This window comes from Zingiber officinale, chromosome 8B, assembly GCF_018446385.1.
Source record: "Zingiber officinale cultivar Zhangliang chromosome 8B, Zo_v1.1, whole genome shotgun sequence".
Classification (NCBI taxonomy): domain Eukaryota; kingdom Viridiplantae; phylum Streptophyta; class Magnoliopsida; order Zingiberales; family Zingiberaceae; genus Zingiber; species Zingiber officinale.
In genome coordinates, this window is record NC_056001.1 from 11,071,232 (window position 1) to 11,143,320 (window position 72,089).

General features: G+C 41.2%; 4 protein-coding genes across 9 annotated transcripts in view; all 4 read left to right on the forward strand.

The window, feature by feature from the left end:
* The first annotated feature begins 2,769 nt into the window (after positions 1–2,769).
* On the forward strand, positions 2,770–4,485 carry LOC122017491 (aspartyl protease AED3-like). Its single transcript, XM_042575122.1, has one exon. It carries the CDS (start codon positions 2,924–2,926, stop codon positions 4,250–4,252), a length of 1,329 nt encoding a protein of 442 aa, XP_042431056.1. The 5' UTR covers positions 2,770–2,923; the 3' UTR covers positions 4,253–4,485.
* Positions 4,486–4,776: 291 nt separating this feature from the next.
* On the forward strand, positions 4,777–26,560 carry LOC122014691 (probable plastidic glucose transporter 1). 3 transcript variants are annotated; one of them, XR_006120741.1, is made up of 13 exons: positions 4,777–5,078; positions 5,158–5,278; positions 5,761–5,961; positions 6,198–6,297; positions 9,095–9,207; positions 10,247–10,340; positions 10,415–10,571; positions 12,773–12,919; positions 12,990–13,063; positions 14,604–14,692; positions 16,169–16,283; positions 25,591–25,855; positions 26,300–26,560. XR_006120741.1 is itself a non-coding variant. In XM_042571054.1 (12 exons), the coding sequence occupies exons 1-12, from the start codon at positions 4,856–4,858 to the stop codon at positions 25,786–25,788; spliced, it is 1,632 nt and encodes a 543-aa protein (XP_042426988.1). In that variant the 5' UTR covers positions 4,777–4,855; the 3' UTR covers positions 25,789–26,038. The 3 variants fall into 3 exon arrangements, 1 of the variants encoding a protein (XP_042426988.1); XR_006120742.1 differs by lacking the exon at positions 26,300–26,560 and having other exon boundaries at positions 14,604–14,703; positions 25,591–25,729; XM_042571054.1 differs by lacking the exon at positions 26,300–26,560 and having other exon boundaries at positions 25,591–26,038.
* A 2,570-nt stretch (positions 26,561–29,130) lies between these two features.
* On the forward strand, positions 29,131–30,635 carry LOC122016057 (probable tyrosine-protein phosphatase DSP2). The gene is made up of 5 exons (XM_042573212.1): positions 29,131–29,583; positions 29,645–29,738; positions 29,829–29,886; positions 29,986–30,029; positions 30,138–30,635. The coding sequence occupies exons 1-5, from the start codon at positions 29,294–29,296 to the stop codon at positions 30,291–30,293; spliced, it is 642 nt and encodes a 213-aa protein (XP_042429146.1). The 5' UTR covers positions 29,131–29,293; the 3' UTR covers positions 30,294–30,635.
* Positions 30,636–67,833: 37,198 nt separating this feature from the next.
* The window catches only part of LOC122014779 (protein LATERAL ROOT PRIMORDIUM 1-like), a 5,814-nt gene continuing 1,558 nt past the window's right edge, over positions 67,834–72,089 (forward strand). For 2 of the 4 annotated variants that reach the window (XR_006120763.1, XR_006120762.1), the window contains exons 1-2: positions 67,835–70,244; positions 70,317–71,272. Coding sequence is in view for 2 of the 4 variants with exons in the window: in XM_042571202.1 (XP_042427136.1) it covers positions 69,590–70,244; positions 70,317–70,660 (999 nt within the window). In the remaining 2 variants the exon portion in view is untranslated. Of the gene's footprint in view, positions 70,245–70,316; positions 71,273–72,089 lie in introns of all 4 variants that reach the window. The other 2 variants (XM_042571202.1, XM_042571201.1) reach the window with 2 other exon arrangements.

A 72,089-nucleotide genomic window follows, 5' to 3' on the forward strand; every position in this document is an offset into this window, starting at 1 on the left:
GTTTAGAAAGTTTTAGATTTTTTGTTAATTGATACATGTTTATAACTTTGTATAGGAGACTCAAGACTAGGATTTCTCACCATCTCTCTTCTACACATTCATGTCTTTTCATCTTATTTCAAGTTTTTAGAAATCCGAGTCCCCTAGGTTTATCAACCTAGAGAGCTCTGATTAGACTCACTCCAACTCCTATGTGTTTACTAGGTGAACCTGAGTCTAAATAAATCATCGTTTAATGTTTTAATGCCCTCCCAATAATGCTCAAAATGATTTGAAACTTTCATAACGCAGTGATATTGGTCTTCAAAAATTAGCACCACAACGATGTTGGTATTTAAGTCGTGGTACTGATTTTTGAAGACCAGTACCAAAGTATTTTTATTTCATTTTTTGTTATTTTTATTAATAAAATTTTCTTTATTAAATTTATTTTATTATTCTTTTATAATTATACATTAAAAAATAGAACAAATATTTTTGATGTTGTATTAATTTTCTTTTATATTCTTTAAATTTTTATTAAAGTTTTTAAAATAAAAATAAAGATTGAAGTTTAAATTAATTTTAAAGGAAAATTAGGAGAGCGAAAATATAAGAGATTAAATATTGCAGGCAAATAAAAGAGAAAAAGTCCGTAATTATCATAGGGATAAAATTGAAATCAAATGTGTCTTATGAAGAATGAAACTGGTACGTTTTTTTTTTTTTTTTTTTTTGGCAAAACTAAACTTGCAGTGGGTCCTTTGGAAATTTGTCATTTTTCTAATATTATGAAAATAGTCTAGAAAATATATATTCTAAACAATTGGAGCAAAGGGGTGACAATACTCGTCTCAAGTAGTCTAATATCGTCGGCCCCATAACCATATATAGATAGGTAAATTATAAGGGATATTTTACCTTAGTACAACGGCCTTTTACATATAGAAGATTTGACACCCATGAAAAATTTTACATCGATGAGAATTAATCTCAAGATCTATTAAAGTAACTACCCATGTAATTACCAACTATGTCTACCTGCAAGGCCATATATTCTAAATAATTCTACAAAGGGTGAAATCTATTACCTTGATGGCCCTTCATGACCGTCCCACAATATTAAGAGAGAGTAAATAAGAAAATCAAAGATAACCATCACATGAACCATAGATTCTAAATGATATGGTAAAAGGTGAAGCGCTCACCCCGTTCAACCCGCCCAGGACCAACACAGGTAGGATTGTAAACAACCCAACTCGAGCTGAACTTGGGGGTGCTCAAGTTTGTTTGATAAGGTAACTGAGCCAAATCGAGCCGAGCTTAAAATGAACCAAACTTTTGAAATGATTGTTCAAACTTGGGTTGATTTTTTTTTTTATGAGTTTGATCTTGTTTAAAGTTTGACTTGAGTTTATCAACCAAACTTTTGAAATGATTGTTCAAACTTGGGTTGATTTTTTTTTATGAGCTTGATCTTGTTTAAAGTTTGACTTGAGTTTGATTCGTTTAGATGCTATCAAGTTCTTAATTCAAGTTTGGGTCATTTAAATATTATCAAGCTCTCAATTTAAATTTGTTTAAATTTTTTTCTTATTTATTTAGCATATTGATAAGAGTTTTATTAATGAACACATTATTCAAGCTTGTTTAATTTAAGAGGCAAGTGGATGCGGGATGAGTTACACGGAGTGTAGGAATTTATGCTCTATCAACCTCGAGATTCGATCACAAGACCTTATGTAGTAGACAACCATCCACTTATCATCTTAGCTATGCCCCTTGGAGTCATAGATTCTAAACAATGCCATTAGTAATATTCATTCTTAAGAATAGTATGCTATTTTTTTTATTAAAGTTTTAAAATTAAAATTGAAATTAGACAAATTTAGAGTGTCAATTAAAATTTAAATTAATTTTAAAGAAAATAAAGAGAGGAAAATTAGGAGCATGAAAATATTAGAGATTAAATGTTAAGCAAATGAGGGAGAAAAAGTTAGTAGTCATAAGATGGATAAAATTGTAATTAAGTGTCTTTTGAAAAGAATAAAATTTGGATGTACCTTTTGATAGACAATTTGTCATTTTTTTAACATTATGGAAATAGTCTAGAAATACAGATTCTAGACAATTAGAGTAAAGTGATGATAATACTCATTTTAGGTGATTCAATATCGTTGATTTTTTGTGTGGTAAAAGACGATTCATTCGTCCCCAGTATTCCCGTTAATCTATTCTTAGACTAACATGTTGATCTCTTGACTAGATATAAGAAGTAAATTGCTAGATATATTTTATCTAAATATAACGACACTTTGTATGTGGAAGGTACACTCATAAAATATTTTATATTCGTTGAAAATTAATCTAAAAATTTATTAGAGTAATTATCTATATAAAACCAACTATGCAATTGCCAACCCTCAAAGCCATAGATTCAAAATAATTTTATAAGGGTGAGGTGAAATTAGAAAATCAGAATGAGCCATTACATTACATGACCATATATTCTAAACAATGCCGTTAGTAACAGTGGTTGCATCAACACAGGCGAGTCGGTAAGAGTTAGAGCAATGGAATATCTATTTGATATCATCTATCATACTACTTAATATCACCTATAAAAATATAATAAAATATTCATATCGTAAATAATATATCACTGTAAACTTTTCCAACGGGACCCAGTAGAATGCAGCGATCAACTCAAAAAGGCGATTCAAACAAAAGTTAAAGAGTGGCCATGAATTCTGTTAGTATAGAAAAATAGTTAAAATTGTAATTTCATCAATAAGAATCAGCCACGGTTGTTGGCATTCAAACCTCTTCACATGGTGGCATGGCATTCCAGGCTTCCAGCTACTCTACCTTTGCTATTTAACTCCCCTCCGACAGTCTCTCCCCACTCAAATCTCTCTAGCATCGGAGCTAGCAACGTGCGGCCATGGTCACCCTGCTGCTTAACCTCCTCCTCCTCGTGGCCAACGCCGCCTCCATCACGGCCGCCACTCCCTGCTCCACCCCGCCGGACGAGGGCTCCACCGTCCACATCCTCCACGCCTTCGGCCCTTGCTCCCCTCTCGGCACCGCGCCCTTCACCTCGTGGGAGGACACCATAATGGACCTCCTGTCCCGCGACGCATCCCGCCTCCCCTACCTCTCCTCCCTCGCCGCCTCCGCCGGCCGCTCCTTCGTCCCCCTCGCGTCCGGCCGCCAGCTCCTCCAGATCCCGAACTACGTCGTCCGCGCGAAGGTTGGCTCCCCGCCCCAGTCCCTCCTCGTCGCCCTCGACAACAGCAACGACGCCGCCTGGTTCCCCTGCTCCGGTTGCCTCGGCTGTCCCTCTGCCGCCGCCTCCTTCGCCGTCGCTAGCTCCACCAGCTACCGCCCTCTACCGTGCGGCTCCCTGCAGTGCGGCCAGGTCCCCAGCCCCTTCTGCCCCGCCGGCGCAGTCTCCTGCTCCTTCAACCTCACCTACGGCACCTCTTCCATCCAGGCTGGCCTCGTCCAGGACTCCCTCTCCCTCGCAGCCGACGTCGTGCCCTCTTACACCTTCGGGTGCCTGCAGAAGGTCATCGGCGGCAACTCTGTTCCGCAGCAGGGACTCCTCGGCCTCGGCCGCGGCCCGCTCTCCTTTTTGTCCCAAACCAAGAGTCTCTACGACTCCACCTTCTCCTATTGCCTTCCCAGCTTTAAGTCCCTCAACTTCACCGGAACGCTCCGGCTCGGTCCCGTCGGCCAGCCGAAGCGCATCAAGACCACACCTCTGCTCTCCAACCCTCGCCGCTCCTCGCTCTACTACGTCAACATGGTCGGCGTCCGCGTGGGGCGCAAGGTGGTCGACATTCCCCCCTCCGCGCTGGCCTTCGACCCGGTCACCGGCGCCGGCACCATCGTCGACTCCGGGACCATGTTCACGCGCTTGGTTTTGCCAGCGTACACCGCTGTGCGGGACGAGTTCCGGCGGCGGATTAAGGCAGCGGGGCCGGTGACAACGCTCGGCGGGTTCGACACGTGCTACGACGGGCCCGTGAAGGCGCCGTCCATCTCGCTGATGTTCGCAGGGATGAACGTGACGCTGCCGCCGGAGAACGTCATGATCCACAGCACGGCGGGGACGATCTCTTGCCTCGCGATGGCGGCGTCGCCGGACAACATGAACTCGATGATCAACGTGGTAGCGAACATGCAGCAGCAGAACCACAGGGTGCTCTTCGACGTGCCCAACGGCCGGATCGGCTTCGCCCGTGAGCCCTGCAGCACCGCAGTATGAGCTACGCAGCTACGGGATGCCTGTGCCATGTGTCACCATCGAAAACGCTAGATAATTGCAGTCAGTATCGTCCATTTTATTAGCTAATTACGTGGATCGTTGTCGTTCTTGATTCCTTTTTCTCTTTATCGATCTTCCAGTTTGTTGACTTGTAGCATGACCGTGCTTTGTATGATTGTGGCGACGTCCAATAATTTGTATTGTTCAATATTTATTTTTATCTTTTTCGGCCAGATGGTTGTCTTTTTGTCTGTGTCTGCTGGTGTTCATATTTCGTTAAATCAAAACTTTTTTCTAATACAACTTGTTTTTAGTTGACATAAATTTTCCACCACCGAAATCGAAAAGTTATTGTCCGGGGCTCTAATAGAACTTTTTGATCCATATTAACAATTCTAATAAATCTGTAATATTCCTTCAGGGGTTAAAAGGTAAATATTCAAAAAAATCATTTGAAAATATACGTTCGTGGTTCTTCCCAGCGAATAGTAATTTGAAGGGCTAAATTAGAATTTTCATGGTTAAACTATATCCATACGTATAGGATTTTGTGCCGTCGATTTCCGCGGCCTCCTCGCCGCAAACCAGCTGCCCCTGGCGAAAATGCAGTCGTCGGCTGTGCCATTCCCACCGCGTCCTAGAATCACCGCCACATCCCTCAAACCTAGATCCTGCCTCCTCGTCCATCCCCTCTCTCGTTCCAGTGGCAGACGCTCTCTTCTTCTCCGGCTTCGCTCCCCTCTGAAGCGTCTCCTCGTGGCTACCGCCAGCAAATCGCCGCCTCCCCCTGTATCGTCTGAATCGGATCGTCAATCGAAGCCTTCAGGTTACCTTCCTTATTGTTTCTAGGGTTTATCTTTGATCAGGATCATTTCTGAAGCTTTCGGGGGCCTACGAGTGTATAGATGCGGAGGCCAGTAGTAACTTACTCCAAGAGAACCAAGGCTCCGATCTTGGTTGGTTACCGGCTTTCCCTCACGTGCTCACGGCCTCCATGGCTAATTTCCTCTTCGGTTACCACATTGGGTAAGCTCGTGATTGCTTGCTGTTTGTACTTGTTGTGTCGCCGAAAGTAGATTTGATTCGAACGGAAACAAAAGTTTTTTTTTAATATGTAAAGAACAATTTGAATATCCATAAGATTGATTCTTTGCAGTACGCTTGATCTGGTATTGCAAGGGGACTGCGTTTTGCCAAAAATTTCATGACACCAATAAAAGGATTCCCCCATTATATATAGAATAAGGATGCAGGTATTAAAATTGTTCTCATTGTGGACAGAAACTCTAGCATAAAATGATATTTTAAAACCTTGCAATCCTCAATCGTACTTTCTTTTTATTTGCCACTTCTACGACAATTTAAGAGTTATTTCGTTGGTTTTTCTTTTCTTACAATAGCTTTGTATAACTACTGAGAGTTTTTATTGGCTGGTTCATCCTCCTTGTTAATGCATTGCAAGTCTTCTTCCTTCACTTGCCAAACTTGAAGTGTGCATATATATACAGGGTGATGAATGGACCTATTGAAGCTATAGCTCATGAGCTTGGTTTTGAAGGAAATTCTTTTCTTGAAGGACTCGTTGTTAGCATATTCATAGCTGGTGCATTTATTGGAAGCTTAGGTGTTGCTTCCCTAGTTGATAAGTTTGGTTCTCGGCGCACTTTTCAGTTTGACACAATACCACTGATTCTTGGGGCACTTTTAAGGTTCATTATATATCCCTTTTCTAGGCATCTTGGATGTCTTATTGAATGTCATACTTTTTCTGTCATTTATGCATAAATTAAAACTAGAGAATTTCATTTGTTAGTAAAGCAGTACTGTTAATAGTTTGTATTTATTTTGTTATATTGTTGGCTTACTTTTTGCATGCATATCAATTTTTCTTTCTTCATTGATCTGCTCATATGACAATTTAGCATGAGTCATGATTATTTTACAGTGCACAAGCACATACTATGAATGAGATGCTATGGGGAAGATTTCTTGTGGGCCTTGGGATTGGAGCAAATACTGTCCTTGTGCCACTTTATATATCAGAGGTATATATCTTAAAACAAATAGTTTAATAAAGATCATCTTGATAAAATTAATCATGAAGGTCTGCAAACAAGAAGAATAAAAACATTCTGGTTCCTTGAGTTGCTAAGTTTAAAAATTTTTTATGGGACCAAGTTCAAATTGTGCAAATTACAATGGATAGTAGTTTCTGTTTTTCGCTTAGGCACATGTGCGAGTTAGCTTGAACTTTGAACCACTTATTTTTATCACATCTTCTTGAACCAAATATTTTCTCTTCTTTCACATTAGAAAATAGATAAACTTTTTCAAAAGACTTTAATAACAATTCATTCCCTTGAAATTTTTACTGAATGCCAAAATTTCAAGATGAACTTCTCAATTCAAATTCTGAATGAATTTTTTAGATATTGCTCGGTTGCCATCTATAATCCTAAGCAAAATCTTGTTAGCTCTAAAAAAAATTGCCCATTTTATCATTTGACTAACTGACAAAAATCAATTCTCTTTGCAACTTCCAATTTCTTGAACTTTTCATGTGGATAATGCCATCTATGGCTTCTAGATATGTCTTCTCTTTGACAAATCTATGGAGGAAAATTCCATATTCATTTTAAAGATTATGTAGCCATAAAATAATTTTAGTGTCTAAGACCCTTTTTAATGTAGCGCTCAGAAATGTCAACGTAGTAGGCTTATTGATTGAAGCATTAGAGCACCTACATCAGTTTTCCTATTACTATATCTAACATTTAGGATAAATAACTCACTTTATTAAATTTAGACAATCACTTTTACACATTACATCAACTACCTTAAAATTTCTATGATCTTCAATTTTTTATTATTTTCTTCTCTTTCTTTTATTTTTTTATTATTATATTTATGGAATAAGTGGAAGGAGAGAGATTGAAAAGAATGAGTGGAAGGAGAGCGATTGAAAAGAAGTAGTATTTTACTTTTAGAGTAGAGATTTTATTTTCTAAATTTAGAGAATCATTATTCATCAAATCTAAATTTAAGAAATAGGTAGGGTAGCTGATGCAAAGATTTTTTAGCTATCCTATCTAAAATTTAGGGTAAAATCTTTGGATAGGGTACCTGATGTGGTTGCGAGGTCAGTTTCATGCTATTAAGTACAATGGATTAGATCTTCCTAAGAACAAGTGTTGAATATTATGCCCAGTTAAACCAACAGTTACTAAAGACTTAGGTGGCGTTTGGTTTAGAAGTTTGGGAATGAGGGAATGGATTCATTCCCAAACCTTGTGTTTGGTTGATGGGAATGGAATCAAGATTTTGGAATGAAACCCAAAAATTTGGGTATGGATGAAACCCACCCCTCTCTTGGGTTTTGATGGAATGGGAATAAGAATTTAGTTTTGGACGAAAATACCCTTAGTATATTTGTTCAATTTTTCTTTCATTTCACTCTCTCTACTTATTCTCTCTCATCATACTTTCTCTCTCCTCATTCTATCATCACATTTTCTCTCTCAACATACTTTCTCTCTCCTTATTCTCTCTCATCACACATTCTCTACCATTTTCTCTCTGTATTCTCTCTCATCACACACGCTCTCTCTCATGATCTTCTCTCTCTTCATTCTCTCTTCATTTTTTTGTCATACTTTCTCTCTCATCATACTTTCTCTCTCCTCAATATCTCTTACCATACTCTTTCTCCATTTTTTATCTCATCACACTTTCTCTCTCTTCATTCTCTTCCATCATACTCTCTCTCCTCATTCTCTCTCATCACACATTCTCTACCATTTTCTCTCTGTATTCTTTCTCATCACACACTCTCATTCTCTCCTATTTTTTCATCATACTTTCTCTCTTATCATATTTACCCTCTCATCATATTTTCTCTCTCTTCAATCTCTCTTATCATACCCTCTCTCCATATTTTCTCTCATCACAATTTCTCTCTCTTCATTCTCTTCCATCACACTCTCTCTCCTCATTTTCTCTCATCACACTTTCCCTCTCTTCATTTTTTCTCATCACACTTTCTCTCTCATCACATTTTCTTATCATACTTTCTTTCCTCAATCTCTCATTTTCTCTCATCACATTTCTCTCTCTTCATTTTTTGCCATCACTTTTTCTCTCTCAACACACTTTCTTTCTCATCATACTTTTTCTCTTCTCAATCTCTCCTATCACGCTCTCTCTCCTCATTTTCTCTCATGACACTTTCTCTCTCTTTATTTTTTTCCATCACACTTTCTCTCTCATCATATGTTTCTCTCACATTCAACCTTATCTTCCATTAAATGTTTTCTCTTATTTTCCTTTAAGGGTAAAAAAGGAAATTTAAGTTCATTCCGATTGAAAATATTCAACTAACCAAACATTATTTTTAGGAATGATACCCAAGCTCATACCCATTCCCATTCCACAATACTATGATATCCATTCCGATTCCGATTCCTAGGAGAGAACCAAACGCCACCTTAGTTCTATAAAGCTTGTTTAGACCTCCCTCCCTTATGTGTCCTCAAGAACTCTTATCAAAAATGACTCATCTCTTGTATTATTCAGTCTCTGTCTGGTATGGATACTTGTGTAAGATCAGACTGATATATCATTATGCTGAACTATGTCACCCATTACAAACAACTACAAGAGATATCACACTGAAAAACCAGGAATGTGCAAGCTGTTCAATAGATATGAATTCTTCTAAAGTTCCGTAGATTATCAAACTATATGTTTCTGGTAAAATTTCTGTACTTCCTCATACAATTTGATATTTTCTCTCTTAAAATTATTTATTGTCTCAAAGCAGTTCCTCAATGCTATGTTTTTCAGGTTTCTCCAACAAAATATAGGGGGTCACTAGGAAGTCTTTGTCAAATTGGAACTTGTCTTGGAATAATTGCATCACTTGCATTAGGGATTCCTTCTGAAAGTGATTCACATTGGTGAGGCATTTTGTTTGGTTTGTATTAGTTTTTCTTCTCATTTTTTGTAGTCATTGGTTAGCATTCCATAGTTTTGTGGTTAGATTTTTACTATTTTATGCCAAATTTGTCATTTCTTAATCTTATACTTTTCTATTTCCTGGACTTAATTCTTGTATCTCCTGATCTGTGCTAAAATGAGTAGATATTAGTTTTCGAGCAATGATATGCACAAGGAAAAAAGTCATGGCCCACCATTTCACTTTTTGTGGGCCCCATCATTTTATGTGTCTATCCTTGAGGTTTTCATTGAGTTTTTTTCCTTGTGCATATCATTTTTCTTAGTTTTCTTAGCTTCCTGATGGTCATAGATGTTAATAATATACTAAGAACTACAAATTCATTTCAGATAGCAAATATTGTTAGTCTCTTTTTAAGATCCAAATGAATGATACTTCTGGCAAGATCCTTAACTCAATCTGAGTCTGCAAATCACTCGAGATGTCAACCTACACTCTCAGAATAGCATTAAGAATCCCCTGTTCAGATTTTGTTTGAATAAATATGAGATTGTTAGTATTCATAACTCATAAAGTAGGAACACCACATACACATTTTGGTGCTAGGCATGTGGGACCATGCCAAGCCAGGCAAAGCTGGACTCTGGGTGGTGTAATCCAGTTCACCTCTACATGGGATAAATCTTTATAATACGCACTTTCCTACCATCTCTATCTTCTTGCTGTACACTTTTGTTTAACATAACATAAAAATCCTCAACAACTATGTTGTTCAAAACTGGGTTAAATTCTTTTCAAAGTTCAGCAATGTCCATGTTGTGTGCTCCTTTTGCTCCTCCCTGAAGAGCCTAGGTTTCATGGATTAGAGTTGAGAAAATGGACTCTATTTGTGAAAAATGTATCCATTAATAAATGTGCTTCTTTTTTTCTCTTTTACTCGTGTGAGTGAAATTATCTAGCTTGCCCATTCATCTCCACTTGTGAACTCAAATACGATAACACATGCTTCAATACTGTTGCTTTTGAACTCTTATATATAGGTGGCGAGTATTATTTTATATAGCCTGTACCCCTGGTTTAATTCTCATTTTAGGCATGCAATTTGCTGTTGAGAGTCCCCGCTGGCTCTACAAGGTAATAGTGATTTTGTCAAATAATTCCTCCAGTATACTCTCTTAAGTTTCTACTGTAGATTTAAGTTTGTTTAGGTTGGAAGAGTAGATGAGGCTAAGCAAGTTATTGGAACAGTTTGGGGAGAATCAGAAGTTGAAAAGTCTATAGAGGAGATTCGGAATGTGATTATAGATGATACCAACATTCATAAGACTAGCTGGTTGGAGCTTTTTATGGAACCCCACAATAAAGGTGGATTAAACATTTAAGTTCAAGTATTTGCTGAATTCTGTTATTTTATTTTCCTTTTTATGCATCAATACTGATGGACCAACTTATGTTTTTATTTGTTTCTTTTGGTCCACAATGAAGCAAATGGATACATGTTTCTATTTTCTACCCAATTCATACCACCACCTGATTTTAGTAATGTAAATTTATTGAGCTTATCACTATTTAATTGTATTGGATAATTTACTTATGCTTGGTTTACTCTATGGACCATGTTTCAATTGTGTCTTTAACACCACTACAACAATTGGAATTCCATAGTAAATTGAGGATAATGTTGGATTTCCATCAGACTAACCAAAGTTTCACATTATTCTATTCCTAATATTTGATAGATTTACTTTATATTATTCAATTCCTAATATTTAACTCCGCCCATGACGAACCAGTCATGGCCGGTCCTAAACCTTGATAAAAGAGGAGGGTTGCGTTAGGTTGTCGGCAAGCGTTAAAACTATGACAAATGTTCAATGAATGAATCCATTAAATTATTTTGCTAATGCTAGGTTGTTCCCCGTAGCCGATCCCACCTAGTGGGATAAAGTTTGGTTGTTGTATTCAATTCCTAATATTTGATAGGCTTACTTTGTATATTCCATGAAGTTTCTGCAATTGGCATCGGGCTTCTATTCTTTATCCATGTTTTTATTGTCTGTGTTCTATACCTGTGTTGATACATCAGTCAGAAAATAGAGAGACATCGGATGATGGCACAGGTGATTTTACATTGGGGTATGTGGGGAATGTATCCTATTGTGAATCCTAGAAAAATATGTTTTTTTTTTAAGAAAACAGTGATGCCCTCCCATAAATTCAGGAAAGGTTTGTTTATAGATAACCAAAAAATATTAGGTATTCCTCTCTTGCGTTAGTGTTCCCTACCCTTCCTCACATCTTAGTAGTGGCAGAGTTAGATTTTCTCTCTCAGTTTGGGCACTAAAAAAAATCACAGAACTTTTCAAGACAATTGAAAAATGTGGAACCGCCACATCAGCGGCCTCCCTAGAGCCGGTCCCACGGATATGGAGGGAGGTAAATGCAGGTACACAGGTGGAAAGTGCATGGCGGAAACGTTAACCCCAGGCAGTGACACCCCGGGGATCGACCCCTGGACCTTTCAGCCACAGAACCATGCACTCCCCATCTGTGCTACGTCCTGGGGACTTTTCAAGACAATTGAAAGCTAACACAACATATAGTTATAGAATCAAGTTACAAGTCAAAATAAAAAAGGTAATTTAAAATTATCAAAATAAAATATTACAATAATCCTCTACGAGTGCTTTTATCTTGAAAATGTGTTATAATTGTTTATTATTAATGACGTTCGATGATTTCTTATACAATATAATTGACCAAACAACCTCTCACCCATTCATCTCTCGTTCTATTGCACAAATGACTTTTTCTTGTCTTCATTGCCGAGGAACTCTCCACGTTTTTAGTTGCAGTTTGCTAATTTTAAATGCAAATAGACCAAAGGATACCAATCAAGTGTGTTCAACTGCATTATTTTTAAATGATACATTGTGGGTAATTAAATGGTTGTCAAAGTCTTTATTTTGTTTTCTAGATCTCTTTAAAAGGCTAAACAGGTGCGAGTTTAAATAAATGAAGGTAGCTAAGATATGAATAGCATTTACAATAGCCATTCTGCTGGTCAAAACTTTTTGTGTTTGTAGATTGTTTCTCTTTGTTGATATCAATTTTGTTGAGCAGTAAGACCCTTTATGAGACAGAATGCCATGTCTAGTGTATCAAACTACCTCAGATCTCAATCTTGAATGGCATCCTCAAATCAGTTTGTAACTTTAAGTTTTGAGTAGTGAATTAAATTGATATCTGGTTTTAAGTGTATTGCACTAGTTCAACTAAATTAACAATCCCACTATCATGTGATGGCACTCTGAATCTCAAAATTGTAAGGTCATTGTTTTTAGTTCCATTCTTTTTAAATTTTCACAATTAGAGAGGATCTTGTGTGAATTTAAATTATCTGATAAAGAGACAATTGTAAATATAAATCTTCCGCTACAGGAACTCTCAAGCATTGGTCTCAGGGTTAAATAGCTGGGTAACTGATTTTTCTATTTATATTGTTTTCATTCATCCCTCAATACTTGTAATGGAATTGAATTGGAAGTGGTTGGCATGTGATCCAGTTGCTTTTATTGGAGGATCTCTTTTCATACTTCAACAATTTGCTGGAATAAATGGAGTGCTTTACTTCTCATCCTTGACCTTCCGAGATGTGGGCATTACTAGCAGTGCATTGGCTAGCTTATTTGTGGGACTCACCAACTTTGCAGGTTCTTTAGGCTCTTTCAAAATTGTACATGATTCTTTTATGAAAAATCTAACTGTTAAATATACTTTTAGGGGCATTATTTGCTTTGACCCTTATGGATAAGCAAGGGAGGAGGAGGCTTCTAATAGGAAGCTACCTGGGGATGGTGCGAATCTTTCTTATATATTTGGAAAAGGAGATCATTTGGAAATAATTAATCCTATTGGCTATCTAGTAGAATTTATTCTATTTCAATATTTTCTACAGCAATTTCGGTTCCTAACCTGGTAATTGGGAGAGATCTAGAGTCATCAATTTGCACTTACATGGATTATATTATTCTTTCATTTTTCTACTCATGTTAGCATTTATTTTCAAAAGAAGATATATCAAAGAAGGTAAAGAGGAAGAGATGAGAAGGGAAACTCCACCTCTTATTTCAAATTGCTAAAGAGTTTCAGTCAATGTGCTTAAATTTGAAAACCAAGAGGACTTTTACTTAATTTGTATGATGTTTCGAGTTGGATTGGGTTACTGCTTGAGAAGGAGACCTGTCAAAAGAAGTGAAGAAGATATGAGAGATCGAAACCTTAGATGCTTACTCTCACATTGTTAAGTGATGCTTATTAAGCATCCTCAACAAGAAGAGATCCTCCACTTATCTACTTTGACATCTTAAGATTGGATTGAGCTTCTTCTTAGGCTTTAACACTAACTATATATGTTATGAGTATCAAGGATACAGTATAGTATAATAACTTAATGTTTTGATACAAATTGTATAGATCATTTTTTAGGATAGTGCGATAATAGGGAAGAAAAATTACACTGATTATTTTAAGTCAATTACTTCAATGTAACTCGAGTATTGTCTTAATTTGACTTGTAGACCCATCTTCTTTTGTATACTTTCGGCAAAATCCGGTCAAGCTGTTCTCATTGTTTAGTTTATGATGAAAGAAAATCTTTACAGTTCATACCAACCAAAGTATGTCTAATCTAATTTGTTGAGAGTGATTTTAGTAACCACGAGTGGGTTTGGGAACTGAGAACCACTCGAAAGGTTGAAGTCCAGGGAACTTTTTGGGGGTTCCTTCTCTTTATGAGAATGCCATGTAAGTTTTTTGCCAGGCTTGACTATGTAACTGACAATAATGAAGATAAAGAAGAGAAATATCTCTTCCATCCATGAGTTTCATCTAGGTAAAGGAGTTTATCTAACATGTGAAAGGTAGGCCTCTGATTGTTGTGTGTTACTGACCTCAACAATTGACCGCCTTTCCTCATTCCTTCTGGAACTGAGAGAGGCTGCAATTGTTCTAACAATTATTGGTTAGGTTGCTTGAATTTGACCTCCAGCAAGGTTTCATCTTTAGGGCTACAACTAATAATCTGAGGAACATTATGATGTGATATGAGTATGTATCAGCATTACACAGAATTTCATGGAACATTTCTTTTTCATCCTAACTTGAATTGTGCTTCATTTCTAGTATTCTAGAGTGGTTGCTTCTTATACAACAAATCAGAGGATAAAATGACTACTTGATTGATCATGAGTTTAAAAAGGTTATCTTTTCCCTTTCATTATTACGTACAAATACAATATTATACTCACTGATTTCACAATGTTCATTGGTTCTAAGCATGCTTTTTCGAAGTATATATAATTCATGTACTTCAATGTGTACCCTTCATATATGCAGGCACTTTCAATGTTTCTCATTGTTTATGCCATTAATGATCCATTGGATGAAGGATCCAATCACATACTCTCAATTCTTGGCACGTTGATGTATGTGCTTGGTCTGTTCTATATGTTTCATATCTATCTATCTAACGTTATTATAGTAGTGCAACATTTCTGATAACTCATGCCAACATTCTTTGTAATGCAATGATATTGCAGCGAATACATGATTTAGTAGTTTTGAAATAACAAAAATTTGTCTTTATTTGTCACTTTTTTTTTCCTTCTTGAAGAGAAGACAAACTAGTCAACTGAGTTGATATCTATATTGTCTGTCATTCGTAGCTTTTTTTCGTCCAGCCTTATGGATTTGGACATGATATCTTGAGGTCCTTATCTCAATTTGATCCTGTACACATTTTACTCCTGATGTCATTGCTAGGAAGTGCAACAATTATTGTTCCTTTATCACATTCACCATGCCCTAAGGCCCACTTGGGTTATCTTGGTCTAAATAGGAGTGGGTAGGGGGAGAGAAATGGGATGGTTCACAAAATTACACATGAATCTTGTATCAATCATTTTTTCTTTTTTGCTTTACTTCTCTCTTCTCCCTACTAATTTTCCATTCTAAGTAAACCAAGCCTAAGAATTGAAGGGTCAACCCCTTCGAGAAATATGCATTTTTCTGCAGACATTTATATGGACGTTTACAAAGTGACATAAACTTCTTTATGCCACATGTAGAATTTATGTTTATCTTTTAGTTAGCATATGAGCACTATGACATTGATTGAACTTATCAGCTCTAGCTAGGTTATTGTTGTCCATTCATCTTAACCATCCTATTATTTTCCCCTTAGTTTTGCTAAAAGTCTTATTTGAAATTCTGAAGTAGGTTTAATTATGCATGAATAGCAGTATGCAATACTTATTGGCAATAGCTTCAGAGACTGTAAGCTCCAATCAGGATGTTGCTTCAGACTCGGGCTTGTAAATAATGGCCAGGATATCTGACCATTATTAACATTTTTTTATTAATTATGGTCTTGGCAACATTCCCAACTAGGAAAACAACTTAAAAAAAGGAGGAATAGAGTGACAAGCTGCCATTTGACTGTGTGACCATTCTCTGCACTCAGCATATTTAAGTCCAGAATCCTTTTTTAGTCTGCTATGCCTTTTTTATGTTCCTTAGATTATACTTGATTTGCATGTAATTAGAATATTTCAAGTTGATGAAATTGCCACAAAATTTTTATTGCATAACATGGCAGATACTTCTCTACATTTTCCTGGTAAATTTTGTATTGATTTTTGAGATATATATAGCTTTTCTTGATTGAATTTAAATTTCATGGTATGCTTAAAGAAATATCTATAGGTGTTGAAGATAGATTTATCAATGTCTATATATAATTCATAGAATACGTATTCATTTTTTCATAAAACATGTCCCAGATATAAATGATAGAGGAGGATCACTTTTTCTATTTTGATTGAGGATCTAAAGATGATTAATAAAAATGTACTAGCTTGTCTCTTTCAATTTTGGAGTAATATTTTCTTGCTGGTATGAAGGTACATGTTCACATTTGCTCTAGGAGCTGGGCCAGTTACTGGTATAATTATTCCAGAGCTTAGTTCTGCACAAACACGTTCAAAAGTAATGGGCTTTAGCTTCTCAGTACACTGGGTATGTTTTAACCGCATTTATTATTATTATTTTGTCTTCACTATGGAGGAAACATTTGGTGCATCATATATGATACCTGTGGCCACAGTTTTTTTAAAAATTTATTTAATGCATCATATGGGTTTAGGGCCTGGCTGCTTTAATACCGAGATAAAAGGCATGAAAAAAAAAAATTTAAGGTTTATGACTTAGCCTCTGACTTATTTAGAGGAGAGTCAACAGCAATCCTTGCATTTTAGGATAAACACAAGGCAAGACTGACTAGCATTTGAATGTTCTGTCTCAAAAGGAAAAGAGGAATACCATCACTATATGGCAATCTTATTTAAAATTAATTTGGATAAAAGTTCATTGAGAACACAGACTGCACACTGTTCTAAGTCACGATACAATGGTAAATTGCAATGGTTAGTTTGCATCACCAGGGTGTGGCATGAACCTGCAAGACCTTGGTTAAATATCACAATAATTAGTTAGTTGTGTAGGACGTTGCATCAGTTGCAACGTTAGGAAGATGAAGGGGTGCCTATTCACCTTCATCTTCCTCCAATGAATGCCATCAAAGCATTGGTTTGTAACCGATGCTTGCTTCCTATTTATAATGGTGTCCAAGAGCAATCGGCAAGGGTAAGGGCGACGGTGATCAGTGCGACGGTGAGCAAAAGAGAACGTCCTGTGGTCGGGATTTGGTTCGTGAAGAATCTGAGGTTCCAATCGGTGATCTTCTCGGCGACAGCAGCAGCGTCTTCGCCGGCAGCTTCTTCGATTTCTTCTCGGGAGATCACTGTGAGTTTACAATTTTATTTCCTGTTTATTTCATGCATATAATAAGCAAGAATGGTATCAGAGCGATGCCTAATGTATGAAACTTGTCTCTTCATCGGAAAAATTTCTGTACTGCCGTCGCTAGGCAAGATCGCAATTGGGTCGCGATTTAATACCGTTGTCGAGCCCTTAGAGGTTGCTGGTTATCGGCTTCTGTGGCCGGAGAGTGCCGACGACCACGTCGAGAGGCTGACAATTGACAATCACGGCAACCGCGTTCATCGTGACAGAAGAAGAGAGTGTCGCGGTCGCAACAGAGAAGAGAAGCAGTTTAATCGATTAAACTAATCGATTAAAACAACTCTTAATCGATTCAAAGTCTATGTAATCGATTAAATTGACGAAGCACAGTAAATTTGTGTAGTCGATTGGTGTAATTGATTCAAGCATTGTAATCTATGAAATAAGTTTTTTAATCAATCTTAGTAATCGATTAAAAGAGGATGAACAATATTTGTTACCGTTCATCCGTTTTGTTGAGAAAAACTTTGATTTTATTAAATAAAAAAATAATTGAAATCTTAATCGATTAAAACAATCGATTAAAACCTAGTGGATATTTATTATGCTCATCATGCGTGAATCGATTGCATCACTATTTAATCAATTGAAATTGATTAATTGAAAATTGAACTATATCAACTTGATCTAATCAAACACAGATCTGGTTTAAATCATTGGTTGATTTAACCAGACTAGTTTGATTCAATAATACCTAAATCGGGTTCAAATCATTCGTTGGTTTAACCAAATCAGTTTATTATTGAATTAATTAAAAGTGTTTTTGATTACATAAGTTGGATTGATCAAATATGACCAGATTAGTTCTGTAGTGTCAGATTTGATAAAAAAGATTAGATTTGTTCTAATGGGTCAGACTTAATCCAATAAATATTGGTTTGATCAAATGGACCTGAGTTTGTTCAATAAGTCCGAGATTGACTTAAATGGGTCGGTACAAACATAGATAAAACACCCCTTTTCAATTAGACTAGTTTTGACTGGAAAATGGACCGAACATAAGAGCTGGTCAAAAGATCCAATGTGTTAGTCACATAAGACTCCTCAAATAAAGAAAATTTATTTTTCTTATTTGCTTATGGATTTTGTATATATTTGTTCTATATGTGGGAATTGAATATGACCGATTTTGTTACTGGTTTATCGGTTTTGTACCGACATCATTTTTTTTCAATTCCAGATACCACGAACAATATACACGATGACTGGTCGCTATGAACGACAGCATGAGCTTTGGGAGGAGATCAAGAAGCTGGAATATGACCCGGATCACGGAGTCGGTTGACTTATTGATTGGCTCGATTGATTGTTCTGGAGACTCGAGCGAGAAGGATATCCAGTCCAGGACAAGGAAAGATGATGGGCTCTGGTGTATTCACTGTTAGAACATCTTAGGCAGATAACATTCCAACTATGGGATGATTCTGAAGGGTACATCTCATATTCAGAGATGTGCTGACAGTTACTTCAATTGGAATGGGGTACTGAAGAATCTGAAGAGGATCTAAGTCCCGTAGAATCTGAGGACGATCCGGAAATGGACCTCGAAGAATTTGATGAGGATTCAGAAATGGATCCTGAAGATTTTGAGGAGAATCCAAGTCCCGCAGAATCTGAGGATGATCCGGAAATGGACCTCAAAGAATTTGATGAGGATCTAGAAATGGATCCTGAAGATTTTGAGGAGGATCCAGAGATGGATCCTAAGGAGGATCTAGAGATGGATCTCGAAGAATCAGAGGAGGATCCTGAAGAGTGGGTAGAAGATCCAGAAATGGATCTGATGGATACATCTGAGGTTGATCCACCCATTATTGAGTCCGGGATGAACGGGATATAAATGCCCACTGCACTAACATTTATCCTAGTGGGAGTTGTGTTAGCTTATCTATATTACTAGTGTTCTGTTTACTGTCGTTATGTACGAACAGTATTAATCTATTTAATTTTTGAGTCATTTAATAATTTTTGTCGTTATGTACGAACAGAGTTATGTTATGAAAACAGTTATGTTATGTGTTAACTAATTTGCGCATGATTAGTTCATGTGAATATGATTAGTTTATATATCCATACGATTAGTTCATATAAAAAATGATTAGTTCATATATTCATATGATTAGTTTATATAAAAAATGATTAGTTCATTTAATGGGATGTGTGTAATATAATTGATCAATGTTGATTAGATTGGAATATACAAATGATGAGTGGAAATATAGTTATCACTTGATTTTGTAAACCAATTCTAATTTACAGTGAGTCAATAATTAATTGCATGCATATGAATTACACTGAAATAATAAATAATGCGTTTATTTATTATAGATTATGGTAACTAAAAACATCCTAGCTGAACTGAATAAGGGAGAGAAATTATATGGGGATAACTGTAAAATCTGGCACCTCAAGATACAATACATTCTTGAGGAACAAGAAGTTCTAGAGGTTGTAAATCAATTCATGGACGAACCAGCTGATGGTTCTATAGCACATCACAGATGCGACATTGATGCCTATAAGGCTTGGAAAAGGAAGAACTCCATTGCTAAGGGAATATTGATTAGTTCAATGGTTGATGACATGATATTTGAGTACAAGTCATTACCATCGGCTCATGCTGTCTGGGCAGCCCTTAGAGAGAAGTATAATGGAGTAAGTTTGAGTAAGCTCCGTCAACTAACAATCAAGTTTGATAGCGGTAAAAGACACTCGAATGTTACCATGGCCCAACATCTCAAGGAGATGGGTAACATGGATTGAGAGCTTAAGACTGTTGGTCATGTGTTGACTGATGAACAACAGGTTCAGGCAGTTATCCGTTCCCTTCCTGATTCTTGAGGAACGATGAAACAGAATCTGACCCACAGTGAGAGTATCAAGACTTTCACTGATGTCTCATGCCATGTAGAACTTGAGGCGGAGAGGATTGAATCCGCAAGGATTTCTGGTCAAGCTTTTGTAGTTGAAGGTTTTAGTTCCAAGAATAAGAAAAGATGGTTTAAGAAAGGAAAGAGAAAAGGAAAGGAGGCTAGTGCTATTGCTGTTAAAAACCAAATCAAGAAGAAAGGAAAGAAATATAGACAAAAACCTAGAAGCAAGTTGACTTGCTTCAACTGTGGCAAGAAGGGTCATTTAGCTCGGGATTGTACTGAGCCAAAAAAGATTTAGGAGCAACGAACTATGTAGCTCGTGATCGAGCTACATATGTGGAGTACCGTCGAATACCAACGGACAACAAATGGATATATGTAGGAAACAATGCAAGAATTAAAGTAAAAGGAATTGACACTTGCAAGCTCAACTTACGTGGTGGACACATTTTGTTTCTACATAATGTCCTGTATACTCCTAATATTTGACAGAATCTGGTTTCAGTTATTTGTGTTCTTGATTTAGTTTATTGTGTAAATTTTTATAGCCGTTGTGTGGGATTTCGAATTAACTCTGTATTAATTGGGCATGATTATGTAACAAATGATTTTTTGGTTCTTGATGTAGAATCAAATAATAATGATAATTATTTTTCAAATATTGCTCTTCCTAGTAATGCTGATGTTAGTGATGAAATTTGGCATGCTAGACTAGGGCATATAGGACAAGAACGAATGAATAGATTAGCTAAGGAGGGCCTTTTAGACACTCATGCTAAGATTAACTTGTTTATATATGAGTATTGTCTTGCTGGAAAGACGACTAGGAAATCATTTGGTAAGACTATTAGAGCTAAATCATCATTGCAATTAATTCATTCAGATAGTTGTGGTCTAATAAATTTGAAGGCTAAAAATGAGAGTTCTTATTTCATTACATATATTGATGACTTCACATGTTTTGGTCATGTGTATTTGATTTCTCACAAATCTGAAGCATTAGATTGCTTTATTCGTTATTTGAACGAAGTTGAGAATCAATTGGAACGTAAGGTTAAAACCTTGCGCACTGATCGTGGAGGTGAATATTTGTCTGATCAATTCAAGATAATGTGTAATGAGAAAGAGATTATTAGACAACTAACTATCCCTGGAACTCCACAGCAAAATGGGGTTGTTGAAAGAAGAAATATGACTCTTCTTGAAATGGTTAGATCTATGATGGCGCATGCTAATTTGCCAATCTCCTATTGGGGTGATGCATTATTAGTTGCGACCTATATACTTAACAAAGTGCTTTCAAAGTCAGTTCCATCTACCTCACATGAATGTTGGACAGGCAGAAAGCCGGATTTGAATAATCTGAGACCTTAGGGGCCAACTGCCTACGTTTATGATAAGACTCACGAACATGGAAAATTAGGACCCAGAGATAAGAAGTGTATCTTTATAAGGTATTCTGAGATTTCTAAGGGATATATTTTTATTGGTGAGCGACAAGATGAAACCATCTCTGAAATATAGTCAAGAGATGCTACTTTTCTTAAAATTGAGTTCCTAACACGAGGTGAAATTGATAAGACAATTCCTTTATATGAGATAGAGGAGGAGGATTATGTTCTTTTATCAACAAATCAAGAGAAGCCTGAATCTAGTCAACCTAATGGGAGTAATTTGCCACTGAATGAGTCAGTTGCTCAACAGTTTAACGTACGAAGAAGTAGTCGTCAGATTATTACTCGCAGAAGGTTTGATATTAAGAATGAGGCATTGATGATTCTCCCAGTTAACGATGAGGAACCTCGAACAGTTGAGGAAGCTTTGAGATGCTCAGTTAGAAAAGAATGAAAAATTGCAATGGATGAAGAAATGGAGTCAATGAGAAAGAATCAAGTTTGGGAATTAGTTGATCTTCTTCCGGGCCGAAGGGCTATTGGGAATAAGTGGATTCTCAAAATAAAGAGGAAAACAGATGGATCGATTAATCGATACAAGGCTCGATTAGTTACAAAAGGATATACCCAAATGGAGGGTATTGATTTTGAAGAGACATTCTCCCCAGTTGTAAAGTTTGTGTCAATACGTGTCATCGTAGCTATAGTAGCACAATTTGACATGGAATTACATCAGACGGATGGAAAAACTGCTTTCCTTAATGGTAATTTTGACAAAGAAATCTATATGGTACAACCAGAAGGTTATGTTGCTGAAGGCCAAGAGAATAGAGTATGTAGACTTAGGAAGTCTATATATATGGGCTAAAGCAAGCGTCAAGACAATGAAACATAAGATTTAATGAGGTCATTTTATCTAATGGTTTCGAAATGATCAATGAAGATCATTGTGTTTATCTAAGAAAAGAAAAAGAAAAGTTTGTCATTTTATCATTATATGTTGATGATATGTTAATAGCTGGAAGTGACATAAAGTGTGTGATAGAAGTCAAATCTTGACTTTCATCACAATTTGACATAATAGATATGGGAGAAGTAGAGTACATCTTAGGAGTAAAGATCATTAGAGATCGATCAAAAAGACTTTTGGATTTGTCTCAAGAAGCTTATATCACTAAAATGCTACAACATTTCAATATGTCAGATTGAACAGACACCTATAGCGAGAGGTACTATTTGAGCAAAAGTATGTATCCCAAGACTCCTGAGGAAATAGCCGAAATGAAGAAAAAATCATATGCTAGTGCTATTGGTAGTTTAATGTACACTATGTTGTGTACTCATCCTGATATAAGTTATAGTGTTGGCGTAGTTAGTCGTTTCCAGTCAAACCCAGGATCGAGACACTGGAAAGCGGTGAAGAGGATATTCAGATATCTCAAAGGAACAACAGATTATTGTCTCTGTTTCCAAGGATTAGATATTAGCCTAAGTGGCTGCACAGATGCAGATTGGGCAGGGGACCTTGATAACAGAAAATCCATATCTGGCTATATCTTCTTACTGAATGGTGGCACCATCTCATGGAACAGCAAGAAGCAGGCTTGTGTAGCCTTGTCGATAGTGGAGGCTGAGTATGTGACTTGTGCAGCTTCTGTGCAAGAGGTTGTCTGGCTAAGAAGGTTCCTGAAGCATCTGAAGATTGCTGAGGATAATGGAAGTCCTATTACAGTGTATTGTGACAGTCAAGCTGCAATAACTTTTTCTAAATATCCCAAATATCATAGCAAAGGCAAGCATATAGAAATTAAGTATAATTTTGAAAGATTGCTGAGGATAGTGGGAGTCCTGTTACAATGTACTGTGACAGTCAAGCTGCAATAATTTTTCTAAAGATCCCAAATATCACAGTAAAGGCAAGCATATAGAAATTAAGCATAGTTTTGTAAGGAATATTGTTGACAAGAAAAAGATAATTCTTGAGTACATCCCTACAAGAAATATGCTTGTTGATCCTTTTACTAAACCATTGACTAAAGAGTCATTTCATGGACATGTGAAGCCTTTAGGACTTCGAAGAATGTAACTTATTGTAAAGACATTTTGATAAATGAAAAGTGCCATGATCTATTCAGTGTATATGTCTTTGTTACATTCGAATAAAAGTCTAGATAAGCATGTTGGCAGATTTAGATTGGTCCATTCACATGGATAATCATCTCTATTTGTTAAGTACAAATAGAGGTAAGATCGTTGTTTATGGGACAACTTATGTAGCTGTGAATAGAGACATACTCGTAAGTTAAGGCCACCTTGATAATTGTGTCAAGATGAGATCATTTATGTAATGATCAGAGTAAATGCACCCACCATTTACTAAATCTGCTTAAGGTCAGATTGGAATTCATATGTTGAATTCAAGATTAGACATTAAGTATATCTAGATCGAAATCTATATGATGTTAAATTTTGAAAAAAACATGCACTCTTTTTAGTAAAGAGAATAACATCGTGCATGTAATTCATACCACATATGCTATGGCGACAAGAAGGGTAGTAGGAGAATGTATCCCTACTTCTCTACTATGTGAGACCTTTGAGATTATAAATTAATCTCATTCTTATCTTAAGTGACTATTTAGCTATCTACTTGAAGTTTTGATCAATGTCTGCTACTTTAACATGTTTCCTATTAGTTATGGATGATTCGGTCTATGGAGCATAATTAGGAAAGCGACTGATTAGAATGAATAGATTCTAGCTAAAAAGGAAGATTAAGATTAATTTACATCCGTGACATTTATCCACTGGTACCAGTTACATTTTTAGTTCAGTAAATAAAATGTAATTATGAATAATATGTTTGATTGAAGATGCTGAACATGCTCTTGACATAATAGTCAATATGAGGGATTAGAGATGTTCATATTGATGTAAATAATTTAATCTAGGGTAAAGGCAAATTTTGATGTCTCTGATTCGTTTAGTGGAGCAGCTAAATAAGGTGTGACAATTTTCTTAGCAATTGAATACTCAGTGTGCTTGCTGTCACACGAACCATTTTCCTTAATGTATGGAATGGATGTTCTTATATGGTCTTTGTGACTAGTTAATTTATGCTTTGATCTTTGCGACTTGATCATCATAAAGTCTTTGTGACTTATTTGGTCTGTGTGACTAATTAATTTTGCTCTGGTCTTCGTGATTTGATCGTCAAATAGTCTATATGACTTAATCGGTCTTTGTGAACAATTAATGTTTGGCTTTGGCATTGTGACATGATTATCTTGTAGTCTGTGACTGTCATGGTCTATATGACCAGATAATCTTTTTGAATTGACTTAGACGAGTGGGAGATGTAGGACGTTGTATCAGTTGCAACGTTAGGAAGATGAAGGGGTGCCCATTCACCTTCATCTTCCTTCAATGAATGCTATCAAAGCATCGATTTATATTCGATGTTTGCTTCCTATTTATAATGGTGTCCAAGAGCAATCGACAAGGGTAAGGGCGACGATGATAAGTGGGATAGTAAGCAAAAGAGAAACGTCCTGTGGTCGGGATTTGGTTCGTGAAGAATTCGAGGAGGTTCCAATCGGTGATCTTCTTGACGACAACAGCAGCGCCTTCATCGATAATTTTTTTGATTTCTTTTCGGGAGATCATTGTGAGTGCTTATAATTTTATTTTCTGTTTATTTCATGCATATAATATTAATAGGCAACAAGTTGGACGTCAATCATTAGTAAAAAATGCCAACATTTTGTTCATGGTGCAGCTTATGGATATGCATGTTTGAAATCCATGTTTATATGACTAGTCTATAATATTTAACAATATCGAGCACCTCGTACGCAACCATTATAATCAGGGCGGGCCCTGAAGGAGGGTGATATTGGGCGATGACCCTAGGTCTATAATTTGAGAGGGTCTATTTTTTTTTTTTTTAATATTATGTATTATAGATATGAAATTGGGGTCTTGAATAGTTGGATCCAAATTCATATTTTAGAATTTTTTGATATTATCTTTTACTTTTATTTTTTTAAACATGTAATTAGGACCTTGAGTAATTGGGGTTTAAATTTATTTTCAATTTTTTTTTACACCCCGGACCTCCTCTATATAAGGACCGAAGCTGATTGTAACTTATTTTTTTGGAATCTTGTTTGTCAACGTTCGCATGTTTTTCAGGTTTGCAACTTCTTAGTGGGGTTATATTTCTTGGAACTCGTCGACAAGTTCGGTGTGGGGCCTGTCTATGGAGCTTTTGGCGCGGTTTCCTTGATTTCGGCAATATTTGCAGCCTATTTCATAGTTGAAACAAAAGGACGCTCCCTGGAGGAAATAGAAATGTCAATGAATGCTAGATTACCAGCTAAAGATAAATGATCGAATCTAGTTTCGCTTATCCACTGAGCCAGCACGAGGAGTATCTGAATCCAAAACTGACAGCATTGTACGTATCGAATTTACTCCTGCCGACATTGTACAATAAATATTAGATGTAATTCTTGCTAGATTCTCAATTTTAGTCAATTGATTCAATTCAATAATTCTTGTTTTTTGTTCAAATTGTTATGCATTAAAATCATGTGAATTGGCATAGCTTGCAAATTTAAATGGCATGGCTTACACATAATTAGACTTCTGTACTGTGTTCATTTGACACGACACCTAAACAAGCTGATCTGGCCACCATATCAGATCTGAGCATGATCTACTAACACCACTACTACCCTAGACACGAAAAGATCATTAGTGGCCGCAGGGCTGGGCTGAATGGTTATTAAAGGGTAAAATTATTAAATCAAATAAGGCTCCATTTCGGATGAAATCGTGAGAAATACTTTTTAATGTGATGATTTACTCAATTTTTTAATTTACCTCTTTATAAATATAGGTTGGATTCATCGCGTGCGGTGTTTCGGATCCACGCATGATTTTTTGACTGGCCCCTGCATTTTGCAAGTTGCAATCTCTCCAATTGGATCTCGTGATGCTAATAACGACTGTAAGTGAAACCATGACTTTATTATTTGGTAGATAAATAATAAAAAAAATGTGGCATGTCGAAGATAAAGGTGGAATAACATGTTGCCCTCACATGGAACCCACGCATTATTTGGCTATGGTGATTGGTGACCATCGCGTCATTTCCCCACCACAGCCACTCACTTATTTAACATCAATTATATACATTTTTTTTAGCTTCAGATAACCATGTCACCTATAAAACATCATTCTATTCTATGATACTTTACCTTTAGACTATAATAATTGATAAAACAATTATCTTAATAATTTTTAATTATTTTAATTGAATTATCTTAAAATCCTAATTCATTCAATTCAATTTGGCCTTGAATTCTAATTTTAAATTAGTTAAATAAATCGATTCCAAAAGCATTACCAATAATTAAGTGCCCCGGCTAGTGTAGTAAAAGTATACCAAGTTATTATTTAGATATTCATTGTTCAATTTTCACATAGTATTTATAGAGATTTTTTCACTAATTATGGTGCTCAACCATTAGATGCTGACCTTCTAAATTATCTGATAGGGACAATTTTTTTTTAAAAAAATTATCTTAATAGTCAGAGAAATTTAAGTTTTTTTCATTAAATATGATGCTCAATTATTAGATATTGACCTTATTTGCTGTAAATGTTTTTCAATTTATCTTAATAGTCGGAGGATTATTTTTTTAATTGAGCCGGTTGCTCGGATTCGATGTTATATTATTCATTATTTTTTTTATCAATAATTAAGACTAAAATACCTCATGTGTTCATGTCATGACACCTTGATGGGCTTATTTTTCAAAAATAATATATGATAAAAAATATATAATATAAAATAAATAGATTTTAGGATAATTGTAAAAATTATTTTGTATTTTTTTTTAAAAGAGGGAGACCATGGAAGATGCGGATATTCGGCGCAGACAATTTGCCAATTTTCTATGCTTTATTCATTGCCTTTTTTTTTCTTTAATAATTTGTCGTGGAATCAGACGGAACCATTTTTTACCAGAAAACGGAATCTTTTTTTTTAGCGAAAATAAATAAAGAACGGAATACCTAACTTTTTTATATTGATATCTAGGTGTTCCGATCCTTTTAATTTGAACCGATGCAGCCCCTATAAAATTTTTTCACCAATTATAAAAATAAATATGAAAGTATAAGTAGATGGGGTAAATTCGGTCTTGATTCAGAACCAGCAGTTTAAAACCTCTGATTTGATAGTTTCAAGAGAGTAATTCTTAATTTTAATCGTTTTAGATGGTTATGATCCGAAACGTTGATTCACTGTTTGTGCACGGTTTATCATATTTTAAAATTAGTTATAAATTAATAAAATTACCTGTCGAATACTTATTAAGAATAATTATAAAGTGAAAAATATTAATCTTTTATTTTTTAAAAAAATTAAATCCACTCCAAACCGAATGACAAAGCGTAAAGAATTTTTTTTATTTATTTTTCTTTAAAAGAATATTAAAGATTAATTTCTTCTTCCTAGGGCCTCTAATAAACGTTTACGATCCACACAATGAGTCAGTGGTCCTAATGATCTAAATATAAAAGTCTAAATGTTTAAAAGAAGAAGACGAATTAGGTCAGGTAATGGAGGATTTAACCATGATATCTTGTCTCCGAGAGTTTTCTTATATTTTCTTTTTTAATAAAAAGCGATTAACCTCATTTAAAAGGTGATTATTCTTACCTAAGCTCCTCTTACAGTCCATCCCTGTCCTCAGAATCATAATGTCGTGATAGGATATTCAAGTTGTCACCTAGATATTCATAATTTGAACTTTAATTATGACGTATTTACAGGAATTTTTCCTTCAAATGAGAGACGTAATTAAAGGATGCTGGTCTTCTGAGCTGGTTGTCGCATGCATTTCCTGATTTATTCTAATTGTCGATGAGAAACTTTTATGGGGTCAGGTCGATCACTCTAGGGATAGTCAATTAGACTAATTAGAATTATTATTTTTTTTCACAGTCCATCTTTAAATTATGCGAAGGAAGATAAATAATAAAATTAATTTAAAAAATAATTTCGTAACAATACCCCATTAAAAGTTAATCTCAATTTTATTGTTATATATTTACTACTCTCTAATAAATTGGGTATTTGTGTAAATTTAGATTTCTAATCCTATGGTAAAAAGGTAAAATCGCTCGCCCCCAGTGCCCCGTCGTATATGATCCCAGGCCATCACCAGGGAGTTAAATCACGGCAATCGAGAGGACAAGTGATGGTGGGGTGAGTTGCACAGGATCCGGAGATTTACGTTTCGATAGTCTTACCATTCGATCCCACGATCTCATGTGACAAGTATACTATCATTTATCATCTTGAATGACCCGTGGGGTCACCTAGATTTCTAATCCTGAATGCATAAAGAGTTGAAGGATTATTTACCATATGCCAGAGTACCTAACTTTAGACGTATACCCGCTGCTCCACCGTTCATTGCGACAGAACAATTTTGATAATATCAAATCATTGACAACTGAATAACAATCCAACGACAGATGGAAAAGACATGTTTCTGATTCAAAGTAATTCCATAACGAGACAGCGAAATCGAAAGTTCGCCATTAAACTCAACATCTGACGTACACTCACAAGTTTGTCACCTCTAGTCCTCCCCAACTGGACTATCATATTAATCCAATCTACACAGAGTTGCTCTGAATCCATTGTTAGTTTATCTCTCCATCTCCTTTTCCTTTCCACCTCCTCCCCACTTGATTTTATAATCCATTGCGCGCTGAGCCACTTCCAATTTTCTTCCTTCCTTCCTTCCTTACAAATACCCCCCTCGCGTTCCTTCGGCGAAGAACGGAAGAAGGAAGAGAGTAGGTGAAGAAATTTATGGGGAGGGTGATGATTCCCAGTGAGTCTCCTCCGCCGCATCAGGAGCTTCCACCAATTCACCGCGACGAGGACGACGGCGGTACCGGCGACGTCGGTTACCTAACAATCTCCACCACTTGCCCCCATGCTTCTTGTTTGAATCGTTCAGCAGCAGCGACAGAGTGCTGCGGCGGAGCGCTAGTTCCACCGCTCAACTTTGCGGTCGTCGACGCCGGCGTCTTCCGGTCGGGGTTCCCCGAGACGGCCAACTTCGGCTTCCTGCACACCCTCAAGCTCCGGTCCATCGTGTGAGCCCACAATTTGACCAGCATATTTTTTTTAAAAAAAATTATGATTGAATGGTCGCAGGTATCTTTGCCCGGAGCCGTATCCGGAGGAAAACCTGGAGTTTCTCGAGTCGAATAGTATCACATTATTTCAATTCGGAATCGATGGTCGCAAGGTTCTTCTTCCTCACCCCTTTTCTTGTTTCTTCCCTTTCCAACTCTCCTCGGTATAGATTTGTTGCCTTAAATCATGGGTAATTTCGTAGGAACCGTTTATTGACATTCCCGGAGACAAAATTATTGATGCTCTCAAAGTTATCCTCGGTACGAATCATTCTCTCTTTATTACAATTGAATGGCACAATACAAAGTTATGATTTATAAGTTTCGCTGGACTTAATTTGCCTCTCTTAATTAACTCAGATGCCAAAAACCACCCTTTGCTTATCCATTGCAAGAGAGGAAAGGTAAACTAATTAACAACAACACGCCGCGCTACGCAGATTAGATGATGGCGATGCATAAATTAAAAATATTGACTCTTTTAATTTGTGCCTTTGTTTCTGTACGTTCAGCATCGAACTGGTTGCGTCGTGGGATGTTTGAGAAAGCTTCAGAAGTGGTGTTTGCCCTCAGTTTTTGATGAATACCAGCGATTCGCCGCCGCTAAAGCGAGGGTTTCCGATTTGAGGTTTATGGAACTGTTCGACACGTCGAACCGAGAGCTGTGAATGATGGACTACAGAGGGGCTAATTTCCCTTCGCAGCATCGGGTGCTCTGAATGAATCGAGTTAATGAATAATTGAGATATTAATTCGCTTGTTAGTTGCAGCATGGAGAGTAAGGAAGTTAGGGGCACCTTTTTTTTGGATGTCCTCGACAATTTTCTTCCCCAGCAAATTTAATGGAAGATGACTACTTTAGCTCATCAACGTTGTGTGACTGATCAGGAATGTGAATAAATGTAATTAAATGACCTAAAATATAGCATTAAAAAAATAGGGTTTTTTTATGTAAAGAAACAAAGATTGAGGATGGATTTGAAAGAGAGAAAGAGAGAGAGAACAAAGAGTATTATGAAATTATTCTGTTATTGTTTACGGTAAAAAGGATAAATCATGGTGACCGACTAGTCCTGAGAATTAATCTTAAGATTTTTTAGGGTAATCAATCTATCATTTATCAACTCAGCTATATTCGTTGGGACATTCTATTATGATTTATAGGGGCAAAGGTGAATACGCTTGCCCCCAGTACTTCCGTCAGTTCGTCCTAGGATCAACATGGAGGAGGTAAATCATGGTGACTGAGAAGACCAGTGACATAGAGGAAATAAATCATAGTGACTAAGAAAGCAAGTGATAGGTGAGATGAGTTTTACATGGGTTGTAGGGATTTACACTCCGCTAGCTCTGAGAATTGACCCCTAGACCTTATGGGAGATCAACCTTGCCACTTACCATCTCAGCTAGCCCGTGAGGGCATTCTATTACGATTTACATGGTAAAAGATGACTACACTCGTCTACAGCACTCCGGCTAATCCATCATGCTGACTGAGAAGATAAGTGACAGATAGGATCAAATCTTCAGAATTGGTAGGCTATATATGGTAAGTATTAGACCTTACGTGGTAATTAACCCGTGGGCATGTTACGATTTACGAATAAACGAAAAGGAGAGAGAGGGGGAGAGGGACTGAGGGAGGTCGCGAGGCAAAACCGTAAAGCCGTTTCGCCTTCCTCAAGCTCTAGCGTTGGCCGGCAACACGGACCGGAGTCTTCTGGTTTCGAATCTAAAGCTGATTCCGCTTACTCTTCATCGGAGGAAGAGGAAATAGAACAAGAGGAGGAGGTGGATCGCTGCCCCCCTTCTCCCAAGAAGATGGTTGTCGTCCCTGTTGCTCTAGAGTCTCCTCCGCCTTCAGCCGTCTCTTCCGTGGACGGCGAAGAAGACGGGTCCAGTAATCAAGAATTCGCTGAATGCGAGGCGAATAAACTGGAGCTGAAATTGCAACGCCGTTACTCCTCTGATCCTGATTCCTCCGGCAAGACGCCACCTCCCGCTCCAAACCCTCCTTCTGCTGTCTCCTCGACGAATGATGAAGACGACAGCAAAGACGAAGATGGTGAAGGAGACGGATCCAGTGGTGAACCCGATGACGGCGAGGCAATAAGATGCTTCTCGTCTTTGGCTTCTTCACCACTGGATCCATCTTCTCCTCATCTGAATCCACAGTCCCATAACTCCCCAGATCTGAAATCCGCATCAACCATATCAATGGGTAGTCCTCCAAATCCCTCTCCTTTGCGGATTCGATATTCCTCCCCCAAAAGGAAGCTAGCGTGCTGACATTGACGATTCTGAGAAGAATGACAATCGCAATCGGAAGCGCTTCCAGAAATTGTGGGCTTTTGATGATGAAATTGTTGGTTGCTACTCGGAAAACCTATAGGTTCCACTGTACAAAAATTTTGTACAAAGGTCTGAACCTTTTCCTAGCTACCATGTGTTCTTTTAAATTAAATTTTGGATCGCCTGCGGAACTTAACACGTTTGATCCAAAACTTAATCTATTTGTTCTTTTAGGTTTTGACTTGGATCTCCTGCGGAACTTAACACGTTCGACCCAAGTCTCCTTAAGTTATTAATTCCATTAAATATTAATTTCCATAAAAGGTTCCCAGTACTGACGTGGCGAGGCACATGGCCTTCTTGGATATGGGAGCAACCACCACCGACTAGACAAAACCTTTAATAGAAAGCTAATATTTAATTTCCTAAAATAACTTTAGGTTAACCAAAAAGAACAATCAAATCACAAGGAAAAGAAAGAAACAAAAGAACACAACTTCGAAAAACATATTCGAAATTCTAGAACGTAAGCCTCTTGTATTTGGTATTATTTCCATAAATAACTAGCATGATGCGGAAAAGGAAAAACTACTAGTTATACCTTCTAGAAAGACCTCTTGATCTTCTACCGTATTCCTCTTCTAACCTCGAACGTTGTGTGGGCAACGATCTTCCGAGACGAGAAACCACCAATCACCTTCTTCTCCTCCTAGCTAGGTTCGGCCAACAAAGAGGAAGCTTCACCAAGGAAGAAAATCAAAACACTAACCAAGCTCCAAGAGATGCTAGCTTTTTCTCCTTCTTCTTCTTCTTCTCCGAGTAGTATCCGGCCACCACAAGAGCTCCAAGGGAGAGGGAGAGGTTTGGCCACCACAAGAAGAAGAGAGGGAAAGGGTGTTGGCCGGCCACACCAAAGAATAAGAGAGGAAGAGAAATAATAAGGGTTATCCCATGAAGGCACCCTCACTCCTTCTTTTATATTCCTTGGCCTAGGCAAATTAGGAAATTTAATTACAATAAAATTTCCTCAATTTCCTTGACATGATTTAATTTAGAAAAATAAAATAAATTTTTCAAATCAAACTTCAATGGCCGGCCACATCATTGGAGAACAAATTGGACAAGTTTTAATCAACAATTAAAACTTCCTAATTTGTTTCCGAAAATTTTAAAAAATAAAATTTCTCTTTAAAATCTCTTCATGGTTGATAAAAGGAAATTTCTATAATTTTAATTTTATCAACATGTGAATAATTTTAAAGAGAAAATAAAACATCTCCAATCTATAAATAAGGAAAGAGATCTAATCTCTTTCTTTAATCTTTTGTAGATCTTTTACAAGAGAGATATTTTATTTTTAATTCTCTTTAAATTATATCTTCCACATAATAATAAAAATTAAAATTAAATTTCTTTTAATTTAATTTGGTCGCCCTACTAGCTTGGGTTCAAGCTAGGCCGGCCACCCAATCCTAGGGCGGCCCTAGCTTGTTCCCAAGCTAGCTTGGCCGGCCCCTAATGGGTGGGTATAGAAGGTGGGTATAGGAGGGTATAGAACTCTATAAATAAAAGGCTACAATAGGGACCGAGAGGAGGAATTGGTTTTGGTCTCCCGATAAAATTACATCCCGTGTTCGCCCTTAACACACAACTTAATTTTATCAATGATAATTCATTCCACTAGAGAACTATCATCAACTACCGCACCAATCCCAAATTACATTTTGGGCTCCTTCTTATTATGAGTGTGTTAGTCTCCGTGTTTAAGATATCGAATGTCCACCAATTAAGTGAGTTAACGACAACTCATTTAATTAATGTCTAAGTCCAAGAGTAGTACCACTCAACCTTATCGCCATGTCTGACTAAGTCCACCTGCAGGGTTTAACATGACAATCCTTATGAGCTCCTCTTGGGGCATTATCAACCTAGTATCTCTAGGACACAGCTTCCTTCTATAATCAACAACACACACTATAAGTGATATCATTTCCCAATTTATCGGGCTTATTGATTCATCGAACTAAATCTCACCCATTGATAAATTAAAGAAATAAATATCAAATATATGTGCTTGTTATTATATTAGGATTAAGAGCACACACTTCCATAATAACCGAGGTCTTTGTTCCTTTATAAAGTCAGTATAAAAGAAACGACCTCAAATGGTCCTACTCAATACACTCTGAGTGTACTAATGTAATTATATAGTCAAGATAAACTAATACCTAATTACACTACGACCTTTTAATGGTTTGTTCCTTTCCATTCTGGTCGTGAGCTACTGTTTATAATTTATAAGGTACTGATAACATCATCTTCTGTATGTGACACCACATACTATGTTATCTACAATATAAATTAAATGAACAACTACAAACAAATGTAGATAATTAGACCAAATGTGATTCTTTATTCATAATGAATGTTTACAAAGCTTAGGCTTTCAAGATACACCCAACAATCTCCCACTTATACTAATGACTAAGTCGCCATATCTTCTACCATACATCCGATTCCCATTCCTCCACATGCCGATCGAAGCTTTGTGGAAGGGCCTTAGTGAAAGGATCCGAGTTATCCGATGCAATCTTGATGATGACAACTTCTCCTCGCTTCACGATATCTCGTATCGGGTGCGTAGCCTATATGTTTACTTGCCTTATGAGCTCGTGGTTCCTTCGAGTTTGCAATCGCATCGCTATTATCACAATAAATTGTGATGATTTTGGGCAAACCAGAATCACATCTAAGTCCATTAGAAAGTTCCCGAGCCATACTTCTTCTTTAGCCGCCTCAGAGGCATACTCGCCTTCCATGGTTGAGTCCGAAACGCATTTCGCTTAACACTCCACCATGAAATGACTCCACCTCCTAAAGTAAACACATAGCTTGATGTAGACTTACTCATATCCCTATCGATTGGAAATCAATCTGTAACCCACAGGGAGCAGATATAATCTCTAGTCCTTCTTAGGTACTTCAATATATGCTTTACCGCAGTCCAATGTCCTTGTCCAGGGTTACTCTGATATCTGCTGACCATGCCCACGGTAAAACAGATATCAGGTCTCGTACATAGCATCGCATACATTAGGCTTCCTACAGCCGAAGCATAAGGAACTGCTTTCATGTCCTCTATCTCTTTCGATGTCTTTGGAGACATCTCTTTAGATAGAGCTACTCCATGTCTAAAAGGTAAGAAACCTTTCTTGGAATCCTGCATGCTAAAACGAGCAAGGATTGTATCTATATATGAAGCTTGGGACAGACACAACATTCTTTTCTTACGATCCCTTATAACTTTGATCCCAAGAATGTGTGCACAATCTCCTAAGTCCTTCATATCAAATTGTTTGGACAACCATACCCTTACGTCTGATAATACATTGACATTGTTCTGTCCTCCGCAACTAACTCTGGACAAAACTGTGCCAACCGGAGGAATTCAGTATTATACTCGGTCACTGAGCGATTATTCTGCCTCAGACTCATAAAATCCTGTCGGCGAGTCATCTGATAGGACAGTGGAAAGAAACAGCTTTCAAAAGCCTCTCTGAACCTGGTCCATGTGACGTTACGTTCACCAATAATAGAACGCTGAGTAACCCACCAGGCATTAGCTTCATCCCGTAAATGATATGCAGCCAGCTCTGCTTTCTCCCACTCGGAGCAAGCCATATAGAAGAAAGTCTGCTCCATAGTCTCTATCCATGACAGAGCCATACTCGGATCGAGATCTCCGCGGAAAAGAGTGAAACGAGTCTTCATCGACTCAGCCAGTGCTGGAATCCTAGCTCGTGCAGCGACCATATCAGTGATCTGTGTCGGGACGGCTGCAGGAACTAGTGGAAACACTGGAGCTGATACTACAGGTGGTACCGCGGAATAAACCGGAGGAGGAACTCCCGGTGCTGCTGTATATACCGGAGCATAAGCCGTCGGTGGTACTGCCTGGGGGACAAAAGTGGTGGCAGCTGGAGGTACGGTAGGTAATGGTACCGGATATGGAGCAGCTGCTGCTACTGTAGGCACTGGGGGTACAGGTGCCACTGGTATAGGATACACAGTAGATCCAAGTGGTGGTGGCACTGAATACGCCGTAGGCTGCGATGGAGCAGATGTCGGGTACACCAATGGTACCCCTGATGGTACTGTAAACAGTGTAGGAGTGGATACCGTCGGTGTGGCCATAGTAGGTATCTCTACAGGAGCTATCGGGATTTGAGAGCCCGATGCTCCCGCTGCATCCTGAGTCTGTCCCTGACTGACAGACTCACTAACAATGGGCATCTCTGGCATATCCAGAGATCCCGTGGTCCTCTCACGTGGTCGTCCAGCACCACGTCTCGCAGCAATACGAGTAGATCGTCTCATATCTGTTAAATTAAATTACAGATATCAATACCAATATAACAAACATAAAATAACAACATACCTATTTGTCGTCTCGAGATGTTCTGTCAGCCCCCAATTTGACCTCAAAATTCAACGATATCACGGACAAATAAATTCAAACGGAAATCCAAACATAACCATATCGAAAATCCGATAATGCCCATCGCAAACCCGGCTAACCCAAATATCCTGAATACCAACAATGTATCCGATAAATCTCGTAACACCAAAAGGTGTATCATAATCCGCCTCGATACCAAATAATAAATTGTATCTAAATCCCGAAAATCCAAAATACGAAACAAAAGATCGTAAAACTGCTCCGATACCACTAAATTGTCACGCCCTTAAGAGTCCTCGTCCGAGAAAATTTCAAAGATCTCCCCGCATTTATGACAATCAAAATTTTCTACAAGACTAAATACTCACCACAGGTGGAATAATAACAAGATGAAAATCAATCACCACGCAGCTTATATATATATTCATCCTCGACACAACCACGCAAGAATAATACTCGACTGAAATCAACCCTACTCAACTACACTCAGAAGCCCAACCGATTTTTCTTACCTCTTCTCATGCATGTAGTAGAGTAAATCCAAATCATAACGAAAAGTTCATCCAACTGAAAGATTCCATACAATATCCATATGTAAGTCCAAAACAAAACTAAAATAAAGTCCGACAGGCTTAAAAGCTAAAATGAAACAAGAACCAAAGAATGTGAGAAGACCAGGGACCAGGCAACACTAATACTAATTCCTTAGGTTTTAATGCTTCCAGTACTTTTGCGACTATAATTCCTTTAAGATAAGGATTAATAGGGTTTCCCCTACCAAACCATAAAGATAAAGGTAATCGCAGGTATGACAAAGACCTATCTGAGCAGACTAATAATCGTTTCCATCGCAAAGACAGTGATGGCGAACGAAGCCTAGCTCGGACTCTAAAGCCTGCGCCAGCAAGCCGGATTAAGGAGTCTCGCTTTAAGTGAGACTTCTCCGCTAGCTGACACATGCCAAGAAAGGTTGAGGAAGCCAGTACTGCTTTCGCAGAGACAGGTGTAAGGTTCGTTTGAACCTTATTAACCCAAAACTGCTTAGCAAACTCCGGAGCACCTACTTTTGAATCAATTGACTTAGACTCAGATATAGATACTCCAAGCATAGTCAGTAGTTCTTTATACCTTCGGGCAACCTTCCTATCGGCGATGACTATGTCATCACCCAATAGGATCAACGGAGCACCGGAAGAGTCAGACTGACGTGCTACCACGCTGTATCACGCTACCCATGAGCGTCACAACGGAGCACCGAACAGTGATGAAACTGGCAATGTGCTCGACAATAATGGAGCAATCTATCGCACAGCATGCGATCATGCAAATGGTGTAATGTCACTAAGCATGGTAATATACTAATCCAACCTCTGGACATATCATAATGTGCACGAAAGCTTAATAGATCAAATCAAGACATACTGATCAAAAAGGTATCAAACCTAGGTCCTGAACATGTGAAACATGGTTATATCACTACCCATGAGCATGATAAATCAGGTGCAAGATCAATAAGAGATGCAATCAAACAACCAATCAAACAGGTAACATGTATTGGGCAGTGATTAACCGAAACAAATATGCAACACAATTAATGCAACATATTATTTTCATTACTAAGCATATCAAAGATAATAAGTCAAAAGTACTCGCCTCCAATAGGAAAATTCCAAATCTGACTCCGAGATACCCGTCTCGCGTCAAAGTCCTATGTCACCAATATATATACATTTTTATTTAGCTACACTCATATAAATAGCTAAATAAAAATCTCTAACACTAAATTAGGGCAAAACCCTAATCATATAGCATTAATCCTACCAAAATTAAATCCAACAATTAACTAGGGTTAATTGCCTTTAACCCTAATCATAACATTAGATTAAAAATCTAAGTTAATCCAATCTACCCATTTCCAACAGCTTTAAATCTCCAATCAACAGTATCAATAATGGAGACAACACACACACTGCACGATTTAAATTCCAAATCAAAATCACCAATCGGTAGTTCTAATTGACATTTGAACAAACAGGTATCATGCAGCGTTTGAAGCATTCATATTCCGAAAGAATTACCTCTTCTGTGGCAGCAAACAACACAGAGGTTAGGTGGCTGTGGCGGCGAGAACTAGGGTAGATGGTAAATTGTCGACGCTTGGCCGAGGAGGAGCGACACCCAGCAATCTCTTGCTCCGAATCGATGTCTTCTCTGTGGAGAAGACCAAGCACAAGGGAGATAAGCAAAAAGGGTAGAAAAGCAAGGATAGGGTTCAAACAACCTACCTCAGTTGCCTACCCACCCTCTCCGCGGCGATGATCTAGGGCACCGGCGACGGCTCGGTCAGTGGTGGTGACAGTGGCGCTAGGGCCCGGATCTGGTGGCCGGCGCTGGAAACTCCACAGCGAAGGGCGACGATGGCTAGGGCAATGGGTGCGGCGGTGCTACTCGGGTCGACGGCGTGCTGCAGACTTAGTTTCGTGCGGAATAAAACTCGGGAGAGAAGAGGAAGAGGAAGTGGGTGGCGGCGAGGAAGAAACCGCCGGACCGGCGGTTAGGGCAAGGGAGGAGGAAGGTGTCGGGCTTGCGGGAGTTCTCGGCGTCGGGTGCACGGGGAAAGAAGCGGAGGAAATAAAGAAAAAAAGAGAAAACAAAATAAAAAGAAAAAGGAATTTAAGAAATAAACATTTCCTCGCTTAAATGGGGTAGCCCAAACAGGCTTTTCCGAACCCCGTTTTTGTCCCCGTTAACTCGTCCGTACGAGCTCCGAAAAATTCCCGAAAAATGTCCAAAAATTCCGGAAAATTCCCTTATTAATATTCGTCTATTTCCGGTATTTTACATTCTCCCCCACTAATAAAAATTTGGTCCCCAAATTTCGTTATCTACCATCAGTAAGTACTAACAACAGATATAAAGTATAAATGCTGAACGGTAAACTAAATCACATACCTTAAGTGAAAAGATGGGGATATCGAGCTCGGATAGTGTCCTCGAGCTCCCAAGTAGCCTCCTCGTCCGAATGATGCTGCCATCCGACTTTAACCTGTCGGATAGTCTTGTTCCGCAACTGACGCTCTTTCCGGTCGAGAATCCGTACCGGAACCTCCTCATATGTAATGTCAGGCTGAACTGGAACTGGAATATCTGCCAGCACATGTGTCGGATCAGGCACGTATCTCCTTAGCATCGATACGTGAAATACATCGTGAACGCCTGACAGGGACGGTGGTAGCAGCTACCGCTCCGATCCTCTCCAAGATCTCGAAAGGACCAATGTACCGCGGAGCTAGCTTACCTCTGAGGCCAAATCTCTTCACCCCTTTCGTGGGTGAAACTCGTAGAAATACATGGTCGCCAACAGAGAACTCTAGTGGTCTGCGTCTCCGATCAGCATAACTCTTCTGACGATCCTGCGCCTCTGACATCCTCCGTCTGATAGTACGGACCAACTCTGCATCCTGCTGAACTCTATGAGGTCCCAACAACTGAGCCTCTCCAACCTCATCCCAAAGGACGGGTGTCCGACAAGGTCTACCATACAACGCCTCAAACGCGTTATCCGGATACGAATGGAAGCCGCTGTCAGTAGGCAACTCTACCAACTACATGGTCCTCCCAACTCGCCTCCGGCAATAACGCAGTCCTCGAAGTCTGAATGGTCCGCTCGACCGCCCATCTGTCTCGCTGGAAGGAAAGTCAGATCGAATCGATGTGCCCAAGGCCCGCTTTGATTTCATGCTGTAAACGAGACGTAAACCGTGGATCTCTATCCGAAATAATACTCAACGAACACCATGTAGTCCGATAATCTCTCGACAATACATTAATCGTATCCAGGATCGCCTCCGATCGCTAGTGCGCCGATTTGGTTAATCGATCAACGATAACCCAAAATGCCACCTCTTGTGTCCCTGCAACCCTACCACAAGTCCATGGAAATGTGATCCCACTTCCACTCAGAATAGGAATCATCAAGTAAATCTCAGGTCTCTCGGTGTTCAAATTTCACCACGATGCTGACACACAAGACATCTAGCTACGAAATCTGCGATGTCTTTCTTCATGCCGTTCCACCAAGAGGAACGCCTCAAGTCTCGATACATACGGGTCCCACCTGGATGGATCGCAAATCGAGAACGGTGTGCCTCCTGTAATAGCTCCCGTAAGACCGGATGAGACCGAGGTACGATAACCGCCTCTAAGTATATGATACCCTCCTCGTCCCGTAAACTCGGCACCGCCTAAGCTATCTCGATCGCTAATAAACCGCAAATGCCGATCATCGGCTCAAGGCCTGGATCCTCGCCCGGATCGACGATCAGCAACCATGGTAACCAGAATACCCCTCGCTTGGTCCCTCGCTTCTCAAGATCTAACTCAGAAACTCAATCAAGTCCAGAAGTCCGGCAAGCTAAAGTCCTCCTCGACTTCCGAAAGATCGCAACCACACATTAGCTTTCCTCGGTGGAAGCACGGTACAATCGTAGTCCTTCAGTGAACTCCATCCATCTCTCCGCCGGAGATTAAGTTCTTCTAGTGAAAATGTATTCAGACTCAGATCTGAGAATCAAATGATACCAGAGTAAATGATGACGTAAAGCTTCAAAGCAAAGATGATGGCAGCTAACTCCAAGTCACGAATCGGGTAGTCTTCTCATGCTCCTTCACCGACGCCAAGCATAAGAGACTACCGCCGCATCGTATCCGCCCAAACCTCAGAGACGCCATGGCTGTAGAGTACAAATCCATCCTCTCCGTAAAACCAAACCGAGCCGACACTAACTCGCCAACCGAAGTCGGTCTCGCAATCTGGACCATATTTAACTTCACGCCTTTCCGAGACCGGCATAGCAACACGAGAGAAGCCCTCGGACAAAACGTCGATAATATCCGCCAATCCTAGAAAATCATGATCTCTCGAATCGACTTTACCGCTTCCCAACCCAGAATAACAATTTCGATCTTCGAGGATCAATCAAATACCTCCGCTAGAAACCATTAAACCAAGAAAACCAATCAAGATAAACTTAGAATGCACACTTGTCGAACTTCGCATACTGATGCCGCCTAAGAATCTCCAAGATCAGGCGAAGATGTATGCTCCTCCTAACGAGAGTGTAGACCAATATGTCATCAATGAAAACGATAACAAACCTATCCAGATACCTTAAATATGCGTTCATCAAGTCCATAAACATCGGGCTGGAGCATAAAGCCCGAACTCGACAATCTTTAAACCCTTTAAACCCCAAAAATGTTTAGATACGTTCAAGTTGGAGGTGGAGGCAGGGAAAACGTACATGCTCCGCCTCATCAACGCCGCTGTCAACGACGAGCTCTTCTTCAGCGTCGCAGACAACAATCTCACCGTCGTCGATGTCGACGGCGTCTATGTCAAGCCCTTCGACGCCGACATCATCCTCAACTCAACCGGCCAAACGACCAACCTCCTCCTCCGCACCATTCGGAGCCATTCCATAGCCACCTTCGTCATGTAGGCCCGGCCTTACTCCACCGTCTTCCGAGGCACATACGACAACACCACCGTCGCCGGTGTGCTCAAGTACGAGTTCCGAACTGCCGCCTTCCACAACCCTGACAACCGTGGACAAGAACGTGCCTCGAATCTAACTGTGCGAATAATCGAGATGTTGCCTCCGATGTTGAAACTCCACTTAGGTTGGTTCGAGGCCGGAAGGTGACCACCCCTCGTCATGGCAATCAACCTTAGCATGATAAACCGACAACCAATCCATGCTGGTATGACATCAAACTCACCATCTCCAATACTAGAAGATCTACCAAGTATCATGTTGCCAAAGTCTAACGGCAACCGATCTCCTGGTGACGCTTCAAAGTATCAATGACAGTAGGGAGACAATCACGCTCCTAAAAGAGGTAATCTACCAATCTCCCGCATAAAGGTACCGATATAAAAAGAATGCTAACTACAAAGATCAATCAAAATATCGCTAAAGAATGCATAAATGGAAATCGTATCGCTGAAAACGGATCCGTTTTTTTTACCACCGAGCATCCTCTCGTAATCGCATGAACACCCGGTCGGAGGAGGAGGTGGTAACATCGCACGGCTGTGGCTGGTAAGTCGCCGCCACCGAGGCGCCGCTCGACTATGTGCTGACATAAGAGAGGATGGGATCGAGCCGCGGGTACCGGTCGACCGAGTCGACATCGCCTCGAGCCTGGATAATATGGTCCCGAGCAAAACTGGGTGCTACAAGCACCGAGTACCCTGCCCAAGCATGCCAAATGCCGCCGCGGGAGGAGCCGCCGACGCTGTGAGGGTGTGAATCTCCGCCCTCCTCGCCGACACCGACCACTAGACCGCCCCTCCGCTCGACCTCCCGGGTTGCTGAGCCTTCACCGACAATCCCTGCTCAGGCCTGTGCAGCTTGCAAAAGCAAACCGACTGCCCAGAGTGCAAGTCATGATGTGGTCTCGAACCACCTAAACATCAGAGATCACAGGACTGCTTCCGATCTCGCCGAGGAGACCGAAACGCCCCGAGGAAAATCGTCCCGACTTCGAGGCCTACGAAACCCCTTAAGAATCGACCGATCGTCATGATTTGCCTCGATGCTGTCCGCCGCCAGGTTCCGCCGGACCGCCCCGGCTGTCCGACCTGTGACGCTTTTTCCGTCCGGATATGTTGCCCGGCCGAGCACCCCAATCATCAAAGCTCGATTCAATGCATCAGTAAGATGTAACCTAATCCTGCAAGTTGCATATGCGTAACCGCCCAATCCTCGAGGAAATTGATTATGCGAGTTCTGGCCTCCAACTAACTCGACAAACTGTACAACCGGAGGAATTCAGATTATACTCGGTCATTTCCAGCGATTATTCGCCTCGCACTCATAAACTCGCTCACAGCCATCCGATACATTAAATGGAAAGAAGTGCTCAAAGCCTCTCGAACTGGTCCATGTGACGCTCACCAATAATTTCGAGTAACCCAATGCATTAGCTCATCCCAGAACGATATAAAACAATGCTTTCTCCCACTTTGAGCAAGCCATAGAAGAAAGTCCGCCCATAGTCTCTATCCATGACAGAGCCATACTCTGGATCGAGATCTCATGGAAAGAGTGAAACGAGTCTTCATCGACTCGCCCAAGGCCGAATCCTAGCTCGCAGCCACCATATGCTGATCCGCGGGACTACCGCAGAACTAGTGGAAACACCGGAGTCGATACTACTGTGGTACCACTAATAAACCGGAGGAGGAACCCCCGTACGTATACCTGAGCATAAGCCGCTTCAGTGGTACCGCCTGGGGACAAAAGTGGTGGTACCGGAGGTACTAGGTAATGGTACGGAGTACGAGAGCGCCATCAGAGGCAATCGGGGTAAAAAGCACCGGTATAGGATACAATGTAGATCCAAGTGGTGGTGGCACCGAATACGTGAGGCTGCGATGGAGCAGATGTCGGGTACACCAATGGTACCCCTGATGGTACTGTAAACAGTGTAGGAGTGGATACCGTCGGTGTGGCCATAGTAGGTATCTCTACAGGAGCTATCGGGATTTGAGAGCCCGATGCTCCCGCTGCATCCTGAGTCTGTCCCTGACTGACAGACTCACTAACAATGGGCATCTCTGGCATATCCAGAGATCCCGTGGTCCTCTCACGTGGTCGTCCAGCACCACGTCTCGCAGCAATACGAGTAGATCGTCTCATATCTGTTAAATTAAATTACAGATATCAATACCAATATAACAAACATAAAATAACAACATACCTATTTGCTGTCTGGAGATGTTCCGTCGCTGTCCAGTCCCCAATTTGACCTCAAAATTCCGAACGTACATATCGCCGGAAATTCAAACTAAATCCGAAACATAACCATATCGAAAATCCGATAATGCCCAGTTTGACTCGCAAACCTGGCTAACCCAAATATCCTGAATACCAACAACAGGTATCTGATAAATCTCCAGAACACCAAAAGCAGGTATCATAACCCGCTCTGATACCAAATAATAAATTGGTATCAGCTAAATCCCGAAAATCCAAAATACGAAACAAAAGATCGCAAAACTGTGCTCTGATACCACTAAATTGTCACGCCCCCAGAGGAGTCCCTGTCCGAGAAAATTTCGGCAGCATCTCCCCTGTATGACGGACTCTCCTTATATGCCTAAGCATTACATTTACTTATCTGTTATGTACTCTCTTTATATCTATCCCTAAGTGCTGTGAGGCACGGAGGAAGAGTCATGATGGTCCATTCATCGCCCAGATCCCAACATTTCCAAAGGACGCCGTATCGGACAACACTGTTGTCTTTCAACGACCGTTTCCAATGGGTTGGAACCATAGGCGGATTAAACAGATCATCAAGACTAGGATCAGGATCAGATAGTAATGCTGCATGCCATTGGACCCACTCCAGCCATAATTTTGACCAATTACGGTAAAGAGTGTACTCCATAAAGGCCTCAGAATCACTATCTCCCTCCCAGTACTTAGAAGGCACTAATACTAATTCCTTAGGTTTTAATGCTTCCAGTACTTTTGCGACTATAATTCCTTTAAGATAAGGATTAATAGGGTTTCCCCTACCAAACCATAAAGATAAAGGTAATCGCAGGTATGACAAAGACCTATCTGAGCAGACTAATAATCGTTTCCATCGCAAAGACAGTGATGGCGAACGAAGCCTAGCTCGGACTCTAAAGCCTGCGCCAGCAAGCCGGATTAAGGAGTCTCGCTTTAAGTGAGACTTCTCCGCTAGCTGACACATGCCAAGAAAGGTTGAGGAAGCCAGTACTGCTTTCGCAGAGACAGGTGTAAGGTTCGTTTGAACCTTATTAACCCAAAACTGCTTAGCAAACTCCGGAGCACCTACTTTTGAATCAATTGACTTAGACTCAGATATAGATACTCCAAGCATAGTCAGTAGTTCTTTATACCTTCGTGCTACATGCACGCTGCGTCACACTACCCCTGAGCGGATCAACGGAGCACCGGAAGAGTCAAACTGACGTGCTACCACGCTGTATCTCGCTACCCATGAGCGTCACAACGGAGCACCGAACAGTGATGAAACTGGCAATGTGCTCGACAATAATGGAGCAATCTATCGCACAGCATGCGATCATGCAAATGGTGCATGTCACTAAGCATGGTAATATACTAATCCAACCTCTGGACATATCATAATGTGCACGAAAGCGAATAAATCATATCAAGATATACTGATCAATAAGGTATCAAACCTAGGTCCTGAACATGTGAAACGTGGTTATATCACTACCCATGAGCATGATAGATCAGGTACAAGACCAATACGAGATGCAATCAAACAATCAATCAAACAGGTAACATGTATTGGGCAGTGATTAACCGAAATAAATAGGAAACACAATTAATGCAACATATTATTTTCATTACTAAGCATATCAAAGACAATAAGTCAAAAGTACCCGCCTCCGATAAAATGACCCAAATCTGACTCCGAGATACTCGTCTCGCGTCAAAGTCTTGTGTCACCAATATATATACATTTTTATTTAGCTACACTCATATAAATAGCTAAATAAAAATCTCTAACACTAAATTAGGGCAAAACCCTAATCATATAGCATTAATCCTACCAAAATTAAATCCAACAATTAACTAGGGTTAATTGCCTTTAACCCTAATCATAACATTAGATTAAAAATCTAAGTTAATCCAATCTACCCATTTCCAACAGCTTTAAATCTCCAATCAACAGTATCAATAATGGAGACAACACACACACTGCACGATTTAAATTCCAAAGCAAAATCACCAATCGGTAGTTCTAATTGACATTTGAACAAACAGGTATCATGCAGCGTTTAAAGCATTCATATTCCGAAAGAATTACCTCTTCTGTGGCAGCAAACAACACAGAGGCTAGGTGGCTGTGGCGGCGAGAACTAGGGTAGAGGGTAAATTGTCGACGCTTGGCCGAGGAGGAGCGACACCCAGCAATCTCTTGCTTTGAATCGATGTCTTCTCTGTGGAGAAGACCAAGCACAAGAGAGATAAGCAAAAAGGGTAGAAAAGCAAGGACAGGGTTCAAACAACCTACCTCAGTTGCCTACCCACCCTCTCCGCGGCGATGATCTAGGGCACCGGCGACGGCTCGGTCAGTGGTGGTGACAGTGGCGCTAGGGCCCGGATCTGGTGGCCGGCGCTGGAAAACTCCACAGCGAAGGGCGACGATGGCTAGGGCAATGGGTGCGGCGGTGCTTCTCGGGTCGGCGGCGCGCTGCAGACCTAGTTTCGTGCGGAATAAAGCTCGGGAGAGAAGAGGAAGAAGAGGAAGTGGGTGGCGGCGAGGAAGAAACCGCCGGATCGGCGGTTAGGGCAAGGGAGGAGGAAGGTGTCGGGCTTGCGGGAGTTCTCGGCGTCGGGTGCACGGGGAAAGAAGCGGAGGAAATAAAGAAAAAAGAGAAAACAAAATAAAAAGAAAAAGGAATTTAAGAAATAAACATTTCCTCGCTTAAATGGGGTAGCCCAAACAGGCTTTTCCGAACCCCGTTTTTGTCCCCGTTAACTCGTCCGTACGAGCTCCGAAAAATTCCCGAAAAATGTCCAAAAATTCCGGAAAATTCCCTTATTAATATTCGTCTATTTCCGGTATTTTACATTCTCCCCCACTAATAAAAATTTGGTCCCCAAATTTCGTTATCTACCATCAGTAAGTACTAACAACAGATATAAAGTATAAATGCTGAACGGTAAACTAAATCACATACCTTAAGTGAAAAGATGGGGATATCGAGCTCGGATAGTGTCCTCGAGCTCCCAAGTAGCCTCCTCGTCCGAATGATGCTGCCATCCGACTTTAACTCGCTTGATAGTCTTGTTCCGCAATCGACGCTCTTTCCGGCCGAGAATCTGCACGAACCTCCTCATATGTAATGTCAGCTGAATCGAACCGAATATCCGCCAAGACATGTGTCGGATCGGCACGATCTCCTTAGCATCGATACGTGAAATACATCGTGAACGCCGGACAGGACGGTGGTAATTGGTAAGCTACCGCCCCGATCCTCTCCAAGATCTCGAAGGACCAATGTATCATGGAGCTAGCTTACCGAGGCTAAATCTCTTCACCCCTTTCGTGGGTGAAACTCAGAGAAATACATGGTCGCCAACAGAGAACTCTAGTGGTCTCCGCCTCCGATCAAGATAACTCTTCCGACGATCCTCGCCTCGACATCCTCCGTCCGATAGACGGACCAACTCGCATCCTCGCTGAACTTTATGAGGTCCCAACAATCGAGCCTCTCCAACCTCATCCCAAAGGATGGGTTCGACAAGGTCTACCATACAACGCCTCAAACGGTGCCATCGGATAGCCGAATGGAAGCTGTTGTTGTAGGCAAACTCTACCAACGGCAGATGGTCCTCCCAACCGCCTCCGAAATCCATAACACATGACCTCAGCAGTCCTCTAAAGTCTCGAATGGTCCGCTCGACCGCCCATCCGTCTGCGGATGGAAAGTCAGATCAAACGGAGCTGGTGCCCAAGGCCTGCCGCAGATCGCCAGAAACGAGACGTAAACCGTGGATCTCTATCCAAATAATACTCAACGGAACACCATGTAGTCCGATAATCGATCCAATACATCCGTCCTACGGATCGCAAGGAAATGCGCGGATTTGGTTAATCGATCAACGATAACCCAAATCGCGCCATGGCCTCGCCGTGTCCTGGCAACCCTACCACAAAGTCCATGGAAATGTGATCCCACTTCCACTCGGGAATAGGAATCTGAAGTAACCCAGTGTCTCGTGTTCACCTTCACTGGCCGAGACAAGACATCTAGCTACGAACCGCGATGTCTTTCTTCATGCCGCTCCACCAAGAGGAACGCCTCAAGTCTCGATACATACGGGTCCCACCGGATGGATCGCAAATCGAGAACGTGTGCCTCCTGTATAGCTCCTGTAAGACCGGATGAGACCGAGGTACGCATAATCCGCCTCGAAGTATATGATACCCTCCTCGTCTCGTAAACTCTGGCACGCCTAAGCTATCTCGATCGCTAATAAACCGCAAATGCCGATCACCGCCTCGGCCTCTGATCCTCGCCCCGATCGACGATCGAGCAACCATGGTAACCGTAATACCGCCTCGCCGATCCTCGCTTCAAGATCTAACTCCGAAACTCGAATCAAGTCCGTGATCAAGTCCGTGGCAAGCTAAAGTCCTCTCGACTTCGCCGAAAGATCTGCAACCACATTAGCTTTCCCGTGGTAGCTAATGGTACAATCGTAGTCCTTCAGAACTCCATCCATCTCCTCCGTCGGAGATTAACTCCTTCGAGTGAAAATGTATTTGAGACTCTTATGATCGTGAGAATCTCAAATGTGATACCGTATAAATGATGACGCCAAAGCTTCAAAGCAAAGATGATGGCAACTAACTCCAAGTCATGAACTGGTAGTTCTTCTCATGCTCCTTCAACCGACGCCAAGCATAAGAGACTACTCGCCGTGCCGCATCGTAACAGCGCCCAAACCCTGAGAGACGCGTCGGTGTAGAGTACAACCATCCTCTCCGAAGGTAAAACCAAAACTGAGCCAACGCTCAGCCTCGAAGTCGGTCTCGCAATCCCTGACCATACGAACTTCACGCCTTTCCGTAAGACGTGTCAGTGGCATAGCAATACGCGAGAAGCCCTCGACAAAACGCCGATAATATCCGCCAATCCTAGAAAATCATGATCTCTCGAATCGACTTCCCGCTCCCAACCCAGAATACCGATCTTCCGAGGATCAATCAAATACCGCTAGAAACCACGTGTCCAAGAAAACCAATCAAGATAACCAATGCACACTTGTCAACTTCGCATACCGATGCCGCCTAAGAATCTCCAAGATCGTATAAGATGTCGTATGCTCCTCCTAACGAGAGTAGACCAATATGTCATCAATGAAAACGATAACAAACCGATCCAGATACTCCGAAATATGCGGTTCATCAAGTCCATAAACACCGCTGGAGCATTGGTAAGCCCAAATGGCATTACCAAAACTCATAATGACCGTGATCCGTACGGAAAGTCGCTTTCGATATCGTAATCTCGACTCACCGATGATATCCGGATCGCAGATCAATCTTAGAATACACTCAAGTACCTCGAGCCGATCAAACAAATCCTCAACCGTGGTAATGGATATTTATTTCGATGGTAATCGATTCACCGCCTGTAGTCAATACACAACCTCATAGTACCATCCTTTTCTTGACAAATAAATCGAGAACCCCATGGTGAAACACTAGGGCGAATAAACCCGCCTAAAGCTCCCGGAGTTGAACCTTCACTGCTCAACTCTTTGGTGCCATACGACACGGAGCTGATGTCGGCGCTGTTCCCTAATCACCAATAGCGAACTCCACCGCCTTCCGGGAGGCAAACCGTAGCTCCTCCGAAATACATCCGGTACTCACGACTACAGAACGCTTGAGAGTCATGAACTACTATCCGCCCTCGATCGATCAACGATAACAGAAAACCATGACAACCGTGAGACAAGAACTTCTGCGCCTGAATCGTCAAATAATCGACGCTGCCAGTGAAACTCCACGAGGGTTGGTTCGAGGCCGAAGGTGACCACCCTCGTTTGGCAATCAACGGTAGCATGATAAACTGACAACCAATCCATGCCAAGTATGACATCAAACTCGACCATCTCCAATACTAGAAGATCTACCGTAAGTATCATGTTGCCAAAGTCTAACGGCAACCTCCGATCTCCTGGGTGACGCCTAAAGTATCACCGGACGTAGGGAGACAAACAATCGCCGCAACCTAAAAAGAGGTAATCTACCAATCTCCCGCATAAAGGTAAGGGATATAAAAGAATGCGAACTACCAGTCAATTAATATCAGCGAAGAATGCATAAATGGAAATCGATCACGGAAAACGGATCCGCGGCCCACCGAGCATCCTCTCGTAATCGCATGAACACGACCGCCTCGTGGAGGAGGAGGTGGTAACATCGCCGGGGCCGGGCGTAAGCTCGCCATCGAGGGCGCCGACTATGTGCCGATAAGACCGAGGATGGTGATCATACTGCACTGGCCGACCGAGTCTGAGCATCGCCGAGTTTGATAATATGGTCTCGAGCAAAACTGGGTGCTAAGCACCGAGTACTCCCCAAGCATGCCAAATGCCGCCGCTGAGGAGCTGCCTGCCGACGCTGTGAGGGTGTGAATCTCCGCCTCCTCGCCGAGACACCGATCGACTAGACTGCCCCTCTCGCTCCGACCTCCGGTTGCAGGCCGAGCCTTCACCGACAATCCGGCTCAGGCCTGTGCGCTTGCAATAAAAGCAAACCGACTGCTCCAGTAGTGTAAGTGATGTGGTCTCGAACCACATCGAAACATCAGATATCGCTGTGGACTGCTTCCGATCTCGCCGAGGAGACCGGAAACGCCCCGAGGAAAATCGCCCGACTTCGAGGCCTACGAAACCCTAAGAACTCGACCGATCGTCGCGATTACTCGATGCCGCCTCCGCCGTTCGCTGGACCGCCTCGATGTCCACCCAGATGCTTTTTCCGTCCGGATATGCCGTCTGCCGAGCTAACTCTATCATCAAAGCTCGATTCAATGCATCGAGTAAGATGTAATCCCTAATCCGCAAGCCGTATATGCAGTAACCGCCCAATCTCAGATAAATCAGATTATGCGAGTTCTCCTCCGCAACTAACTCGACAAAACTGCAACCGGAGGAATTCAAGATATACTGGTCCATCGAGCGATTATTCGCCTCGCACTCATAAAATCTCGCCACGAGCCATCCGATAAGACAATGGAAAGAAGCGGCTCAAAAGCCTCTCTCAACCTCGTCCATGTGACGCAAGGCCACCAATAATTGAACCGAGTAACCCACTGCATTAGCTTCATCCCAGAAATGATATGCAGCCAGCTTTCTCCCACTCTGAGCAAGCCATATAGAAGAAAGTCCGCCCATAGTCTCTATCCATGACAGAGCCATACTGGATCGAGATCTCCGCGAAAAGAGTGAAACGAGTCTTCATCGACTCACCGGTCGGAATCCTAGCTCGCAACACCATATCTGATCCGTGGACTACCGCAGGAACTAGTGGAAACACCGGAGCCGATACTGTGTGGTACCGCTGAATAAACCGGAGGAGGAACTCCCTGTGCAGATATACCGGAGCATAAGCCGCTTGGTACCGCCTGGGGACAAAAGTGGTGGCACTGGAGGTACTGAGGTAATGGTACGATATGGAGCACCGCCATCAGAGGCACTGGGTACAAAGCACGGTATAGGATACATGAGATCCAAGTGGTGGTGGCAATCGAATACGCCTGAGGTCATGGAGCAGATGCCTGCACACCAATGGTACTCGATGGTACTGTAAAGTAGGAGTGGATACCGCTTGTGGCCATAGTAGGTATCTCTACAGGAGCTATCGGGATTTGAGAGCCCGATGCTCCCGCCGCATCCTGAGTCTGTCCCCGACCGACTGACTCACTAACAATGGGCATCTCTGGCATATCCAGAGATCCTGTGGTCCTCTCACGTGGTCGCCCAAGACCACGCCTCGCAAAGAATACGAGTAGATCGCCCATATCTCATAAATTAAATTACGTATATCAATACCAATATAACAAACATAAAATAACAACATACCTATTTGTCTGGAGATGTTCCGTCCCCCCCCACTTTGACCTCAAAATTCCGTATATATCCAAATAAATAAACGGAAATCCAAACATAACCATATCGAAAACCGATAATGCCCATTGACTCGCAAACCTGCTAACCCAAATATCCCGAATACCAACAATGTATCCGATAAATCTCGTAACACCAAAAGGTGTATCATAACCCGCCTCGATACCAAATAATAAATTGGTATCACTAAACTCAAAATCCAAAATACGAAACAAAGATCGTAAAACTGCTCCGATACCACTAAATTGTCACGCCCCGAAGAGTCCCTGCCAGACAAAAATTCTCCCATGTACGACGGACAATCAAAATTTTCTACAAGACTAAATACTCAGCCACAGGCGGAATAATAACAAGAATGAAAATCAATCACCACGCAGCTTATATATATATTCACCTCTGACCGACACAACCACGCAGTAATAATACTCGACTCAAATCAACCCTACTCAACTACACTCGAAGCCCAAATCCGATTTTTTTCCGTCCAGGCAGCATGTAGTAGAGTAAATCCAAATCATACGAAAAGTTCATCCAACGGAAAGATTCCATACAATATCCATATGTAAGTCCAAACAAAACTAAAATAAAGTCCGATAGCGAAAAGCTAAAATGAAACAACTCAAAACCAAGAAGTGGAGTAGCACTACGTGCAGTGGGGACTAGCGACTCGAACCCTCCCGACAAAGATCAACCCGAAAATAACAACAATGGAGGCGGGTGAGTCCAACACTCAGCAGTACAATTGATATGCAAAGTAAAGAAATAACACCTAGCACTAATCATGCGTCCGATAAAGATAAAGGTAATCGCAAAAACGAAGACATCAGAATGTACTAACCAGACCCGGTAAAAGGACAAACAATCCGAAGGTATAGAAGACCGGATGCATGTCAATCAAGGTATCCAAGCAATGCGCATATAAGTGCAACAAACACAAACACAAACAATAAATGCATCATGCATATGATGCCAATGTCATGGTCACCCCGACGCCACCACCACTCACAACAACAAAGGGACCGAGGGTAGGGTCAGGACAACCGTGCACTCGCAACACTACTCCCGATGAGTGATCGAGTGGACGGATGTGTCGGAGTACATATCATTCTACCCCAAATCATAAATGGGGAGCGAATGCTCAACTCCCAGACGCTATGACGGGAGGAATTCTAACGTACACGTCCACACTACCCCGAGCGGATCAACGAGCACCGAAGAGTCAAACCGACGTATACCACGTCAGATCTCGCTACCCATGAAGCGCCACAACGGAGCACCGAACAAGTGATGAAACCGCAATGTGCTCGACAATAATGGAGCAATCTATCGACACAAGATGCGATCATGCAAATGGTGCATGTCACTAAGCATGGTAATATACTAATCCAACCTCTGGACATATCATAATGTGCACGAAAGCGAATAAATCATATCAAGATATACTGATCAATAAGGTATCAAACCTAGGTCCTGAACATGTGAAACGTGGTTATATCACTACCCATGAGCATGATAGATCAGGTACAAGACCAATACGAGATGCAATCAAACAATCAATCAAACAGGTAACATGTATTGGGCAGTGATTAACCGAAATAAATAGGAAACACAATTAATGCAACATATTATTTTCATTACTAAGCATATCAAAGACAATAAGTCAAAAGTACCCGCCTCCGATAAAATGACCCAAATCTGACTCCGAGATACTCGTCTCGCGTCAAAGTCTTGTGTCACCAATATATATACATTTTTATTTAGCTACACTCATATAAATAGCTAAATAAAAATCTCTAACACTAAATTAGGGCAAAACCCTAATCATATAGCATTAATCCTACCAAAATTAAATCCAACAATTAACTAGGGTTAATTGCCTTTAACCCTAATCATAACATTAGATTAAAAATCTAAGTTAATCCAATCTACCCATTTCCAACAGCTTTAAATCTCCAATCAACAGTATCAATAATGGAGACAACACACACACTGCACGATTTAAATTCCAAAGCAAAATCACCAATCGGTAGTTCTAATTGACATTTGAACAAACAGGTATCATGCAGCGTTTGAAGCATTCATATTCCGAAAGAATTACCTCTTCTGTGGCAGCAAACAACACAGAGGTTAGGTGGCTGTGGCGGCGAGAACTAGGGTAGATGGTAAATTGTCGACGCTTGGCCGAGGAGGAGCGACACCCAGCAATCTCTTGCTCCGAATCGATGTCTTCTCTGTGGAGAAGACCAAGCACAAGGGAGATAAGCAAAAAGGGTAGAAAAGCAAGGATAGGGTTCAAACAACCTACCTCACTTGCCTACCCACCCTCTCCGCGGCGATGATCTAGGGCACCGCCGTGGAGTCTCGGCATGGCTGTAATGACTCTGTGCCGGTGCTGAAGAACCTCGACAGTGGCACGCAGAGGAAGAACTAGGCTCGGTAGCGGGCCGACGCTAGGGCACAGGGTAAAGGGCGGTGCTCTGTGCGTCGCTTCCGCTTGGACAGGGAGGAAGAGGAAGAAGACTTCGGTCGGCGGTGGCTCGTCGCCGGCGGCAGAGTTGCGGGAGTTCTCGGCGTCGGGTGCACGGGGAAAGAAGCGGAGGAAATAAAGAAAAAAGAGAAAACAAAATAAAAAGAAAAAGGAATTTAAGAAATAAACATTTCCTCGCTTAAATGGGGTAGCCCAAACAGGCTTTTCCGAACCCCGTTTTTGTCCCCGTTAACTCGTCCGTACGAGCTCCGAAAAATTCCCGAAAAATGTCCAAAAATTCCGGAAAATTCCCTTATTAATATTCGTCTATTTCCGGTATTTTACATCACGAGCGGCTCGGCTCATTTGCACCCCTAATAGCGCGCCTCTCCAACAATATGGAAGCCGAGAGAGGAATAGGTCAGTAGATGCATTCTATACGCCCGAGCTAGAGATATCCCTGCCGAGTGGCGACCGACCTACCTACAGAGGGATCCACATATAGGTCATATCGTACTTTTTTTAGGAGTTTGTATCGGAAAAGACATAGAATGTCCTGTAGACAAATTGTACTTTAAAAAAATTTAGCCTGTTACATCATAGAGATTTACGTGCTCACTTAAAGAAAGGTGTCAAAGACACTTTTCAACTTGTCTTTTCTTTGGAAGGCTTTTGAAAAGGTGCATATACCTTGGGATGTGTATATAGGCGCTACAATGACACTATAAAAGGGGGTCTTCATCTACAGGCGGAGGTTAGAAAAGTACTAACTTGAGCGTTGGAGGACCAACACCTGAAACCCCTTCCCTGACCCGACATTAACACTTCCTATGTTGCTGGACAGCGTGGAGTCTTCATCCAGTCAACAACAGAGTCACGTTCCCAGCTAACTGTCTTCTTATCTTTCGGACAGGATCATATTTTGCGTCGTCTGTGAAAATTACACCTGCATCCAAGACCTGAAGATGGAGGGCACTGGATGACTCACTACAGTGATGTTAACTTAAGAAGAGTTAGAGATACTAGTATACACCCGAGTTGCAAGAATGTTGCAACAACAATAGCATGCTGCGACCAATTGCCGAATGGTGAATGACCTGTATTGGCAATAGGTCAGCGAGCTGAGAAAAGAACCCGAGCGGAAGACTTGTCGACCGTAAGCTGAACCAGCCGATGGGTGCCTTCCAGCAAGCACCAAACGCACCGATCTCGTACCATAGGGCGTTATTCCACAAGCCCTAGGAAGAGCATGGCCGAGTAGAAAGGACACAAGGATCATCTTCTGAAAATGCGCCCGTCTTGAATGTGTAGAAAGGCAAAGCACCCCGACTCGATGACTCTCTTGAGCGGATAAACAAGCAGTTCTCCTAAGAAATTCTCGACGATTAGTTGCCACCACACTTTAGACCTATGATGATCGGAGAGTATACAAGGTCGACTGATCCCGAGGACCATACACTCAAATTCGATAATATAGCCATGCTCTACTAGTACACTAAAAAAGTCAAGTGCCACATGTTCCTCACCACGCTATCTGGTTCTGCGCAGAGATAATTTAAACGCTTGTCGATCAGCTCTATTTATAGCTTCAAGGATTTTCGAATGACTTTTCTTCATCACTTTGCCAACAACCGTTGCTATCAAAAGACGAATGTGAATATGTTTTCACTTAAATAAGAGCTCAAGGAGGCGTTATGGGTCTACATTAAGAAATTTAATCAAGTGGTCATGGATGTTTCGTCAGCCACCCAGGAAATTTTGGTAAGTGCCTTTTCACAGGGACTTATAGATAACAATTTCTTTTGCTCACTTATCAGGAAGCCTCCAAGAGACTTCGATCATTTGCTTGGATGTGCTATGAAGTACGTCAATGTTGAATAGGCTCAGTTAGCTCGGAAAAAAGAAGTGATCTTCAAGCCCGCGATTGTCCAAGAACGCCGATAGACCCTCACCAATTTGCCGCCAAAAGGGTCTCGAGCGGGCGCACCACAACAACACCATGAGCCCCGAGCCCATGCGGTCCAGCATGTGGAAGCCAAACGGGCAAGATTCCCCGAGGCCAAATAGTGGACGTCGCTATTTTGCTTTTACTATCGCTCGACAACTCATAATACGAAGGACTGTTATCATTTCATCCCGAAGCCGCGCCGACCGACCCCCCCAAAGATTCTATCGTTGATCTCCTTATCCCGAGCGTCACCATTACCACCGATCAAGCAGACAACATGATCGGGGCAATGCGCTTGCCGAGAAGCACCGACCGCATCCTTAGCAAAGAGATAATTATAGGACTCTTTGGCGACTGGCTAGAGGGGGGGGGGGGGGGGGGGAATAGCCCTTAAAAAATAATATGAACCTTCCTTGAATGCTATAGCTTAATTAAACTAACACTTGCATAAATTAAATAAGAAACTAGAAAGAAGAGGCACAACGAGGTTTACTTGGTTATAAGCAGGGAGGTTGTTAATCCAAGGAAGTTGAAGTTCACTATCAAAGTTTCATTTAGGCGGAGAAACCTTTTACAGCAGTTACAACACTCAAAATGCAAAGCTAGACAAAGGAAATTGTTTACAAGTGTTCTGTCTGAACTATTTGGACCAGGGCTATATTTATAGCCCTAGTTGGGGTGCTTGGAAGGGTTCCAGGTGCCCCCAGGGGGAAAAAATTTTATCCCCGTCGCAATGGATCACGCTTGACACGATCTAGATAAAACTCTTGGTTCGGGCGCCCGGACCAAAGTTAACCGTATGTTAACTTGTTTGGTCCGAGCTCTTACTCCAGCTCCGCTCTCTTGGGTCCGGGTCTTCCGCTCCAGCTTCGGCTCTGTTTGCTTCGGTGATTTCAGCCATCCAGAATAGGGCTCACCCGAACCCATTTTCCGGCCTTCGAGCAATCTTCCACTCTGACTTCTCGTCCCTTGGAAATGTAACACGCTTCCTTCTCGTCCGCTCACATACTCTTCCATAGCATCTCGTCCCTAAGACGCATCGAGCCCATCGGCTCTCTCTCGTGTCGTCCTTCTCGCTAGCTGCTTCTTTTGCTCGACTTTCTGTGCTCCTAAGTTCCTGCACACTTAGACACAGGGGTTAAAAACCAACAGGACCTAATCTGACTTGGTTGATCACATAAAAACTACCTTGGGGTACTAACAATAATGAGAGGCCTACTTGGGCATTTGTCGAGCGCTCGCGCCCAACTCAAGAGGAAGAGAATTGCGACAATGGCGCCTGGGGGGACATTAGCATGATAGCAGGAAGCCTGATCGACGGTAACTCTAATTGGGCTCGCAAGTCATATGCTAGGTGGTTGGAGATTCATGTAGTTGGGTGCAGTGAGAAAAAAGCATAGGGATCAGAAATCAACTTCGGATCTCTAGATTTAGAGAGAGTGGAGATTCCTCATGACGACGTCTTAATTATCAAGGCTGTGATCACCAACTATAACATTCACCGGACCTTTTTTGATATGTGAAATTCACTCAATATTATATTTAAGAAGGCATTTGATCAGCTTCAGATAGACTAAAGTGAATTCTAGCCCATGACGACTCCATTATACGACTTTACGGGCAACGAGTTGTTGCCGATCGACCAAGTTCAGTTGGCCATCTCTCTTGGGGAGGAGCCGCTCATGAGGACTCACCAGACAAACTTCATCATGGTGGACATATCTTCTGCATATAACATAATTCTTGGCCAGTCGGCGCTGAATGAGTTTCAAGCCATCGTATTTATGTTTTTCCAGAAGATCAAGTTTCCTGTTGACAACTCAGTTGGCGAAGTCAAAGGCGATCAACTGATGACACGCAGATGTTACGTGGAGGTTGTAAGAGCCGGGTTTCGAGCCCCTTGGAAAGCTCAACGACTGAAGGTCAACATAATTCAGGAGGCTCCCCAACTCTGATTTATAAAGAAAAGGAAGAAGTACAAATTTATCCCAGCTGACCGAACGCAACCAAATTTAACACAGCCGATCTGAGCCCCAAGAAGAAGTTCGAGCTGGTTGCTTGCTTGAAATAGAACCGTGATGTATTTACGTGGACAACTCATGAGCTCTTGGGGATCTCCCCAGCAATAATGCAACATAAGTTGCATGTCTGACTGGACGTTTTGTCGATCAAGCAGAAGAAAAGGGACTTTGGAGTGGAGCATAATCAAATTATCCAAGCGGAGGTGGAAAAGATGCTCGAAGCTGGACATATCAGGGAAGTGCAATTCTCGAGCTGGCTTGCTAACGTTGTACTAGTATCTAAGCCAGAAAACAAGTGGTGGGTCCACATCGATTTCAGAAACCTGAACAAGGCGTGTCGAAAAGATTACTACCTTTTATCATGCATCGATCAGGTGGTGAACTCTACCGTTGGCTGCTAGTTGATATGTATGTTGGATGCATATCAAGGATACTATCAGGTCTCGCTCGCCAAGGATGATCAAGAGAAAGTCAGCTTCATCATGGTCGACGAAACTTATTACTATAATGTCATACCGTTCGGACTAAAGAATGTAGGGGTGACATACCAGAAACTCATGAACAAGGTGTTCTGGCGGCAAATCAGACGGAATATGGAGGTATATGTTGATAACATACTGTTAGAGTGTATACTAAAAGTCTAGCTTTTGTAAACATTTATTTTTGAAATAAAAGAATCACATTGGTCAATATCTATATTTATTTGTTAAATGTAATTGTTCAATTAATTTATATAGTAGACAATATGGTGTGTGATGTCACACACAGAATATCATGTTGTCGGTTCTTTATAAATTATAAGCAGTTGCTCATGACTAAGATGGAAAGGAACAAACATCGGAATAGTCGTAGTGTAATTAAGTATTAGTTTATCTTGATTAATAAATTACACTGGTACACTCTAAGTGTATTGAGTAGGACCGTTTTAGGTAAGTTCTTTTTGTACTTAATAAAAAAACTAGACCTTAGTTATTATGGAAGTGTGTGCTCTTAATCCTAATATAATAACAAGCACATATATTTAATATTTATTTCTTTGACTTATGAAAGGGTGAAGTTTAGCTCGATAAATCAATATGCCCGATAAGTTGAGAAATGATATTACTTATAGTGTGTGTTGTCGATTATAGAAGGAAATTGTGTCCCAGTAATCTATGTTGAGAATGTCCCCAAGTGGAGCTCATAAGAATTGTCATGTTAAACCCTGCAGGTGGATTTAGTCCGGCATGACAATGAAGTTGAGTGGTACTACTCTTGGAGCTAGATATTAATTAAGTGAGTTGTCAGTAACTTACTTAATTAGTGGACATTCGTTATCTTAAACACAAGGAGACTAACACACTCATGATAAGAAGGAGCCCATAATGTAATTTGAGATTAGTGTGGTAGTGCGATAATAACTCTCTAGTGGAATGAGTTATTATCAATGAATTTGAGTTGTGTGTTCGGGGCGAAGACGGGATACTTAAGCTCATCGGAAGGTCAAAACTAATTTCTCCTCTAGGTCCCTGTCGTAGCCTCATTAAAGCCTCAAGTCCATCCAAAGAAAGCCCCATCTTGGTGTCCAAAAAGGGGGTCGATCCATTGCTTGGTGACCAAGCAATGACCGACCACATCTCCTCTTAAAGGGTCGACCCTTTGCTTGGTGCCCAAGCATGTAGGGGCCGACTACAATAATTCAAACAAGGAGGGGTGTTTTGAATTTTTAAAATCTTCTGTTTGTAGAAAACTACAAGTTTTAAAAGAGAGATTTTAAATTTAAAAACTTTCCTTATTTGAATTAGGTCACATGTTTTAAAAGAAAATTTAAAAGTTTTAAAACTTTCATTTTTTAACCATCCTCATGGGTTAAGAAAAAAAAGGAAGAGAAGTTTTAAAATTTAAAATTTCTATCACTAATCTTCATGATCACTCCCTTCCTTGGGCACTTCGTGTGGTAAAGTCCCCTTTCACTACACGTAAAGCAAATGATGTGCCACTTCTTTTTCTTGGCACCATTCTTCCTACAATCCATATTAGATTCTAAATAAACTTTAGTGGGTTTAGGGTTTACCTCTTTTACCTTCTTGAGCAAAGGATACCTACTCTTGTAGTGTCCTATTTTCCCACACTTAAAGTACTTGATGTGGTTCTTCTCGCTCTTTCCAATAGATGAGGTTGAGGGTTGAACTTCCAATAATTCTTCTTCGCCCTGTTGAATAAAAAAGTGCTAGGGGGGGTGAATAACGCTCGTGGCTTTCACTTTCATTTCAGAAAACTTAATGAGTAAACGCAGCAGAAATAAGAACAAACAATGCAAACACCAAGATTTACTTGGTTCGAAGCCTTGGGCGACTCCTACTCCAAGGTCCGTGATTGTTGATCACTTTTGGTGGGCAATCACTATCAATTCGTAAATCTTTACAATTTTTGAAGTACAATTTAAAAGCAGTAAAATATACTAACGACAAAAGAAAACAATGGAGTTGAAGTTTCTAGTTGTCGGAGTCGAGTTACAGCTTTGTCGGAACGTTCTTTTAGCATCACACGGAAGATGGATCACGTTTTAGATGATCTCCTAAGTTGCTGGTCGAATCTTGCATATAAAGCTCGTGGAGGGCACCTCCAACACCATGGAGGGCGCCCTCATCCGCACTGAATCCGCAGCGTGGATTATCTGAGACCACTTCGCAGCTTATCCACCTAAGGGCGCCCTCAACCTCCATGAGGGCGTCCTCACGCCAAGGTCCAGGGTGCCCTCAAGCTCCATGAGGGCGCCCTCGCGCTAGTGTCCAAGGCGCCCTTTGCTCAACATCCAAGGCGCCCTCAAGCTCCATGAGGGTGCCCTCGCGCCTTGCTGCGAGAGAGTTTCTTCCTGCAAAATAAGTTAGTCCAGAATCCAAAAACATGTCCTGTAAAATAGAGTTAGCACAATTAAACAATAAATATGATTATTTTGTTGGGGTTGCAAGGTTACAAACATAATCCCACATTGAAAACACATGGGAAATATCATGGGTTTATAAGAGAAAGATATCTCCATTGGCATAAGACCTTTTGGGTAGAGCCCAAGAGCAAAGTCATGAGGGCTCAGACCCAAAGTGGATAATATCATGTAATTGTGGAGATATCTAAATTCTTTTCAATCCAACAATTAGTATCAGAGCCCGAACTGCCAGAAGGTTTAACCGCTGACTGTGCACAAGAACTATGGTCTAATTGAGCTATGTGGGTACAATATTGACCTCGAACAAAAAAAGTGGGGGCTCCTATGTTCAGATCAAGAGGACTAGACATCAGGTAGGAAGTCCTAGTTGTGACTAGGTAAGGAAGTCCTAGTAGGTCGGATGGACCGAGGGGCAGGAAGACCTGGTGGGTCGATGATCGGACGTGGGAATCCTGTGGTCCTTTGTTTGAGGGGGGATTGTTGGGGTTTCAAGGTTGCAAACATAGTCCCACATTGAAAACACATGGGAAATATCATGGGTTTATAAGAGAAAGATATCTCCATTGGCATAAGGCCTTTTGGGTAGAGCCCAAGAGCAAAATCATGAGGCCTCAGACCCAAACTGGACAATATCATGCAATTGTAGAGATATCTAAATTCTTTTTGATCCAACATATTTGACAGTCGCCGACTGTCCGATTCTGACTTCATATTTTCGACCAAAAATTCTAGGTCGAACCGACGCCTACTGTTCCCTCACCGGGGAACGCGTCCTCCCCTACTCCACTCAGGAGAGTTTACTTGTTTCCAATTGATCCTCCAGACCAACTGGACTTTTGCTCAGCGCCCGAGGCTCCAGGACTTTCCACTGGACATCCGCTCCATGACCCACCCAGTCTTTCACCTGGTTCGCGACCCCAAGACTTTCCACCTAGAGTCCTCGACTCTAGGACTTTTGTCCAAAGCCCTCGACCCGCCAAGACTTCTCGCCTAGGGTTACCACCCCCTAGGATCTAGGCTTACACCCCCTAGAGTTTTCCATTTGCTTAACCGCAGTTCGGACTTTCCTTCACCTAGGGTTACCACCCCCTAGGATTTTCCACCTGCCTAATCGCAGCTAGGACTTTTACCTAAGTACACTTAGGACTTTCCTGCAATCTCATTCAAACATGTTAGATCAAAAGACAACCTAACTTTGAACTCTTTGATATAATCAAAACACAGGTTCGATCGTCGGATGCTTTCTGCACCAACACACCCGTCTTGGATTTTATTGGAGTAATCCCAATGGTCCGTGCGACCATGTGTTTTGGTGTTTGGGCAAAGAGTTTAAGTTAGAATCACCCTCATTATTTGATATGTGTATGTGAGTGTGCAGGTTTGCATGATACACATACGACTCAGCTTGATGGCTTCGGGACCGGTGAATGATGGAGCATCCGAGGGACCATGGATAAGGCGGCAAGGATAAGAGCCGAGGGAAGCGTACTTAGAGGCATACCGAAGAATGTCATTGGGATGAGCCGTGGGCTTGGATGCATCCGAGAGACGAGAGCCAAAGGAAGTAAGCTTAAAGGCAAGATGTCAAAGCTGTTAAGAAGAAGAGTCAAATGAGTCGTGAGGGTCCGAGTGCGAGAGAAATGTACTCGGGAAAGGGAACCCTAGGTTTAGGGTTGTACCAGTCGATTGGTATTGGGATCAGTCGATTGGGGGAGAGCACAAAGTGTTTATGTCCCCGAAATGACTGGGATCAGTCGATTGATACATGACATCAATCGACTGGTAGAGAGTCGTTGGGCTGACACCAGTTGACTGGTGCAAGGCCCAGTCGACTGATAATGGTAAAATAGTAAGGTTGTTTTCTTCCAACTTCTATAAAAAGGAGCTTGGGATGGACGACCAAGGTGACAAAATTGGACTTAGTTAAAGTCTAATTAGTAGTCTACTAGTTCTTAAGTGCTTGTGTAATCCAAGAGATCTTGGTTGGAGTTGTGGTGAGATTTCTCTATCCATAAGGAGGCTTGAGATAGCCGGAGTTTACCGGGAGTTAATCCACCGATGGATAGGGATCGTCCACCTTACGGACAACCGTTAGAGTAGGAGCCCTAATCTCCGAACCATGTTACATCGACGTGTATTGGTTTGCATTTTTTCTTTGTCTTTAGCTTTCGTATTTGTGTTTGTATTATTGTATTTCCGCTTGTGCACTAACAAATACGTAGGAATCGAATTATTGGGAGTGTCGTCTATCCAACCCACCTTCTAGCCTGCCATCGATCCCCTACAGATTCTTCTTCCTCACTTAAAGATGTGGACAATTCAACTTCTTTCACCTCTTCGGATGTTGAGCTCGTCTCCACATCTGATTGGTTTTTCTCCTCCTCTTGGACTAATGAGTCTTTCTCCTTGAGCTCCTTCACTTCTCGTGCTTGTGTAGGATTTTTATGAAGAGCAATCACTTTACTTCATAGCTTATGAGCACACTTATACTCACCTACACGCGACACCATATTAAAAGATAATAAATTCAATACAATTCTTATTACCTTCTTGTTCACCTCCAGTTGTTGTCTTTGCTCTCGGTACAATACCGTGACTAAAGGTTCTTCCCCTTCTTATCCATTGGAGCTTCGAAAGGAACTTTTAATGTGGTCCAATAGTCCCAATCCATTTGGAACCAAGTCACCAAACACTTCTTCCAATACTCAAAATCTTTTCGATCGTATGGAGATGGGATTCGAATATCCCAACATAATGGTCCTTCCACCTGTATCTTCTTCCTCTAGCATGTGCTCCTATAGGCAATTAGTCCTACAAGAGCATTCCTCACTCTGATATCAATTGTTGAGACCTTGATCACTAGCCAGAGGGGGTGAATAAATAGTCACCCGCTTCTTTCATTTTCCTACACTTGTTATCACAGTGGAATACAAAAACAACAACAAGTAATACGAAAGTTAATCCTAAAGACAATAAAGATAAAAGGAAACAAGCCCAAATACATTCGTTTAACGTAGTTTGGAAATAATGCACCTATTCCACGGTGTGTTCGTAAGGTGAACGATCCCTCAATCTATCGATGGATTAGTCCTGGCAAACTTTGGCTAATAGTCACCCTAGGCTGAGCAAACAGATGTTCACACTTGCTGTTTCTCAACCACCATTCGAATGGGACATATATCAGTCGACGAGTAAATCCTAATGTTGGTCCCGGTGCGACATGTAAGAGAGGGGTGAATTGCCTGAAATGAAAAATATACTCTTTTCAAAGCTTTCGACTTAAGTTAATACAAACACTTTAATAAATGAAACTAAAATGTATAAGAAATAAGTTCAATAAAAAATAATTTACTTGGTTTGCAACCGGGGAAGTTACTAATTGAAGAAAAATGAAGTTCAACTAGTCGACTCCTTCAACATAAGTCGGAGGTAGAGAAGCTTTGTACATGACGTTGAAAGCACATATAGAAATGTAAAACTCGAATACAGAAAATGTTGTGTTAAATGAAGAAGACCATGACTCTATTTATAATCCACTAGTTGAAACTAGCCATTTGCTGATGTGGCAACTCCAAGGGCCTAGATCTTCTTCGGGCGCCCCAGCGTGGCAAACTTTATCTCCACATAATGGTTTGAAGATGAATTTTTTTTCATGTTCGGGCGCTTGGATATGGTCTAGGCACCCGAACCATTGCTGACGTGAACCCGAAGAGTGATCTACTGTGATGAAGCACCCGTTGGCACCCTGGTGGTCCAAGCGCCTGGACAATCTGGGCGCCTAAATGGTTCGAGCGCCAAGATTAGTAAGCCTCAAGCTAACTGTCCTGCACCTTTTCTTGTCGATGGCTCCTTCTTCGGTCACTAATTCTTTCTCTAGTCGCTTGAGTGATTCTTCGACCTTCCAGAGTTGAACTCACCCAAACCCAACTTCGACATTCTCCTCGAGCAATCTTTCGTTTCGGCTTCTGGTTTCTCGGAAGCTTCGCATGTGTCCTTCTCATTCCAGTAGTGTACTTTTCCGCAGTTTCTCTCCCTTGGATGCACCAAGTCCATCGACTTGATTTTCGTGTCATCCTTCTTATCCGATGCGTCTTCCGCTCAACTTCTTGTGATCCTAAGCTCCTACACTCTTATACACAGGACCTAACTTGACTTGGTTTTTCACATCAAAACCACCGCGGGTACTTATACCTAACACTAGAGTTTTTACTCTTAGTACAATCACTTAGCACTCGTCCTCGCCCGCACAACTTGACCTTGCCTTCTAGCTTCCTCCATCAGTCTTGCGTCCTTTAGATGCTTCCCCATACTTCATGCTTTACCTTCAAGAGTTTCCTTTGATCTTGTCCTTGTTGTCGGGTATTTCATTACTAAGAGACTCCTCACCATCGGGATTTCTACCTTGCCAATAGCTCCTCGCTCTGGGACTTCATCCTTGCCAAGAGCTCCTCATTCCATAACTTCATCCTTGTCAAGTTATACTTGGACTTACGTTGCCAATATTACACTTGGACTTACCTTTACCAAGATCACACTTAGACTTTTCCTTTGTCAAGATCACACTTAGACTTTTTTTATTGTGCCTACCACCTTCACACTTAACATCACATATTAAATATAACAAATAATCTAATTTAAAACTTTACTTAATCATCAAAACCTATAGTCACACCGATTGCTCTAACAAAGAGATTAGAGCACTATAGCTTAGGTTAAATACTTAGGGTTAAATGATTTCAACCTTAGATTAATATCTCAATCAACTCTCATTTTAATAATATTTAAACATATTTTCTCTAAGACTAATAGATCTATCACATTAAAATGTGTTATACGGACTCTGTTTAAATTTTAAAAAAATCTAAAATTTTCTAAAATTTTTTATAAGGTTATTTCTCCGATAATAATTATTATTTAATTATCATATCTTACATCAGACATTCTCTGATAACTCATAATTATGGGTTTCTGAAAGTCAGTATAAAAAGAGGTTCTCTCTGTTAACCAGATACGTCCTTACACACGCGTCGACGCTACTGTTCATCTTCTTTTCCATTTTTCCCTTAGCTATTGTACTAACTTAGGCGTCAGAGTGTTTGTGCTAGGGATCCCCTCCCTGATTATTACTCTAACACTCCCTTTGTTCTCTTTATGGTGTGTACAAAAAGGAATATCATGTGACATCTCTTTTTAGGGATGACAAGGGGACGAATTCAGATTTGGTTTGGTCAATCCTAGAACTCGACCCTCAAAAAAACAAAAAAAGAATTAGACCGAAATCCGAACCCACTCCTACTAACTTTTTAATCCACCTTGCTCCGAACCTACTCAAAATTGGAAGAATCTATAGCAGGTTGAACTCGTTAAACTAAAAAAAAAAAATGTCAACAATAAATTATTATTATTATATATTTTATATTATATATAGAGAGGACAGTTCGAAATGAATTATTGAAACTCGTAATCCACTTAAATTTATTTCTAAATCCAATCAATTTATTTAGACTCATTTAGTAACTAGTTTGATTGAGTTTAAATACACCCTGAACAAAACTAATTTAATAGGTCAAATTTAAATCTCATCCCTTACCATCCTCATCCCTTCTCCATCTAAAAAAAATGATCTTTCAATTAATGATAGAACCATTTATCCAATATATCATATTCACCGCCTTCCTACATGATCGGTTTGAAGAGTAAGAAACACGCAAAAATAAAATAAACAAAGCATAGAAGTAATACAGGCGTACAGAACGGTGTTCTTCTTCTTCAACCTATCCCATCTCCATCTGCACTCGATTTTGATCGCCGCCGAAAACGACTTTTTTATTTTTTATTTTTTTGTTTTTTTGTTTTTTTTTGTTTTTTCAATACGCCTCCTCCTGGCGTGGGGAGACGCATTTCAAATCTCCAAAATAAAAAACGTGAGCCTTAACGTGAATTCTTTTTTTTCCCCTTCAAAATTGTTTATTTTCAAGAGCATTTTTTATTTATTTTCGGCCCATTATTTAACGTGTTTTTCAGAAGTGCCTTCATTTCTAAACCTACTCGTACTTTTCCCTTTTTTCCTAATAAAAGAGCATACGTTATCATTGGCATGATGCACGCCTGAAAACAATACTTTAAATCAATAACGATAGCAAAATATTAAAACTTGTATCAGTTTAAGCAAATAATAGATAAGATAAGCACGTTGAGCGGCGACTGAAGTGACAGGGCAAAGTCGAGGGCTGAGAAGTCAAAATGTAGAAGATAGTTTTTTTTAATAATTCAATAATAAGATATTTATAATTGACGCTGTCATCATGGAGCATTAAATTGCAGTTCGAAATATCCTCCTGACCCTTTCCTCCTGCTCGCAAGATGTCAACTGCACCCCATAAAACTCTTTTCTACATTCCATAATTATCCTCCTCCTCCTCCTCGCGCATGGCGCCATAGTGGTGGATCATGAACTAGGTGGTATCTCTGATTCCTGCGGTGCTTTTGCCCTTTTAGCTGTGGCCTTCATCCCCCCTCTCTCTCCCCGATCTCCATCTAAATCCATATACGCAAACATTCTGGCAGCGCATTCAGTACTGCCATCACCAAAAAGCAAGTATGCAAGAAGAAGGCCTACAACGCTCTGCTAACGTCCATTCACTGCCCTACTCCTGCAGCGGCCGAAACAGCAACAGCTTCCTGCTCCTGTGACTCTCTCTCTCCCTGCTCACTGACACATACACAGGCATCATATTTAGCATACAGGTCTAGTCTTGCCACAATCCATGCCCTACAGATCGACGCCATGCCGACCGGGGACTTCCCATGCTTCTCCCTCACCAAGGAACCATGAACCTTCCATCCCCTGATTGGAGCCCATACATGGCCCCTCCTCCTGCTTTTATGATCTGGAGCTGGAGCGGAGCGGAGGAAAGCTATGGCGCGAGCAGGCCTCTGTCAGCTCGATCCCCCACGCCACTAAGCCGCAGCACGCAGACCTCGCCTCCCCGCCCCACCTCCCCCTGTAAATTTCAAAAAGATCGAAATTGCATGAGAGCGAACCAGGACCACGGTCGACGATTTCAAGCCGCAGCAACGAGAACCGGTTTAGCTCGTCTACCGTCGCAGACAGCCGCTGCTAAATTTACGGGTGTGTGTGTCACCTTGTAGTGGAGTGCGCCTGCGCGCGCCTGCGATGGACTCCGTACAGTCGCACCTCCTCGGGCCCACCACCGCCGCGCGGCGGAGCCCGCTTTCCAACCTCCAATAATTCGTCTCTCTCTTATTAACAGGTTTTAGAGAAGGGTCAAATACGCAAGCAAGGAAGCAAGAAAATTAGCTGCCAACCTTTCGCAAATCTATTAAAAAAAACACCTACCCATGCACGGAACGAACTAATGGCAGAGACAAAAGATGCGGGGAACATCTACTCCGGAGAAGGCAAACGAGAAGAAGCGATGGGCAAATCCGGTTCGAGAATCAATTATTGGACGCTAACTCTTGACTTTGGTTGGTTCGGATATCACCATCGAGTAATTGACGCGTCCAGTTATAGGTCACGAGAGCGCTGTACTGGCGAGCGTGTACGAAAAGAGTAAAAGGCGAAGGCAAAAGGAAAGGAAGAGAAAGGAAAGGGAAGGATAGAGAAGGGAAGGGATGGAAAGTTAGTAAGAAAGGAAGTGGAGTAATCCGGAAGGTACTCTCACTCCAAGCCCCGCCAGAGGAATTGAAGAACTCCACTTTTTTTTTTTATTTTTAGTAAAAAACAAAGGGAAGGGAAGAAATAATTAAGTCGGTAAACAAAAAAAAAAAAAAAGTGTGTGAGAGAGGGATTTTAGTGTGTAGGGTTAGAGTGAAGCAGAAGAATTGGTGGGTGTAGGCAGAGAAAGGAAAGCGAGAGGAGGGAGAGTATCGAGAGAATAAAAGCAGGCGGGGTGGCTTCTGGAAGGCGCTTCCCTTCGGATACCGGCGCGTTCGCGGACTGGGCGCAGTCCTCCGCCGACCGGGGCGACGATCTCTGCCTCGGATTCAATGCGGGCGGCGGCAGCGGAGCCGCCGGGGGCGTGGTTTGGGCGGCCGCCGGTAGCTCCGCTGCAGCTGGTGGCGGCGGGCGGCAGACCGTCAATTACGGCATCCCTGCCGATATGGGCACGGTGGTGCTCGCCTCCGCCGCGTCCTTCCACCCGCAGCACCACCACCACGAAACATTACTCTCTACGGCGGCAACGGAGCACCACCCAGCCATCATCCCCCTCCTCGCCGCTACCCCGTGCATCGTCGACGACGACAACCCCGCCGCCCAGGGTAAGCTAGGCGGTGGGATCCACGTCTGGCAACCGGCTCAGCCGCAGGCGACCACGTATCACCACCACGGTCACCCGTTTCCCCCATACCATGAAACCAACCCTAACCCTAGTCCTAACCCTACCCTCTATAATTACCTACGGAAGCCGGTGCCGATGCTGGAATCCAGAGTAATTCTCGGAGCCACCACCGGCGCAGGTGTGTTCACGTGCCAGGACTGCGGCAACCAGGCCAAGAAAGATTGCAGCCACCGCCGATGCCGGACTTGCTGCAAGAGCCGAGGGTTCGACTGCTCTACTCACGTGAAGAGCACTTGGGTTCCCGCTGCGCGCCGTCGCGAGCGCCAACTAGCTGTTACCGCTGCAGCTGGCTCCTCCACCTCCACCTCCGCATCCAAGAAGGCCCGCCTTGTATCTTCTCAGCCCGCCACCGCCTCCCACACCTCCACTTCCAACACCACTCCTCGTAGCTTCGACACCACCTCCAGCCACCAAGGTAATGAATTAAAGCTTCACTCTATTTCGCACCTCCCACGATTTAGAGTTTCATCTTTCTTTCCTCACGCAGACGCCGGCGTCAAAGAGAACCTTCCCGGCCACGTGCGTGCCCCAGCGCTGTTCAAGTGCGTGCGTGTGACGTCCATCGACGACGGCGAGGACGAGTACGCCTACCACGCCATGGTCAAGATCGGCGGCCGCGTCTTCAAAGGCTTCCTCTACGACCACGGCCTTGACGACGGCGGCGGCCACTCTGACGACGGAAAGGAAGGTTCCATACCGAACCTCTCGGAGCTACACCTCGGAAACCGCTTAGCCGGCGCTTCCTCATCGTCACCGATGCTGCCATCGTCGTCGGACGCCTTCGGCGGAGGATTGGTTGGAAGCGCCAACTACGATAACCAAATAAACTGATGAATCATCCCGATGCTTTGTTGTAACAGTATGTTCCTTTATCTTTCTTCCTTCATTTTACTTGCGGCGATTATATTTCCTCTTTAATTACTAAATATTATACATTTCACGGGGATGATACTGTCTCATTTCTTCCTGGCCATTATTCATCGCTGTCCAATCATCATTATTTGTTGCACTATTACTACCGTCTTCTTCTCCTCTTTCCTTTCTAAATAGAGAAAGGAATTTGGTGCAACGTAAATTGCATTGCTCATGTCGCTCTTTGGGCCATCTCCTGCCCTACCCGCGACTGTTCTCTTCATGTATAGTTAGACTTGCAAATCTTCTTGGGTAGTTCTTTTGAGGAGGTGTATGGCCAAGGAAGTTGCATCGAGACTGGTGGAGAATTTTTTTATCGAACTTTGTGTGTATTAAGTTCCAAGTTAAAGCATGGCTGCTTTCGGCTGTTTCTTTTCCAAGGCCGGATGGGTGGCTTGGTATGGCCGCAAGTTTTCTGTTCATCCTGTTCCTTTTGTCATCCCGTCCAGTCTTGCCACTTCACATCATAATAGCTCGAGAATCTGGACAGTGTGTGTAGTATGGCGGTGTATACGGAATGGTTTCATCAAGGTAATAATGACTCTGATTGTAATTGATTTTATCATTTTTACGGAATTCTTTATTCATTATTTCGCTTAGTGGCAGCTTTCTTTGTTTATTCTTTTTCTTTGTCTTTGATTGTAATTGATGAGTCTTGCCAATTTTTTCTCTCTATTCGTTCTTATCATTAGTTATTATTTATGAGCACGACACCATGATTAACGCTTTGTATGTGCTTGACTTGAAGTGCAAAACCTGGGGGATAGAAATTTACACAAATAATTATATCTCAACATAACTTCTCATGTTTTACTGTAAGTTCACTTGCCAACTCATGTTATCTTGCTCTGCAATAATTGTTCTTTCTGATTTTGCTGACTAAATCACGACTATATTTTTGTCGCCAAGTTAGAATGCTTAATTTCTAATATTGCCTGATTAAATATACTTTCTGTGGAAAGATAAAACTCATCATGATCATGCATAGACTAGTAGAGGACTCGTTGTTGTCATCATGCTTTCGTTTTTATTTTGCAAGTGTTCGGTTATAATTGTTCATGGTCACAGATAAACATGTTTGAAATTTTTGAACAAATGACTTATATGCTCTATATGAATGTAAAAAAAGCTTCACGTGTTAGGTCCTGTATATTGAATAGTTGAAAATTAATATACTAAATATTTTATTTTTCAATTTCTTCCTATCCATGTAGTTCATGTTGGTACACAGGCTTGATTGATTATTCAATTAAATATGTATCAATAGTTTGTCATTAAGTATCAATTGTATTATCATTTTTTAAAAAAATTGTTTAGTTAACAAGTTTGTTACCAGCAATATAACAGT

What these genes read in the sequence shown, in the direction of transcription:
- LOC122017491 (XM_042575122.1), top strand. Translation starts at nt 2,924, where the DNA reads ATGGTCACCCTGCTGCTTAACCTCCTCCTCCTCGTGGCCAACGCCGCC.
- LOC122014691 (XM_042571054.1), top strand. Translation starts at nt 4,856, where the DNA reads ATGCAGTCGTCGGCTGTGCCATTCCCACCGCGTCCTAGAATCACCGCC. An exon ending in TGCCACTTTATATATCAGAG is followed by an intron (nt 6,298 to 9,094) that starts GTATATATCTTA and finishes TATGTTTTTCAG; the next exon opens with GTTTCTCCAACAAAATATAG. An exon ending in GGGACTCACCAACTTTGCAG is followed by an intron (nt 12,920 to 12,989) that starts GTTCTTTAGGCT and finishes ATATACTTTTAG; the next exon opens with GGGCATTATTTGCTTTGACC.
- LOC122016057 (XM_042573212.1), top strand. Translation starts at nt 29,294, where the DNA reads ATGGGGAGGGTGATGATTCCCAGTGAGTCTCCTCCGCCGCATCAGGAG. An exon ending in TCGGAATCGATGGTCGCAAG is followed by an intron (nt 29,739 to 29,828) that starts GTTCTTCTTCCT and finishes GTAATTTCGTAG; the next exon opens with GAACCGTTTATTGACATTCC. An exon ending in TCCATTGCAAGAGAGGAAAG is followed by an intron (nt 30,030 to 30,137) that starts GTAAACTAATTA and finishes CTGTACGTTCAG; the next exon opens with CATCGAACTGGTTGCGTCGT.